General features: G+C 44.4%; 1 protein-coding gene across 1 annotated transcript; it reads right to left on the bottom strand.

Annotated features, from left to right (window-relative positions):
- Positions 1 to 47,881: 47,881 nt before the first annotated feature.
- Positions 47,882 to 59,519, bottom strand: CCNE1 (cyclin E1). Its single transcript, XM_058280081.2, has 12 exons — positions 59,404 to 59,519; positions 58,868 to 58,919; positions 58,672 to 58,759; positions 58,421 to 58,489; positions 54,209 to 54,357; positions 53,983 to 54,118; positions 50,677 to 50,823; positions 49,687 to 49,782; positions 49,322 to 49,456; positions 49,103 to 49,214; positions 48,853 to 49,010; positions 47,882 to 48,565 (listed from the first exon to the last, which is right to left on the bottom strand). Exons 2-12 carry the CDS (start codon positions 58,888 to 58,890, stop codon positions 48,443 to 48,445), a joined length of 1,236 nt encoding a protein of 411 aa, XP_058136064.1. The 5' UTR covers positions 58,891 to 58,919; positions 59,404 to 59,519; the 3' UTR covers positions 47,882 to 48,442.
- Between the last annotated feature and the right edge of the window lie 12,570 nt (positions 59,520 to 72,089).

The following is a 72,089-nucleotide window of genomic DNA, read 5'->3' as shown; positions in this document are numbered from 1 at the left end:
AATCAAACTCCTGGGGCTGAGGTGCTTCAGCATCCCTGGGCATTTCCAAACTCTCTGCATTGGCTTGTGCTGAACAGCTGGGATTGGGAGGAACCATGACCCAAAGGGTCATTTGTACCAGTCTGACCTAGCTCTTGAGGGTGGTGGGCCCATTCCCTCCTGTTATACTAATAGGTCATGGTTACCCATCTAGTTACAGGTCTGTGAAGTCACAATCCATGTCTTATTTTTTCTCTGTCCTTGCACCTTGCACCATTATGTGCCTGACACATAGTGCCAATACAGAAATACCCGAGTGAATAAGTGATCATAAAACCACAGTGCTGAAAGGCCCCTCAAGCCCGTTCAGTCAACAGTTCTCAAGGCACACCCTTTAAAGATGGAGAAACTAAGGTGCAGAGAGGACTGGGGACTCCCAAGGGTCCTGCTGTCTAGGATAGAAACTGAATACTGGCAAACTGACTTCAGTTCATTCCATAAATGTTTATTGAATGTCTACTGTGTGCCAGGAACTGTCCCAGGGCCCACTTTTGGGATACATCACTAACAACTGAGAAAAAATTCCTGCCCTCAGGGGGTGTGATGGACGGTCACCAATGATGGAAGCCAACAATTTCTATTGCTCCCACCCCAAGAGGGAGTCTTACCCACTTCCCTTGTATCTGGGCTGGTCTTGTGACTGCCTTGACTCATAGGATTCAGCAGAAGTGACACTGTACCAATTCTGGGCCTCACCTAAAATCAACCCTTGAAATGAACAGAGAGGGCACTGGGCTCAGACAGAACATTTGGAGAAATATTAGGAGAGCAGGGAGAGGTTTGAAGAGAAAGAGGCCTCCCTGCCCAGCCCTCCAGGAAAGCGTTCCCTGAGCTGGGTGCCAGATGGGTGACTGGCAGCTACAGATTTGGGTCTCTTGGGGCCCTAAGCCACCACATAAGAAGTCCAGCTGCCCTATCCAGTCCAGAAAGAGGCCATTCCAGGTGCCCAAGCTGAGGCACCAGACCCGTGAGCAACACCACACATCCTGGAGCCTCCAGCCTTGGCCAAGTTCCCAGGTGACAGGCGGCCACATGCATGGGCCCAGCCAACACCACCCAGGACAGATGAACTGCCCCACTGAGCCCAGCCACCCACAGAACCATGGAGTAAGAAATCACCATTAAAAATTCCCAGAAGATGGTGGGCATCTTCCCAGAAAAACAGCTAGAAGACAGGCAGAAACGGCCTAGAAAATTTTTTTCTAGGTTTTAGGACACCAAGGGAAGGCTGGACACCACCCAGAAGAGAGTAGGACTAAGGAAAAGAATCGCAATGGCAAAACTGTGGGTTAAAAGTGGCAGCTACTACTGCCAGTGTCCTCCTCCACAATTAAGACCCTTTTGAATTCTCAGGCCTCTGGGCTGAGGCTACAGACAAGGGGACCCCAGGGATCTACCTCCCCAGGAAAGAGGAGAGGGAGAGACATGGCCTAAGGTTGACTCTGGTTTTGACCCGCAGATTTGGTCTGCTGAGTCCCTTGAGCCCTTCCAGGCTGGATGGGGCTGCACCACTCTTTGCCTTGGGAGCCAGCTTGGGACTAAAGAGATCCAATCCTCTCACTCTCCCTCTCTGCTAACCAGGACTGATAGTTGAGCATGCAAAGGGGAGTGGAATTATTTCCTCTCAGGGTAAGAGGGGCGGCTGCCGGCCAAGCTTGAAGAACTGTCTCTGAGAAAGTTTGAAATACTAGGTTCTTAGCCTCCAGGCAGGATCCTCATCACACTAATCCAGTCCCTGCTGTAGCAAACATACTCCAGGCAGGCACTGAACTGAGAGGGCTGCCAAAGCACATCATCTGCTGGCAGATCAAGGAATTGCATGTGAGGAAATAAAAAGTAAATCAGTAAGACAGGCATTTTCTGACCTTTATAGCCTCCCTCCCAAAGGCCCTATGAAATGGATCTGTAAACCATTACTAGGTCCAGAGCCCAGAGCCCAGTTTTGCACAACTAACAGGGACAATCCTAAAGACCCAGGTTGAACCAAGAATCAAAGAAGAGCAGTAATACACAGCCTCCTGCCACTAAATCCCTATAGAGAAACTGAGCATAAGAGTAATTCACCATCCTAATTAGACACCTAGACACCAGCAGAAAATTACAAGCCATACTAAGAAAATGGAAGACATAGCCCAAGAAAAGGGATATATCAAAGCCCCAGAAAAGATGCAGGATTTCAGAAAATTAATTAATGAGATTCACATGAATTTCCAAAATCAAATTAATGAGTTGAAAGACCATAAGGCTAAAGGGCAAATGACATCAAGAAGACATTGAGTGAGCACAAAGAGAAATTTGAAAACCTGAATAGAAAAATAACAGACCTCATGAGAATGAAAGACATGATTGGTGAAATAAAAAACACATTAAAGGCATACAATAGCAGACTTGAAAGGATAGAAGAAAGAGTGATACTGAAGACAGAACAGCTAAAATTGAAAAAGGCTCAGGTATCTGAATGACAACATGAAATGCAACAACATACGTATCATGGGAGTTCCAGAAGGAGAAAAGAAGGGGAAAGGTGCTGGAAGAGTATTGGAGGAAATTACAGCTGAAAATGTCCCAACTCTTACGAAAAAGATGAACTTACATGTCCAAGAAGTGCAGTGTCCCCCAAAGAAAATAAATCTGAATAGACCTACTCCAAGACACATTCTACTCAGAACGTCAAATGTCAAAGATAGAGAAATTTCTAAGAGCAGCAAGGGAGAAGCAAACCACCCTTACAACAGACACCCAGTAAGACTTAGTGTAGATTTCTCATCAGAAACCATGGAGGCAAGAAGTCAGTGGCATGATTCAATGATGATACTGAAATAGAATAGAATCATCTGAGAATTCTTTATCCTACAAAATTGTCCCTCAAATATGAAGGTGAGTATAAAATATTCACAAAGAAACAGAAACTAAGAGAGTTGGTAAGGGAGTGGTCATGTGACTCAGGTAGTTGGGCACCTGCTTCTCACATGGGAAGTCCCAGGTTTGGTATCCGGTGCCTCCTAAAGAAGACAAACACACAATGAGCAGACAATGAGCAGACAACAAGCAGACAAAGAGCAAAAACAATGAGGAGCAAAGAGCAAAAACAACGAGCAGACAATGAGCAAAAGCAACAAACAAGACAACAAGCAAACAATGAGAAGACAGCAAGCAAAACCAAACAAGCAGGAGGCATTCCGGATTTGGTTCCCAGTGCCTCCTAAAGAAGAAACAAACAGACAACAAGCTGACAATGAGCAAAAACAACAAGAAAACACATGAAGGAGACATCTTGGGGGTGGAGGAGAGAGAAATTTGGGGAAAAAAAGAGTCCACCTTTGCAGGAAATATGAAAGGAAGCCTTAGAGCCTGAAAGAAAAAGACAGAGAAGAGGGTCTTGGAGGAGAGTATAGAAGAAAGAATAGCAGAAAGGATAAACAAAAGAGTGATGAAAATGTTATGATATATGAAAAACAAAGAAAAAAATGGTGGAAGTAAATAATGCATTTACATTAATATCATTGAATCTGAATGGATTAAACTCCCAAATAAAAAGATACAGTCTGACAGAATGGCTAAAAAAACATGAGCCACCCATATGCTGCTTACAAGAGACTCACCTTAGACCCAGGGATACAAACCAGCTGAAAATGAAAGGTTGGAAAAAGATACTCCATGCAAAGAGCAACCAAAAAAGAGCAGGGGTAGCTATACTAATATAAAACAGACTTTGAATGCAAAAAAATTGTAAGATATGCAAAAACCATTATATTTTAATAAAAGGGACAATTTACGAGGAATTTAACAGTCATAAATATCTGTGCACCTAACCAGGGTGTCCCAAAATACATGAGACAAACTCTGGCAAAACTGAAGGGAGAAATAGACATCTCTAAAATAATCCTTGGAGACTTCAACATACCACTAATATCATTAAGAGAAACTAGACAGAAGATCAACAAGGAAACAGAGAACTTGAACAATTATGATAAACAAGTTAGACATAACAGACATATGCAGAATATTGCACCCAGACTCCATGGGTTATATACATTCCTCTCAAGTGCTCATGGATCTTTTTCCAGGAATAGACCACATATTAGGGCACAATGCAGCTCTCAATAAATACGAAAAGACTGAATTTATACAAAGTACCTTCTTGGATCATAATGGAATGAAACTGGAAATAAATAATAGCCAGGAAAGAGGTAAATTTGCAAATATGTAGAGGTTAAACAACACACTCCTAAAAAACCAGTGGGTCAAAGAAGAAATTGCAAGTGAAATCAATAAATATATTGAGACAAAAGAAAATGGAAACACAGGAAGCCGACTTGGCCCAGTGGTTAGGGCATCTGTCTACCATATGGGAGGTCCAAGGGTCAAACCCTGGGCCTCCTTGATCCGTGTGGAGCTGGCCCTTGTGCAGTGCTGATGAGCACAAGGAGTGCTGTGCCATGCAGGGGTGTCCCCTGCATAGGGGAGCCCCACGCGCAAGGAGTGCGCCCCATAAGGAGAGCCACCCACCATGAAAGAAAGTGCAACCTGCCTAAGAATGGCACCGCCCACACGGAAAGCTGACACAAGATGATGCAACAAAAGAAACACAGATTCCCATGCCGCTGACAACAACAGAAGCGGACAAAGAAGAAGACACAGCAAATAGACACAGAGAACAGACAACCAGGGCAGGGGGGGAAAGGGGAGAGAAACAAATAAATAAATAAATCTTTAAAAGAAAAAAGAAAATGGGAACACAACTTATCCAAACTTACGGGATACAGCAAAGGCAGTCTTGAGAGGGAAATTTATAGCCCTAAATGCCTATATTAAAAAAGAAGAAAGAGCTAAAACCAAAGATCTAACAGAACAACTGGAGAAAATAGATAAAGAACAGCAAATCAATGCCAAAGCAAGCAGAAGGAAAGAAATAATAAAGATTAGAGCAGAAATAAATGAAATTGAGAACAAAAAAAAAAAAAAACAGACAAAATCAACAAAACCAAAAGCTGGTTATTGGAAAAGATCAATAAAATTGACAAACCCCTAGCTATACTAACAAAGAAAAAAAGAGAGAAGATGCAAATAAATACAATCAGAAATGAAAGAGACAAAGTTATGACCAACCACACAGAAATAAAAAGGATCATAAGGGGTTATTATGAGAAACTGTATGCCAACAAACTAGACAACCTAGATGAAAAGGAAAAATTCCTAGAAATGCACAAATAAACTATACTGATGCTACAAGAAATACAAGAACTTAACAAACCAATCACATTTAAAAAGATTGAATCTGTCGTCAAAAATCTCCCAATAGGAAAGTGGCTGTAGCTCAATCAGTTGGGCTCCCATCTACCATATGGGAGGCCCTTGGTTCATGACCTGAGGCCTCCTTGTGAAGGCAGGCTCACCCGCATGCTGCAGAGATCCGCCAGCCCAGGTGCCACAGAGTGCCAATGGCCCGCAAGCACTGTGGAGAGCCGACTCAGCAAGGTGACACAACAAAAAGGGAGACAAGCAAAAATGCAGAAGAGTGCACAGTGAATGGACACAGAGAGCAGCAGCAAACAACCCACAGGGGAGGGGCAGGAATAAAAAAAATCTCCCAACAAAGAAAAGTCTAGCACCAGGTGGTTTCACAGGTGAATTCCACCAAGCATTTTAAAATAAATTAACACCAATCCTGTTTAAAATTCCAAAATATTGAAAAAGAGGGAAAATTACCCAACACATTTTGTGAAGCCAACATCACCCTAATACCAAAGTCAGACAGAGACACTACAAGAAAAGAAAATTATAGACCCATCTCTCTAATGAAAATAGATGCAAAAATTTCTCAACAGAATATTTGCAAATCAAATCCAAGAGCATATCAAAAGACTTAGACATCATGACCAACTAGTATTTATTCCTGGTATGCAAGGCTGGCTCAACATAAGAAAATCAATCAACATATTACACCACATTAACAAAGTGAAACCACATGATCATCTCAATTTACACAGAAAAGGCATTCAACAAAATGCAGCATCTTTTCTTTATAAAAACACTGCAAAAGATAGGAATAGAAGGGAGATTCCTCAATATGATAAAGGCAAATATTAAAAACCCACACTTAATATCATACTCAATGGGGAAAGCTTGAGAGGTTTCCCTCTAAGATTAGGAACAAGACAAGGATGCCCACTATCACCACTGTTATTCAACATTGTATTAGAAGTTCTACTAGAGCAATTAGACAAGAAAAAAAGTTAAAGGCATCCAAATAGGAAAAAAGGAAACCAAAGTCTCATTATTTGCAGAGACATGATCTTATATTTAGAAATTTCTGAAACGGCTATGACAAAGCTACTTGAGCTAACAAATGTGTTCATTAAGGTGGGAGAATACAAGGTAAACATGCAAAAATCAGTAATATTTGTACACTAGTATTGAACAATCTGAGGAGGAAATTGGGGGAAATTCCATTTATTATAGCAACAAAAACACTCAAAAACCTAGGAATCTATTTACTCAAAGAAGTATAGGACTTCTATGCAGAAAACAACAAAAACAATATTAAAGAAATCCATGAAGATCTAAATAAATGGAAAGACATTCCATGTTCATAGTTAGGAAGACTAAATAAAATGAAGATGTCAATCCTACCCAAACTGATTTATAGATTCAATGCAATACCAATTAAAATTCCAACAGCCTACTTTACAAAAATAGAAAAGCCAATAACCAAACTCATTTGGAAGGGAAAGTGCACACAAATGGCCAAAAGCATTCTAAAAAAGAAGAGTAACATGGGAGGAATTTCACTGCCTGACCTTGAGACATATTACAAAGCTACAGTGTTCAAAACAGCATGGTATCAGCGTAAAGATTGATACATGGATCAGTGGAATAGAATTGAGAGTACAGGGAAGCGGACTTGGCCCAATGGATAGGGCATCCACCTACCACATGGGAGGCCTGAAGTTCAAACCCTGGGCCTCCTTGACCCGTGTGGAGCTGGCCCATGCGCAGTACTATGCACACAAGGAGTGCCATGCCATGCAGGGGTGTCCCCCATGTAGGGGAGCCCCACACGCAAGGAGTGTGCCCCGAAAGGAGAGCCGCCCAGCGTGAAAGAAAGTGCAGCCTGCCCAAGAATGGTGCTGCACACACAAGAGAGCTGTCACAACAAGATGACACAACAAGAAGAAACAGATTCCTGGTGCCGCTGATAAGTGTAGAAGTGATCACAGAAGAACACATAGCAAATGGACACAGAAAGCAGACAACTGGGGTGGGGGGAGAGAAATAAATAAATCTTTTAAAAAAAAAAGAATTTGGAGTACAGAAATAAACCCTCACCTCTATGGCCAAATGTTTTTTGATAAACCTACCAAGTCCATCTTTTCTTTCTTCCCCCTCCCCCATCCTACTGTTTTTTGCTGTCTGTGTCCATTTACTGTGAGATCTTCTATGTCTATTTCTCTTTTCTTCTCATTTTTCCTCTAAGGTTCACCGGGATTCAATCCTGGGGACCTCTGATGTGGAAAGAGGTTCCCTGTCACTTGCGCCACCTCATTTCCTGGTTTCTGTTGTGTCTTGCCTTGACTTTCCCCTTTGTCTCTTTTTTTTTTTGCATCATCATCTTACCGCATGCCTTGCCACATTGCACTGCACAGGTCGCTGTGTGGGCATGGCTCGCCATGTGGGCACACCCTTTACCAGGAGGCCCTGAGGATCAAACCCAGGTCCTCCCATATGGTAGATGGAAGCCCACTCACTTGAGTCACACCCATTTCCCCCAAATCCATCTTAATGGGACAAAACAGTCTCTTCAACAAATGATGCAAAAAAAATATAGAACTGGATTATCTATAACCAAAAGAATAAAAGAGGACCTCTATCTAATTCCCAATATAAGAATCAACTCAAAATGGATCAAAGACCAAACTTGTAGTAGGTGGTGGTTTCTTGAACCTTACACCTAAAGCACACGCAACAAAAGAAAAATAGATAAAGGGGACCTCCTCAAAATTAAACACTTTTGTACCTCACAGGACTTTATCAAAAGAGTGAAAAGGCAGTTGACTCGGTGGGAGAAAATATTTGGAAATCACATGTCTGATAAGGGTTTAATATCCAGGATATATAAAAAGATGTTACAACTCAACAATAAAAAGACAAACTACCCAATTAAAAATGGGCAAAACACTTGAATAGACATTTATCCAAAGAAATACAAATGGCAAAAAAAAAACATGAAGAAATGCTCAACATCACTAATGATTAGGGAAATGCAAATCAACACTACAATGAGATATCATTTCACAAACTGTTGTGTATTCACACAATGGAATATTATGCAGCTATAAGAAGAAATGAAGTTATAAAGCATGTGACAACATAGATGAATCTAGAGAACATTATGTTGAGTGAAGCAAGCCAGATACAAAAGGACAAATACTGTATGATGGTGCTACTGTGAACCAAATATATTGTGTAACATATTGTATGATTCTATAACATAAAATGTAAATATAAACCAATTTTTAAAGGTGAAATTAGATTAATGGTTATGTAGGGCTGGGGAAAGCATGCTAAGGCATGTGGAGTTTTTCTCTTTGTAATGTAATGTTTCTAAAATTTTTTGTGATGATAAATCCACAACATTGTGATTATATTAAACACCATTGATTATACACTTTAGATAGATCATTTGCTATGTGAATATATCTTAACAAAATTGCTTAAGAAATAAGTAATTATGCAATAGCCAGAAGTAGCAGCTATGTACAGCAGAGGAAATAGAGAGATTGAGGGGTGAAGAAGTTTCTTGTTTGTTTGTTTTTTGTTTATTATAGTAGTAGTAGTGAAATAATGAAAATCCACTACTAATGATTGAGTGATGAATGCACAACTATGTGATTATACCAAATACTACTGATTGTACACTTTGGATGAATTGTATGATTTATTAATGTGTATCAATAAAATCACTTTTAAAAAATCAATTTGGAAAAAGTTGATTTGTTGGCAAAAAAAAAAAAAGAAATCACCTTCACTTGAAGCTGCAAAGTTATGGAGCGGTTTGTGAGCACCAGTACACAATGAAACATGAGGGAGACCAACAACAAACAATAAGAATAACTAGTATTATTTATTTTGCCCAATTCTTTGGCTTTAGGTCCATGAACACTCATCTTCCTTGCCCAGGACTACTCTTCTGGGCATGGTGCCCCAGCAGTGCAGCCCCTAGACCTGCCCCCAGGAGGGGCTGGCTCTGTTGGGAACCCTTCATCATGTCCTTCAGTTCCCACTGTAACTGCATTTGGTAGTTTGAGACTGTACAGACTCCAGAAAAGAGCATGTCCTTGGATCTAATCCATTCCTATAGGCATGAACCTTCTGATTAAATTATTTCAGTCAAGGACCTTTTGATTAGATTACTTCAGTAAAGCATGACCCAGGATGGGTCTTAATCCTCTTACTAGAGTTCTTTAAAATGGGATAAAGACAGAGAAAAATCACTTGAACAGAGGAGACCCTGCAGAAGCTGAGAGAGAAAGTCACAGATGGAGCAACCAAAAGCTGAAAGCAACAGAGCCCAGAGGAGAAGGCAAAGACTGGCAGATGCTGCCACGTACAGGGATGTCAGGGATCACTGGCAGCCGATCTTCACGGAGAGAGCATTGCCTGATGCCTTGATTCAGATCCTTTTCTCAGCCTGTAAGCTGTAACTGTAAGCTTGCAAGCCAATAAGCCCTCATTGGAAAAGCCTATCCATTTCTGGTATATTGACTTGAAATCCTTTAGCAAACTGAAACACTGCCCTGCCTACCCACTCCTCTGCCACCCATGGAAGGAACATTGCTCCAGAACCCTGGCATGCATGATTTGCCGATGCTTCCTCCCTCCTCCAGCCTTGGCTCCACTCCTGCACTGCAAGAGTGTGGGGTGAGGACTGCAGGACAGGGGCAGTCCCAGGGCAGTGTGTGTGTCACCGCTATGGCCTCCTGCTCCCTGTTCTGCCCGTCTCCACTCATTCTTCTTGTGGTAACAGCACTGCGACTTTTCTTGGGGAGCCCCCCCTCTCTGGGTTTATCTGGGCCTTTTTCCCCTTGAGGGCTGGCACATTACTCAGCTGAGCTGATTTTATGTTCTAACTGTGGCCATGGTGATTGGTTCAGGAACACAGGCATAGCTAAAACCTGTCCAATCAGAGCTAGTTCCAGAACTCTTTTGTTTTCTTTCTCTTTTTTTTTTTCCAGGATTTTTTTTTATTAGAACATTTGTAGGTTTGCAGAGAAATCATGCAGAAAATACAGAGTTCCCATATACACCCCCTCTCACACACACAGCTTTCCCAATTTAGTGCCAGAAATTTTGTGCTTTTTTTGGAAAGAAAGATTCCCTCTCCCTCAGGGATATCTCTTCTTAAGTAAAATGTAAGCCTGGAATTGCTGGAGCTAAAACAGGAGGAAGATTTGACAGAGAATGAAACCAACACAGTAGAGAGCAGATTCAACAGTGAGAGAAAGATAGAGAGGGAGAGGGGGAGCACTGGTGACATCATATGTGCTCCTGGATCCAGCAGTTCTTGAAGCATACTGAGTTCACCAACTGGAGTGGCAGGCACCAGAGCTTTTCTCTGGTTTAGATGCCTGCCTTCATTCTGAAGAGCACAGGACACATTCGAGGAAACCCAAACATACTCTGCTGGCAGGTGTGAGCTACTGTGAAGTACTAACAATAATCCTTTACTCTTACGTAATTAAAAGTCATTTTTGTCTGCATACAAACTACATGATCACAGTGCGTGTGTGTATGGGGGGTGGATTGGTCAAATCTCTTTTGATTGCAGAGACAGGAAACTAATTTCAGTTGGCTTAAACAGTTGGAGCACTTATTGACTCAACTATCTAACCACAGAAAGAACAAGGTAGTTCTAGCTGCAGGAACAGCTGGATCCAGAGATTACTTCCTCAGGCTTCCTCTTTTCTCTTGGCATGTCAGATTCACTATGGATTGGCTTTCGCTGGGTGTCAGGGAACACACCTCAGAAAGTCCCAGCTCACTTCCTTAGAACCTCAGAGCCAGAGGTTCCAATTCCAGTTATAAAAATCCGGGGGAAGATTCTGGTTGGCCCAGCCTGGGTCACGTGGCAGTGCACGGGCAGATTTTGTTCTCACAGACTCTCAGGCAGGAGGGTGGTGCCAATATGGCCTCCAGGAGCCGAGCAGCCAGTCTTGATTTTGTCTACTTGGAGAAGAGGGGCAAGGAGGGGAGTGGGTGAGAGGGAAGCAAGTGGAGAGGAGGAGAGAGGAGGGGTGACAGGGAGGGCAGAGGAGAACACGGTAGAGGACTCTCCCTTGCTTTGTCTGCAGCCCAGCTGGCCTGATGTCTAATGGAACGACAGCACCCAGGGCAGGGGCTCAGACTTGGGGTCCAGAAAGCATATCTTTCCCACTAGTCAAAGGTGGGGAGCAGGGTCTGAGAGCATGGTGAGAAGGAGGCTGGGGAGAAAGGAGAGAAGGCTGGCTTGCCCTTGAATTATGCAGAGTGGAGTGGCATGGTGGCTTTGATGGCGTTTAATTAAATATTTGGCACATTTAATTAATTAAATATTTAAATGTTAAATACAGAATCAGATGCGACTTGGTGGGCATGATGTCTCAATAGTCATTAGCCATTCCACAGCCCTCAGAGCAGCCGTTGCCTCCCCTCCCCGCCCTGAAGGATGGCTCCAGCAGACACTTGGGGAGTGCCATTAATTAATCAGCGGTGGAGCTGCACCAGGCGCTACTGTGTCAGGAGGTCGGGTGTCACTTGGGCGGGGACCTCTCCTATGGGTTCTCAGGGCTGCCTCACCGATAGGAGCAGAATCCATCCCGACCTACACACACACACACGCACACGCACACGCACACACGCACAGCATCACCTCGAACAAAAACTGCCCTGATGCCCGCAAGTCCCTGCGTTTGAGACTGCCTGGAGCCACAGCAGACACGCAGGAGCCCAGGAGCCGGAAGCCCCTCTCCCACCCCTGCCTCAGGGGCCCTGAGGCCATGGCACAGGGCAGAGGCCAGACCACTGGCAGGCACCCGGCGCATTCTCCGAAGAGTCAGGAAGCAAGGCTGAAACAGGCTGACAAGTCTGGCCTATTTAAAACATTTACAATGAACAATGCAACGCTTTTAAGGCCAAAAAACACACAACACAATGCAACTGTGCTTTTCACCAGGTAATTGAAAGGTTTATCTCTAGAGGATACTTGTTTAGGGGACACTACAAGTGGCCTGGCCTGGGAAGGAGTCGCTCCAATGGCAGCATCTCTCTCCTTTCTATCCGGCTGCCTGTGAATTTCATCCAGAGAGGACAGAGAAACTAACAGGTGCCCTTCACAACCACACAGCTCCTTGCACAGATGGGGAAACTGAGGGCCGGAGCAGGGAAGGGGCCCCAGTCCAGCTGGGCAAACCGGGCTGCCTTCCCTGTAGCAGTTCCTTCCCCTCCCTGCTCCACAGAGCTCTCTGCACCCCCTCCAAGCCACCCAGCCCTGGCTGAGGCTAGACCTCCTGGGCTCGTGAGTCAGACCCCCTCAGCCCACCTCCGAGGGGCGCCCTCCCTCCAGCCTCCTCCACCTTATTTCCCTGCCCTTTATAAATATGCATTGGGCCCTAGAGATGGGGGGGCTCTTTCTGAGGGAAAATTAACCACAATGACAAACTTAGTTATTCATGCAAACCATCAGCCTGTTAGCCCTGATTATGCAGGAGGCAAACTGTGAGTATCTGAGTGACTGAGCGCGTTCATCAAAAGCGCCGTCAGGCAGCGGGCCTGTCCCTGGCCCTGCCCACCGCGCCGGCCGCCTTTGTACTGTCTGCTAAGCCCCCCGTGCAGGCCGATGGGCCGCCTCCCTCTGACAGTGCCTGTTCCTGACGCAGGGACCCCTCCCCGCTGTATTTTAAAGGATTAATTAACCTTGTGAGATTGGCGGGGAAAGCTCCACCTGGCCATCTACTGCATGAAAGCATCCACTCACCACAGTATTTTAAGCCCACAGTGCAGACCATATGGTATTTCAAAGAACAGAAGTTGAAAGTACAGTACATATTTATTCCTTCCACAGAGAGCATTAAAGGGGTTTAAGTATTTTATTAAAAGCCTATATGTGCGTGCATGTATGTGTGTGTCTGTGCATGTGCATCTGTGTGTGTGTTTGCGAAGCAAGTGGAAATATACTTCATGCATAGGAAATATAACTTACACAGATTTATTTTCATCTCTCTGCCAACCCACCCCATAGCAACAGTGAAAACTTGGTCTATGTAAACTCGAGAAAACAAGAAATATTTTATCAAGTCATCTCAATTTATGGCTATTGCCAGTTTTTACTCCCTTGTCTGAAGCAAGAGCAGCCTCCTTGGTGTCAGGAGCGTGGGCAGAGGGGAAGGAATGCGGACAGAGGCGCGAGGTGCTAAAGGAGACCTCCTCACCTGGCAGCCCCAGGGCCACCCCGCTAACAGCCAGGGATGTAAGCTCTCAGACCCCAGCTCCCTTATCTCTAGCAACACTGATCTCACGGGGCTGTGGTGAAGATGAAATGAGAAATATATATAATGTGCTGGAGGACACTACCTGACAGAGCTAGCAATGCTGGCCACCCAACCTGGAAGCCCCCGAGGTCTGGAATTTTGAGGAAAACTTATTGTCGCAGAAGTCTATTGACTGTATCCTACCCAGAGTCCCCTCTCCCTTCTTTTTGCAATGGCTCCACCTTTTTCCTCAACAACTCCCCCTTTTCTCTTAGTCCAGGTGCCATCTCTGAATTTAAGGGAGACCACATGATCACAGTTGACCAATCAGGGCCCTGCACCTTCCTGATTTCAGTGATTGGTTCAGGCATGGGCACATGACCCAGGACAGACCCATGAAGCTCTATCTTGAGACTTTTTGCTGGAATTACTGGGAAAGAGGTTCTTTTTTCCCAACAGACTCACTAAGCTTGAAGGATATGAGCTTGGCACTCTCTGTCAGCCTGGTCTTATACAAAAAAGGACAGTGCAGGGCATATGTGGATTCTGTCCAATGAACAGCTCACCTTTCCCAAGCAGGAACAGAAATTGAGATTCTACAAATAAATAAATAAAAATTTTAAAGGAAAAAATAAGGTAGAGAAGGTAAGCTGATCGGGTTCAGCCACCCAAGGACCTCACTGTCCTCTGGACAAAGCCACAGGACTGACCCAATCGAAAGAGTCCAGGCTCTCTCCTAGGAATGCCAGGCTGCCCCACCCTTCAGTGCCTTGGGTTCTGCCTACAGTCCCAGATCTCTCCTGATGGTGACAGCAGTGAGTCAACAGGGCCTGTGACCTGGGGGAGTTGGGGCCTGAAGCCCCGTGAGGACAAGCCTGCAGCTTGTGAAGTGGTCCCAGGGCCTCCACTCCCTGATGCACATCCTTTGTTTCACAGAAAAAGGTTGTCAAAGGCCAGAGTGTACAGCCCTGGAAGTTCACAAAAAGCACACAGAGAGTGGAGGCAGCCCAAGCCATTGGGTGCCTCTGTCCCACATGGGAAGTCTCGGGACCAGTTCCCCGTGCCACCTAAAAAAAGACAGAGAGCAGACAGCAAGTGCAAATAACAAAGGGGTGGGGAGAAATAAATAAATCTTAGGGGGAAAAAAGCACATAGAATATATATGTCAGAGCACAAACAGACTTTGAAATCTTCTACCCCTCCCTTTCCTCCACCATTTTCTTATGGCAAGATTGAGTACCAAGAAGATAATAACTGACAGTATTGGTGGTGGTGTGAGGTACTGGAGCCCTGTATGATGTTATGCATGTGTGTTTTGTAAGTTCACAACTTTTACTACATAGTGTAAAGTGTCTGGATTGCTTCACTCAAGGTTATGTCCTCCAGGTTCATCCATATTGTCATATGCTTTGTGACTTCATTTCTTCTTACAGCTGCATAATATTCTATCGTATGAGTACATCACAGTTTGTTTATCCATTCATTGATTGATGGACACCTGAATTGTTTCCAATTTCAGGCAATTGTGAATAATGCTGCTATGAACACCGGTGTGCAGATGTCTGTTTGTGTCACTGCTTTCAGTTCTTCTGGATATATATCCAGTAGTAGTATTGAGAGTCATGTGGCAAGTCTATATTCAACTTCTTTAAGAACTGCCAAACAGTCCTCCACAGTAACTGTACCATACTGCATTCCCACCAGCAATGAATAAGGGTTCCTACCTCTCCACATCCTCCCCAACACTTGTAGTTCTCTGTCTTTTTAATACTGGCCTTTATAATAGGTGTGTAGTTTTGATTGACATTTCCCTAATCAGTGATGATGAGCATTTTTTCTTTTTTTTCTTTTTTTGCCATTTGCATTTCTTCTTTGGACAAATGTCTATTCAAGTCTTTTGCACATTTTTTAATTGGGTAGTTTGTCTTTTTATTGTTGAGTTCTAACATCTCTTTATATAACCTGGATATCAAACTATTATTGGACGTGCAATTTCCAAATATTTTCTCCCATTGAGTCAGCTGCTTTTTACCCTTTTGACAAAGTCCTGTGAGGTACAAAAGTGTTTAATTGGGAAGTAGATGTGGCTCAAACAAGTGGGTTCCCGTCTACTGTATAGGAGGTCCAGGGTTCAATGTCCAGGACCTCCTGGTGAAGGTAAGCTGGCTCCACGTGGAGCACTGGCCTGCATGGAGTACTGCCCCACGCAGGAGTGCTGCCCTGTGCAGGAGTGCTGGCCCATGTGGAGTGCTGGCCTGTGAAGGAGTGCTGCCCTGCACAGGAGTGCTGGCCCACAGGGAGAGCTGACACAGCAAGATAAGGCCACAGAAAGAGACACACAGGGGAGACAATAAGAGATGCAGAAGATCAGGGAGCTGAGATAGCACAAGAGAATGATTGCCTATCTCCTACTCTGGAAGGTCCCAGGATCAGTTCCCAGAGCTGTCTAATGAGAACACAGGCAGACACAGAAGAAGACACACAATTGGACACAGCAGACAATGGGGGGGGGGGGGCGAGGGGCCGGGGAAGGGGGAAGAAGTAAATAAAATAAACAAATCTTTGTTTTTAAAAAGTGTTTAATTTTGAGGAGGTCCCATTTTTTTTGTATTTTTTCTTTAGTTTCGCGTGCTTTGGGTGTAAGGTCCAAGAAACCACCACCTACTACAAGGTCTTTAAAACGTTTCCCTACATTTTCTTTTAGTTGTTTTATAGCTTTTATATTTAGGTCTTTGATCCACTTTGAGTTGATTCTTGTATAGGAAGTGAGATAAGCTTCCTATCATTCTTTTGGTTATAAATAGCCAGTTCTCCCAGCATCATTACTTGAAGAGACTGGTTTGCTCTGTTAACATGGTCTTGGCAGGTTTATCAAAAACCAGTTGGCCATGTAGGTGAGAGTTTACTTCTGAACTTTCAAATCTATTCCACTGACTGATGTGTCTATCTTTATGCTAGTACCATGCTGTTTTCACCACTGTAGCTTTGTAATATGTCTTCAGGTCAGGTAGTGAAATTCCTCCCATGTTGCTCTTCTATTTTCAGAATGCTTTTGGCTATTGGGGTGCACTTTTTCTTCCAAATAAATTCAGTAATTGCTTTTTCCAATTCTGTAAAGTAGGCTGTTGGAATTTTAATTGGTAATGCATTGAATCTATAAATCAGTTTGGGTAGGATTGACATCTTCATGATATTTAGTCTTCCAATCCATGAACATGAAATGTCTTTCCATTTGTTTAGGTCTTTTTAAAATTTCTTGTAGCATTGATTTGTAGTTTTTTTGCATATAGGCACTGTACTTCTTTGGTTAAACTGATTCCTAGGTATTTGAGTCTTTTTGTTGCTATTGTAACTGGAATTTCCCCCCTGATTTCCTCTTCATATTGTTCAGTACTAGTGTGCAAAAATATTACTGAATTTTGCATGTTGATCTTGTATCCTACCATTTTGCTGAGCTCATTTATTAGCTTAAGTAGCTTTGTCATGGATACTTCAGAATTTTCTAAATACAGGATCATGTCATCTGCAAAGAGTGAGAGTTTTAATTCCTCTTTTCCCATTTGGATGCCTTTAATATTTTTTTTCATGTCTAATTACCCTATCTAGAACTTCTAGTACAAAATTAAATAACAATGGTGACAATGAGCATCCCCCTTGTCTTGTTCCAGATCTTAGAGGGAAAGCTTTCAATGTTTCCCCATTGAGTATGATATTGCCTGTGGGTTTTTTATACATGCCTTTTATCATATTGAGGAATTTTCCTTCAATTCCTGTATTTTGAAGTGTTTTTATCAAAGAAGGATGCTGGTTTTGTCAAATGCCTTTCCTGTGTCTATTGAGAGGATCAGGTGTTTTTTTCCTTCAATTTGTTAATGTGATGTATTATGTTGATTGATTTTCTTATGTTGAACCAGTCTTGTATCCCAGGAATAAATTCCATTTGGTTGTAATTCATAAGTCTTTTGATATGCTGTTGGATTCGATTTGCAAGTATTAATATTTTGTTGAGAATTTTTGCATCCATGTTCATTAGAGAGATTGGTCTGTAACTTTCTTTTCTTGTAGTATCTTAATCTGGCTCTGGTATTAGGGTAATGTTGGCTTCATAATGTGTTGGGTAATTTTTTCTCCTCTTCAATTTTTTGGAAGAGTTTAAACAGGATTAGTGTTAATTTGCTTTGAAATGCTTGGTGGAATTCACCTGTGAAGCCATCTGGTCCTGGATTTTCTTTGCTGGGAGGTTTTTGACGATGGATTCAATCTTTTTAAATGTGATTGCTTTGTTAAGTTCCTTATTTCTTGTAGCATGAGTGTAAGTTGTGCATTTCTAGGAATTTGTCCATTTCATCTAGGTTATCTAGTTTGTTGGCATACAGTTTCTCATAATATCCTCCTATGATTCCTTTTATTTCTGTGGGGTCTTTCATAACTTCCCCCCTTTCATTTCTGATTGTATTTATTTATCATCTCTCTTTTTTTCTTTGCTAGTCTAACTATGGGTTTGTCAATTTTATTGATCTCAAAAAACCAGCTTTTGGTTTTGTTGGTTTTCTCTATTATTTTTTGTTCTCAATTTCATTTATTTCTGCTCTAATCTTTATTATTTCTTTCCTTCTGTTTGCTTTGGGATTGGTTTGCTGTTCTTTCTCTAGTTTCTTTAGTTGTTCAGTTAAATCTTTAAGTTTAGCTATTTCTTCTTTTTTAATATGGGAGTTTGGGGCTATATATTTACTTCTCAAGACTGCCTTCACAGAATCCCTTAAGTTTTAATAAGTTGTGTTCTCATTTTTATTTGTTTCAATATATGTACTGATTTTAATTGCAATTTCTTATTTGACCCACTGATTATTTAGGAGTGTGTTGCTTAGCCTCAACACATTTGTGAATTTACCTCTTTCCTGTCTATTATTGATTTCCAGTTTCATTCCATTATGATCTGAGAAGGTACTCTGTATAATTTCAATCTTTTTTATATTTATTGAAAGCTGCATTGTGCCCTATCATGTGGTCTATCCTGGAGAAAGATTCATGGGTACTTGAGAAAAATGTATAACCTGCTGAATTTGAATTCAGTGTTCTATATTTGTCTGTTAGGTCTAAGTCATTTATCATATTGTTCATGTTCTCTGTTTCCTTCTTGATCTTCTGTCTAGTGTTCTATCTAATGATGTGAGTGGGGTGTTGGAAGTCTCCAACGACTATTGTAGAGATGTCTATTTTTCCTTTCAGTTTTGCCAGAGTTTGTCTCATGTATTTTGGGGCATCCTGGTTAGGTGCATAGATATTCATGACTGTTACATCTTTCTGGTGAATTGTCCCTTTTATTAATATATAATTCCCTTCTGTATCTCTTACAACTTTTTTGCCTGTAAAGTCTGTTTTATATATTAGTATAGCTGTACCTGCTCTTTTTTAGTTACTATGTGTGTGGAGTATCTTTTTCCAACTTTTCACTTTCATCTGGTTTGTATCCCTGCGTCTAAGGTGAGTTTCTTCTAAGCAGCATATGAATGGCTCATGTTTTTTAATCCATTCTGTCAGCCTGTATCTTTTGATTGGGAAGTTTAATCCATTCACATTCAATAATATTACTTTAAATGCATTATTTACTTCCACCATTTTGTTCTTTGGTTTTCATATGTCATATATTTTTGTCTGTCTTTTTACTCATTTGGTTATCCTTGCTCTAGTCTATCTTTTATATTCTCCTCCAGGCCTCATTCTCCCCTCTTTTTTTTTTTTTTTTTTAATTTCAAGGGAGAGCATGAACACAGTCCCCCACTACCACAAATTATGCAGTTGAGTTTCCCACATTTGGGGAAATCGCAGGGGTCAGCACATCCTAGCTATTTTTCTGGAGAAGACAGTCCTGTGTCTTTTTAGCCCACTATCTTCCCAGAAGTCCTCGTTTGGATTTAGACTGAGTTTATATTTTCCTCTCCACCCCTTCTCCTTCTAAGTTTCAGTTGCTAATAGAGTCAAGACATTGGTGACAATGGGAAGGGAAGAGACTTCAAATCCAGTGTCATTCTTAGGAGGTTATTCCAGGTAACTCTGATCTGACCAATCCTTCAGTAAATAAGGACCACAAATTCTAACACTGACTGAGGGCACTGGAGAGCAACTAAAAGGCAGATACTGGAGGGGAGTCAATATTTAGAGGACACAAAAAGCACTGGGACTGTTTCCCATTTTCATGGATTTTACCCTAAGGGCAGACCCCTGTCTGCCCCGCGAATGACAACTTGGGTAGAAAATCTTTTCTCTTAGTGGCTTGAAGAACCACAGCTTAGGACAATTACAGCAACTACAATGTGACTGGGGAAATTAAAAAAAAAAAAATTTTTTAAAGGGGGAGCTGATGTGGCTTAGAGGTTGAGCACTAGCTTCCCATATATGAGGTCCCAGGTTCAATACCCAGCTCCAGTACCTCAAAAAAATACAAAAAAAAAAAAAGAGAGAGAGAGAGAGAGAGAAAGAGAGAGCCATAGAAAGGGAGTCCCAAACTCTGTGTATAAAATACTCAAATCTCTTGGTGATCTCAGAACCACGTATGAGTGGGATCGAGCAACCCAGTGAAGGTTAAAAGAACTTAACTGTGATTTCAGAGACCATGCACTGCAGTGGAGAGAGTTCATAGTCTGGGTTCAGCCAAGTTAAATGCCTGCTTAAGTAAATTCAATATTCTTCAGAGGAATAAAAAGAATCCAGAGTCTCTACAACATATAAGCACAATTTTGAACAAATATCCAAAATCACCTGACATAAGAAGACACAGGAATATATGACCCAAACTCTGGAAACAAAAACAATCAATGGATACCAAACATAAGATGACCTTAGATGTTGGAATTAGCAGATAAGAATTTTAAGGCAGCTGTTATAAGTATATGTTTGAAGATATTTTAATTTCCTGGCTACTAAAACAAATACCATACAATGGGTTGGTTTAACAACAGGAATTTATTGGCTTATGGTTTCAGAGGCTAGAAAGCTTACTTCCTCCAGGGGTCAGTATTTCCTGCTGGCTGACAATCTTTGGGGTTCCTTGGTTTTTCTGTCACAGGGTAATGCACATGGCAGCATCTTCTCCTCTCCTTTCCATTGACTTCTTCTGGATGCTCCCCATGGCTTCCTTTCCTGTGTCCAATTTCCTTTGCTTATAAGGAAAATGATTTATTGGATTAAAGCACCCCCTCATTCAGTTTGGGCACACCTTAACTAATTACATCTTCAAAGGCCCTGTTTACAAGTGGGTTCACACTCACAGGACCAGGGCTCTAAACATGTCTTTTATGGGGGACATGATTCAATCCTCACCAGAAGGTAAAGGAAAACCTGATTGTAATAAGTAAAAAGATAGGTGTTCTCAGTAGAGAAATAGAAATGATAAGAAACAAAGAACTCAGGTCTCCCTGCTATGTGGAAACACACTGGTCATAGTTGTGACATCTACACACACTGGCACCAACTAAGGCCATTTATTCATCTGGCCCACAGTTATCAGACACACTGGCCTTTCTTCATCCTCCTTTTGCAGAATCACAGGCCCACCAAGTCCTTTTTTATGACGCATCTTCCCCATTCCTTGGGCACAGGAAAAGAGAGCTGATACCTACAAACTCTGTGGCCACTGGCACTCGCACAGTCCTTACTTCCCTCAGCACACCACAAAGCTATATCTATTCTACTGCACACATACCATTGTGACATGGGCAGCTTCTTCTAGACTGGACTGCCTCAAACAAGTATTTGAACTTCGTCCAGTACAAGATCCTGGGAGAATGTGGATCTTGTCCAAGGGCTTTGTTGGAATTCTGTTTGGCATAATCTCTGCCAAGTTTTACCTGAAAAGATCATGCAAGAGAAATTGCAAGAGAAATCAGTAAATACCTCGAGATGAATGAAGATAAGAACACAGCCTATCAAAACTTATGGGATATAGCAAAGGTGGTGCTCATAGGGAAATTTATAGCCCTCAAAGCTTATATTAAAACAAAGAAGGAGCTAAAATCAAAGACCTAACTGGAGGAACTAGAAAAAGAACAGCAAACCAATCCCAAAGCAAGCAGAAGGAAAGAAATAATAAAGATTAGAGCAGAAATATATGAAATGGAGAATAAAAAAACAATAGGGAGAACCAACAGAACTAAAAGTTGGTTCTTCGAGAATATTAGCAAAATAAAAAAACAAACAAGCCCTTAGCTATATTAACAAAGAAAAAAGAGAGAGAAGAATCAAACAAAATCATAAATGAGAAGGGGGACATTACCACTGACCCAGCAGAAATAAAAGAGATCCTAAGAGGATACCATGAAAAAAATTATTCTCTGGGGAGCGGATGTAGCTCAGTGGTTTCAGTGCATGCTTCCCATTTTCCTACGTATGAGGTCCTAGGTTCAATCCTTGGTATTTCCTGGGGTAAAAAAAAGGACACTATGAAAAACAGTATGACAACTATCTAAACAAACTAGACAATGCTGAATAAATGGACAAATTCCTAGAAACACAGAAACAACCCACACTGACCCTAGAAGAAATAGAAGACTTTAACAAACTAATCAAAAGCATAGAAGTTGAAACAGTCATCAAAAACCTCCCCAAAATGAAAAGTCCAAGACCAGATGGTTTCACAAGTGAAAATTTTATCAGTTGTTTAAAGAAGACTTAATACCAATCTTGCTCAAACTCTTCAAAAAAATTGAACAGGAAGGAATGCTACTGAACTCACTCTATGAAGCCTACATTACCCTAATACCAAAGTCAAATAAAGATATTATGAAAAAGAAAATTACAGACCAATTTCTCTAATGAATATAGATGTAAAAGTCCTCAACAAAATATTTGCTAACCAAATTAAAAAACACCTTAAAAAAGTATACATCATAGTCATGTGGGCTTTATGACAGGCATGCAAGGGTGGCTCAGCATAAGAAAATCAATCAATGTAATACACCACATTAATAAATCAAAGAAGAAAAATCACATGGTCATCTCAGTAGATGCAGAAAAGCATTTGACCAAATACAACATCCTTTCTTGATAAAAACATTCTGAAAAATAGGAATAGAAGGAAACTTTCTCAATATGATAAAGTGCATATATGAAAAATCCATAGCTAATATTGTACTCAATGGTGAAAGACTAAAAACTTTCCTACTGAGATCAGGAACAAGACAAGCATGCCCACTGTCTCCACTGTTATTCAATATTGTACTAGAAGATCTAGCTAAAGCAATTAAGCAAAAAAAAGAAATAAAAGGTACCCAAATAGGAAAGGAAGAAGTAAAAGGTCAGCAAAACTACTAGAACTAATTGATGTTTTTAGCAAAGTAGCCAGGATACAAGATTAATATGCAAAAATTATAGAATTTCTATACACTTCTATTGAGAAGTCTGAGGAGGAAGCCAGAAAAAAAATTCCATTTACAATAGCAAAAAAAAGAATCAGATATTTAGAAATAACCTTAACCAAGGACATAAAGGACCTGTATTCAAGAAACTATAAAACATTGCTAAAAGAAACCAAAAGTGATTTAAATAAATGGAAGGATATTCTGTGTTCATGAGTTGGAAGACTAAATATTAAGACATCAATTCTACCCAAACTGATTTACAAATTTAATGCAATCCTGGTGAAAATTCCAACAGCCTTCTTTGTAAAAGCCAATTATCAAATGTATCTGGGTGGGGTAAGGTTCCCTAAATAGCCAAAAATTTCTTAGAAAAGAAAAATTGGGGAGCAGGTGTAGCTCAGTGGTTGAGCACCTGCTTCCATGTGCAAGTCCTGGGTGCAATCCCTGCCTTCTTAAAAAAAAAAAAAGAGGTTGGAGGACTCTAGCTTTCAGACTTTAAAGCATATTATCTAGCTACCATGCTAAAAAAAACAGCATGGTACTGGCATAAAGATAGACAGACCAATGGAACTGAACTGAGAGTTCAGGGAGGTTAATATTAGTTGGAAGGCAGCTGGAGGCTAATATAACAGTGATTTTGATGGTTGATGAGGATTGCAGTTAATAATATAAACAGAGGAATGTTTCTCTGCTACGAGGTGTTAAGAATATTGTGATACATTAGAAAAATGTTTTTAAAATATAATGACAAAAGTGGGTGAAAGAGGGGAGTATGTTGGAACCATGTACTATTTGCATGTTTTTTTCTTGTAAACCCACAATAAAAATAATTAAAAAGATCATGTAAAGACTTCTATTTCCAGACATAATGGAGCCACTGAGATTGTCAGACTGGATGAAAAAGCAAAATCCAAATATGTCTTATCTAGAAAAAAAATACACTTTAAATATATATTTGTTCAAAATAAAGGCTAGAAAAATATATACCATAGACACACTCATCACAAGAAAGCTGGAGGGGCTATATTGTCATAAGACAAAGCAAATTTTAGGATAAAGAATATTTCCAGGGACTATAAAGGACCATTTTATCAAGAAGACAAAAACTCTAGATGTCTATGTATCTAATAAAATGTACAATGTACATGAAACAAAAACTGACAAACTGAAAGGAGAAATTTTTAAAATCCACTTTTATAATTGGAGACTTCCAACACTCCTCTCCCAGTAATTGATAAGAAAGTAAGGCTGTGGGAGACTTGAACAAAAGCATCAAACAATTTGATCTAATTGACATTTATAAAACACTGCACCCAACAGCAACAGGATACAGATTCAGAATACTCATGGAATGTTCAGTAAGCAAATTAAGTACTAGGCCATAAAACAAGTCACAGTGAAGGATTAAAATCATAGAGCATATATTCCCAGACCACAATAAAATTAAATAAGAACTCATAACAGAAACATATCTAGAAAAGCCCCAAATATTTGGAAATTAAAACTCACACTTGTAAATTACATATGAATAGATGGAAATCACAAGAAAACCTGAAAATATTTTGAAATGAATAAAAAGGAAAACAGATTATCATAATTTGTAGGAAGCAGAGAGAGCAGTATTTTGAGAGAAATTTATAGCTTTGCCTGATTATACTAGAAAAAGTGGTCTAAAATCAATGATAAAAGCTGCCATTTGAAGAAGGTAGACAAAGAAGAGAAATTTTAACCTAAAGTAAGTAGAAGGAAACAAATAATAAAAGAATAGATGTAAATGAAATAGAAAATAGAAAACAATAGATAAAATTAATGAAATCTAGCTTTTCTTTGAAGAGATAAAAATATCATCAATTGTTACCTAGAGTGAACAAGAAAAAAAGAAACAAATTATCAATATCAGGAATGAAACACAAGACAACTCCTACAGACCTTAAAATTATTTATATGGGATTATTTTTATCACATTTATCACAATATGTTTGGCAACTTAGATGAACTAGACAAATTCCTTGAAAGACATAAATGACCAAAACTGACAAGTAGGTGTAGAAAATCTGAATAGTACTATACCTATTTTATTTTACTGAATTTGAATTAAAATCCTTCCCACAAGGAAAACTCTAGGCCCAGATAGCTTTAATAGTGAATTTTATCAAATATTGAATAAGAAGTTATAACAATTTCTTACAGAAATTTCCTATTTCCAATTTCCTTCAGAAATTCTTTCTAAAAACAAAGGAGGAAGGAATACTTCCCAAGTCTTTTTTACAAGGCCAGCATTATAAGACAACATTACCAGCAAAGAAAAAATATAACACCACAGGGCAATAACCCTCATAAACAGATGGAAAGCCCATAACAATTTTAGCTATTGAAATCTAGGAAAAGGCCAGTGATCTGTATTCCAGGAGTTCTGGGGTTGTTTAACATTCCAAACCAATCAACCATTATAACCAAATCAAGGAGACACACCACATGATAATCTCAAAGGATGCAGGAGAAACATTTGAAAAATTCAATACCATTCATGAATTTTTAATAAAGATTCAGAAAACTAGGAATAGAGGGGAATGCCCTGAATGAGATACAGCACATCTTCCAAAAGCCTATGCCTGGGACGTGGATGTGGCTCAAGCAGCTGGGCTCCCGTCTACCATATAGGAGGTCCAGGGTTCAATGCCCAGGGCCTCCTGGTGAAGGCACGCTGGCCTGTGTGGGGAGCTGACCCATGCAGAGTGCTGGCCCGTGCTGAGTGATGCTCCACACGGAGAGCTGGCACAGCAAGATGACACAACAAAAAGAGACACACAGAAGAGAGAATAAGAGAAGCAGCAGATCAGGGAGCTGAGGTGGCACAAGAGAATAATTGCTTCTCTTCCACGCTGGAAGGTCCCAGGATCGGTTCCTGGAGCCACCTAATGAGAATACAACAGGAGTCATGGGGGGATAAATAAGTAAAAAAGCCTATGCCTAACATCATGCTTAATGGGAAAAGAATGAACACTTTTCTCCTACAATCGGGAAAACAGCCTAGATGTTCCCTCTCATATTCAACACTGTACTGGAAGTCCCCGCCAATTAACTAAGAAAAGGGAAGAAACAAAAGGCAGACATTTGGAGAGCAAGTCATAAAACTGACTTTAGTCAGTGTTGGATCATCAATGTAGAAAATCTCAAAAACTATGCCAAAAACAAACAAACAAACAAACAAATGAAAAACAAAGCCGTTAGAATAAGTGAGTTTACAAGGTCACAGGATACATAGTCAACATGTGAAAATCAATTGTATTTCTTTTTGAAAGTGTGATGTAGACATCAATACCACTTAAAATAGCAAAAATGAAATATTAAGAACTAAATCTAATGAAGATGTTTGTGATTTATAGACTAAAACATATAAAACATTGTTGAAAGAAATAAAAGAATCTTAAATAAGTGGATATACATCGCATGAATTCATATCAGAAGACTCAATAATGTCAAGATGTCGATTCTTCCCAAATTGGTCCATAGATTAAATGCAATACCAGTCTAAATTCCAGCAGATTTTTGTGTAAGGAAAAAAAAGGCTGATATATGGAAATGAAAAGACTTAAACAGTTGAAGCAATTTTTTAAAAAGATAAATTTGGAGGACTTTCACTATCTGATTTCAAGACATTGTAATAGTACAGTACTGAAGATAGTACAGTATTCCTGTATGAATAAACATATCAATTAACGGAACAGAATAGAGTCCAGAAATAAGCCTGCGCATAGATGATCAATTGGCTTTTGACAACTATGTCAAATACCTTGTTGGGGATTGACTCCTATCCCCTTAATGACAGGCTCAAGTCTAAATTCCTGTTCCTGTGGGTGTGAACGCATTTGTAAATAGGACCTTTGAGGATGCTATTATTAGGTGAGGTGCGGTCAAACTGAATCACGGTGGGCCTTAGTCAGTACTGCAGGAGGCCTTATAAAGAGAGGAAATTTGGACACAGTCAGTGAAAGCCACCAAAAGCAGCCAGAAGTCAGGAGAAACCAGTAGAGAAAGGTCACCATGTACCAGGGGGCACAGAATGAAGCTAAGGAACCCCAAGGAGGGCGGCAAGCCAGCACCAGACTTCAGGGAGAAAGCATGGCTTTGCCCAAGTCTTGATTGTGGATTTCTAGCGTCCGAAACTGTAAGCCAAGAAATTCCTGTTGTGGAGCCAGTCCAAGTGGTATTTGTTATAGAAGTTCTGGCAAACCAAGAAATCACCCAAAGGCAGAAAGGATAGTTTTTTCAACAAATGATGTTTGAACAACTGGAGCTCCATATAGAAAAAGCAAAACCTTACTTCACACACAGTGAAAACAATAAAATTCACTCGAAATATACCATAGACCTAAGCATAAAAACTAAAACTATAAAACTTCTAGTAGAAAATAGAGGAGAAAATATTTTGGCCTTGGGGTAGGCAAGGAGCGTTTACACAGGTCAGAAAAAGCATGAACCTTTTTATAAAAGAAAAAAACGATAATTTTGGACTGTCTCAAAATTAAAAACTGCTTTTCAGAAGTTATTAAGAAAGTGAAAAGACAAGCCACAAACTGAGAGGAAATATTGTCAACACATATATCTGAAAAAGGACTTTATCTTGAATAGAAAAATACTTTTACAACTCAAGAAGAGAACCCAATTTTAAAACAGAAAGATTTGAACAGCCAGTTCACACACACAAAAAAGATTTACAGATGACCATAAAGCATTTGAAAAGATGCTCTACTCATTAACCATCAAGGAAATGCAAATTAAATCCACAATGGGATATGATATTACTCCATGCCCACTAGAATGGCTAACATTGAAGACTGCCAATACCAAGTATTGACAGAGCTGTGAAACAGCTGGAATGCTCACACACTGCTGGGGCAGTGTAAAACAGTTCAACTACTTTGGAGAACAGGATGTCAGATAAACATGAATTTAAGCATACATTTGCCATACAACCCAACAAACCCATTCCAGAAATTTCCAAGAGAAAACACATGCTGATACAAAAGTTTCTACCTCAATATTCATAGTAGCTTTAGTCACAATAGTTCCAAGCTGGAAATAATGTAAATGTCCATCCACAGGTGAACAAATAAATTGTAATTTAACCAGGCAATAGAATGTAATCCAGCAAGAAAAGGGGAAGAACTACTGATACACACAAAAGCTGGATGAAGCTCCCAGACTCTACTGAGTGAAAGAAGCCAGATGCATAGTAGGTATAGTATGATCCCACTTACGTGAAACTAGAAAAGACAAAGTCAGGCCAAAGAGATCAGTGTGTGTCTGGATCTGAGGGTAGAGCGGGACGTCCTCAGTGTAAGGGAGCAGGAGGAAAATTTTTGTGGTGATGGAAATGTTCTGTATCTTGATTGTGGCAATCATTACATTGATGTATACCTGAAAAAAAAAAACCTAAAATGGGAGCATTTTATTGCACATAAATTAGGCCTGATCTGTGATTTTTAAAATGTATGTGTATTGCTTTAAATTTTAAATTAAATAACTTAGAAAATGAAGAGAAAAATATTAAATAGCCACAACAACCTACGGGCCTATTATTGGATAAAATTAAATAAAAACTTTTGGCACATAGATACCATGGAGCTTTATGCAGCAACTGAAAGCAAACTGAAAAGGTGACTGAGCAGAAACAAGGCCAATATCCCTGTGCTGAAGTTCTCCTGAGGGACCAGCCGTCAATGGGGCAGAAAGACGGGCTGAAACTCCAGGGGCATGTGGGTCATGGCAGGGGGCTCCCAGTAGAGCTCAGGGAGATTTGAAAGATACCCAACCTTGTAGGAACTGTGTATGGCCAGTGGGAGCTTGCAGTTCCACCAGGAAGCAGATTCGTAATTGCCTAGGTGCCACTCAGACTCAAGAGTGCTTGGGCAAAGCGGCCCTACCTGAGCATTCTACATGGGTTCCAGGCGCCCCTGGAGCAAGCGACTTCCCATCTCTGAGCTTCAGTTTCTCCATTTGTTTTTTTTTGTTTTGTTTTGGTTTTTTATTGGCTTTGTAATAATATTACATTAAAAATATATATGTGAGGTCCCATTCAACCCCATCCCCTCACCCCCCCTCTCCCCCCCCCAACAACACTCGTTCCCATCATCATGACACATCCATTGGATTTGGTAAGTACATCTTTGGGCACCTCTGCACCTCATATACATTGGTTCACATCATAGCCCATACTCTCCTCCATTCCATCCAGTGGGCCCTGTGAGGATTTACAATGTCCGGTGATTGCCTCTGAAGTACCATCCAGGGCAGCTCCATGTCCCAAAGACGCCTCCACCTCTCATCTCTTCCTGCCTTTCCCCATACCCTTCGTCCACTATGTCCACTTTTCCCATTCCAATGCCACCTCTTCTATGTGGACATTGGATTGGTTGTGTCCATTGCACCTCTATGTCAAGAGGAGGGTCAGATTCCACCTGGATGCTGGATGCAATCCTCCCATTTTCAGTTGTAATCACTCTAGGCTCCATGGTGTGGTGGTTGTCCTTCTTCAACTCCATCTTAGCTGAGTGTGGTAAGTCCAATAAATCAGATTGTAGGTGCTGGACTCTGTTGAGGCTCAGGATCTGGCTATCACATTATCAGTCCAGAGATTCAAATCCCCTAAATATATCTTAAACCCCAACATTAACTGCACCTCCAGCACATTGGCATGAAAGTCTTATGAAGGGAGATCCCATCTGAGTCCAGATTCATCCATTTGTGATCTGAGGACGTTGGACTAGATGGAAGTTCCCTTTCAGCTGTGACAATGACCACTTCCTTATTCAGTGCTCCAGGGCTGAAATTATCTCCCACCCTCCACCCCAGTCCTGGCCCCACCAGGTAAAGGCCAGGTCAGGTAAATGACCGGGTTTGTTCCTGCCTACATCACCTTTCCCACATGGATAGGTGCGGGATTTCCAAGTCCTGGGGAAGCTTCAGAATTAGGTAAGCTCTAAATGAAAGGGCACATCCCTTCACATCAAAAACTTTCTGCCCAAACTATATGTACCGAGATGTTTTATCACAGAAGTATTTTGTAAAGCACAAACCTGGAAACAATATAATGCCCATCAATTGAGGACAGAATAAACAGTTTCTAAATGAAGCAGGTTAGTATAGGAAACGAGGAGAGGCAGCTTGTCAGAACAAAGCCTTAACCATCGCAGCTGAGACCCAGTGGAGAATATGGCCAAGAGACCTCACCCGAAACCCCCTGAAGGAAAGCAGCTGTTCAAAAACAGCACAGTGGAAAAGCCCACCAAGAATCTGGTCACAAGGTCCCATTTGAAACTCCCGGGCTCAAAAGAGGCCCTGGATAGAAAGGGCTCTCCACTGGTTTCCTGAAAACTAACAGGTACAACCTGAATGGTTCCTAACATAAACCAACAGGAAGGCAGAAAGGTAACCAATAAGAAGAGCAAATAGCTGGGGTCCCCCAACATGGGGAAGTGGGTGGAGGAAAGAACGGCCTTAATAAGCCTACCAGGGGCCCCAGGTGTGTCTCACGCTGAAGCATGCCCACACTCAAATCTCGAGCTGTACTACCGCTTTTCTCATTTCTCAATAAACCCTTTTACTTGCCTAAGTAAATTTAAAAATCCCTTTATGCGATGTCGCCAAGATCCTAGAAACCCAGCTGCCAGCAACATAAAGACTATGTCATAACACCAGACATGCTCTCTGTATAATGCTACTTTAAAAAAGCAGGATGCAACATTCTATGTGCATTGGGATTACAACTTAGTGCAACAGAACAGAAAAAAAACCAGAATGAAATGCTCCAGGAATCTTGATTCTTGGCCATGCCTCAAACGGTTGAAGGCCAAGAGGGAATGAAAAGGCATGTGTTCTTCAGAACTGTATGGGTGAATACAGGAAGGATCTCAAATACTTTGTTACTAGAAGTGCTTTCCACTGAGGGCTCTCTACATGGGGAGCCAAAGATGGCAGCCAGCAGCTTCAGGTTTCTATTTCTACTGGTTTAGCAACCCCTGCAGAAAATAAGAGCCTCTTCCCAGTCCTGGGTTTGAGACTCACAGGTAAGGCTGCATTGCATAGCCACCCAGGACTAGTGTCACAGATTCACAACCCGTGCCTTGTCGTGGGGCCCTACTCTCCCTTTCTTTGATACTCTGCTGTGGTGGTCTTGAAATTCTAAGCCTTTTTTTTAACTTTGCATTGGGTCTCCAATCACATAGCTGGTATTGAGCGCAACCCAAGTCGAAGCCCACCATCTGAGAGCAGAGGGATTGGTTCCCCGATGGAAAATCGGAATTGTAGCCACGAGGAAGGGATGCTGAATGGAGTAACAGCAGACGTCCACCACAGATGCTGACGATGGTTGAGCTGGGGTGGTAGGACTGTGGTTATTATTATTCCTACTGCCGCTATTTTTTTCCTGCAACGTAGCTATGTTCTTTTAAATACGAAATAATTTAAATTAATATAATGCAGTTCTCTCTGTTTGAAGTGAACACTGTCAGAAGAGTGGTCTGGATAACAGGCTGCCATCTCTGTCCCACCTCCCACAAAGGGCTGCCCCAAGGCTCCAGAAATTGGGCAACATCCCAACATCAGAGGGCAGCTTCATCCCCGACGCCAGGCAGGGTTGGGACTTGGCCTGAACCTGATGATTTTACTTGCCTCGTGGACTGAGAGGCCACTGAGTTGTATTCTCAGTCCTCAGCTTCTCCTAAATGGTCTCTGGGCTGCTGTCTGGTGCTGAAAAATATGTCTAAGGATGCCTAGAGAAGTGGAGGAGGGGAGAAGAGGACTGCCTTCAGATCTCTTATCTCCCTTGACTTCTGACCCCAGCTCTCTGAGTTAAGTGTTATTTTTATTCCTATCTCACTGGGAAGAAAACCAAGTTTCACTGTGGCTCAGTTCCCTGTCCAAGTTCTCACCTCTAGAAAGGAGAAAGGGGATTGGAATCAATGGGTGCAAACTTCAAAGTCCAGACTCTGCCTCTAAATCCTTCCTGATTTGACAATGGAACAAAGTCTTGAACCCCTCTGGCCTTCAGCTTTCTTATTTGAAAGCGAAAATATACCAGTCCCTCCCAGATAACCTAGGAGTATCTTCCAACTTTCTCCTTCTAGGGCAGGTTCAGATTCACTTCCTGGGGGAAGGGAGCTATAAAGCCCTCACAGACAGAGGCCCAGGGAATGCCTGGTGTCTCCTCCCTTCTAGAAGGTGGGTCAAAATCTGTTCGTCTTTCTGCTTTTGGCTTTCATTCATCAAATTTCTCTCACACACACACACCCCAGAGGTCCAGTGCTGGGCAATCTCTGTCCTCCAGGAAAGCCCCGTCATCGTCTTCATTTACCAAATATTTCCGCTCCAGTTCTCTCGTGGGGCAGACCTCTACCTCTGCAGTCATAGCAGCACAGAATGAATTTCCTGTGGGCTTCCTAGTTTCTCTAGGGACATACCCAAGAGTGGACCTGCTGGCTCCAAAGGTACTGGGCCCGGATTAGGGTACGGCAAGGAGGAACTCACACGTGGGGTGTGCAAGCAAAGGGTGGACCTTCACATTTTGTGTCCTAGGAGCCTTGCTTGCCTCACCCTCATCCTAGCCCTGCAAAGGCATGTGCATTTTTTTAATGTCCCTGTACTGATCCCCCACCCACTGGCAGGGTCCGGGACCTACTCTCATCCACCCACACCAGCACTTAACTCATCCGACCGGCTGCCTGGTGTCAGCGTGGTCGGGGTCACTTAGCATCTCATATTCCTTTCCTTTGCCTTTTTCTGATCAGCAGTGAGGAGCACCTCCTGTTGCACCCTGTAGTCATTTTTTTCTCCTGTGATCGGCCTTTTCAGTTCCTTTGCCCATTATATTTTCTGTTAGGTTTCCTGTCTTCTCAGGACTGATTTGAGAAGTTCCTCGATTATCCTAGACATTAGCCCTTTGTTTGCTTAAGACAATGAGAATTTTCATCTCCCAGTGAACAACCCATGTGTTAATTTTGTCCATGATTAAGCAAAAATTTTCGTTTTGGTGCAATAAAAAAATTCATCCTCTTCCCTCTTGTGGATTATGCTTTGGAAATTGTGAGAAATCCTTTCCCTTTCACAGAGATATTTTCTTATAGGCTAATTGATAAGCTTTATATTTTTATCTTTAATAATTAGATGTTTAATCTATTTGGTGTTTAAGTATATGGGATAAAGTAGGGGATCTAATTTTATTTTTCCTCCATTACAGAAAGTCAATTTTTCCAATATCATTTACTAAATGACCTAGCCTTTTTGCTTCTACACAGGCTAAGTTACCATATATAAAATACTTTATTCTGGGTGTTTCAAGCTATTTCTTTTATCTGTTTGTTTCTGTAATAGTATCATGTTATTTTAATTTCCATGATTTTGTAATCCATTTAATGCCTGTAGTGCAAGACCTTCCCTTTGTTCTTTTTCAAAATTATCTTAGCAGATCATGGACCTTGATTCTCCTATAAGCATTGCAGAATTAATGTGCCAATTCCAACATAATCAGAATGGAATTTTAACAGGAATTACATTGAATATACAGATCACTTTGTGGAGAACTGATACTCTTGCAAACTGAAGATATTTTCCCACATATGCTTACATGTGTCCTTATATTTATAAACGCATCCACATATTTATCTATATATACCACTCTTTCAAAAAAAATCATGTTTTGGAGTTCTCCATTTTTCTCCTGAAAGTTCTGGTACATTCTTTGAATTTGAAGGTTAATTCATGAATACTTTGGTATTGTACAGGATATCTTATTTTTATTAATTTTTCATGACATGTACTGTTTTTGCAGGGGAACCCATTATTCTCTTTTCTTTTCTTTTTTTTAAAGATTTAGTTTATTTATTTCACTACCACCCCCCCATCCATTGTCTGTCTGTTCTCTGTGACCATTTGCTGCGTGTTCTTCTTTTTGTCCGTTTCTGCTGTTGTCAGCAGCATGGGAATCTGTTTTTTTTTGTTATTGTGTCATCTTGTTGTGTCAGCTCTCCGTGTGTGTGGCACCATTCCTGGGCAGGCTGCACTTTCTTTCGTGCTGGGCGGCTCTCCTTACAGGGCACACTCCTTGCACATGGGGCTTCCCTATGCGGGGGACACCCCTGCGTTGCACGGCACTCCTTGCACGCATCAGCACTGCGTACGGACCAGCTCCACACGGGTCAAGGAGGCCCAGGGTTTGACCCGCAGACCTCCCATGTGGTAGACGGATGCCTTAACCACTGGGCCAAGTCCACTTCCCTCTCTTTATTTTCTGATGTTATATAAGCTACCCTTGCTCAACTCTCTTATTAGGTTAATTAATTAATCTACTGATTCTCTTGATTTCTAGGTGAATGAACCATTGACAACAATAGCGATTATGCCTTTTTGCTTCCAAGCCTTATATCTCACTCACTTTTCTCATTTTATTGCATTGGCAGGACTTTCAAGAACCATGTTAAATTGTGGCCAGGCCAGCGGGCACCCTTGTCTTCTCATTGACCTTTAAAAGGATGAAGAGGTTGGGTTTAAGCTATCATTAGAAACTTGCTCGAGAAAGAGCCCTGCAATTGCTTTCTGAAGGCTGGACTTTAGGAGAAGAGGACAAGAGACAGAAAGACGGACTTCTAGGGAGCACTCCAGTCTTCCAGGAGAAACATGATGTGGTCCAAACTAGGTCAGGGGTGGCAGAGAGATTTGGGGGAACGGATGGGATTCTGTGACAGATTCGATTGGGGGAGGGAGGAAAGTGTGGGGTCAAGGAGGAAGCCTGTTTGGGACTTGGCTGCCTGGCCGAGTGGGCAGAGGGGCCATTCTCTGAGGGGAAGTTCAGGGGAAACTAGAGGGGAAGGGAGGGATTGGTGGACGATCCAACCAGGGGTCCAACGAGCTTCAGGATGGAAGGATACGAAGCTCAGGGCAGTGGTAGGTGTAATGAGCCCAAATGGCCTTAGTTAATGCTCGGAAAGCACTTAGAAAAGGGCCTGGCACACGGTAAGGACAGGAGATAGCCCCTGTTCCGACTATCGGGAAAACCCGCGTAGAGACGGGAAGAACCTGGGAGCGGATGAGACCTCCCAGAGCCGAAGGGGTCGAGGGCAGCGTGGGAGGGACAGGGGCGCCGAGGAGGTCAAGGTGAGTACCGAGGAGGACCGAGCGGCCCTGGAGGAGGGAGGAACGCTCCACCCGCGAGTTCTCCGGGGAGCAGGGGCGCCCGCCCAGCGCCCGCCCAGCGCCCGCCCAGCGCCCGCCCAGCGCCCGCCCAGCGCCCGCCCAGCGCCCGCCCAGCGCCCCGCACCCCCGCCCTCAGCCACGCGGGGACGCGCCGGTCCAGCCGGCACAGAGACGCGCCCCGCCCCCAGAGCGGCCCCGACCCGCGGAGCGCCTGCGCGCCCCGCCCCCGGCCCCGCCCCGCCCCGCCGCGGGGCATCCCGCGCAGTCCCGCACCCGGCCTCGCACCCTTTCCCGTTTTCCCGTTCCCTCCCGTCGCGGCCCAACGGAGCCCGCTCCGCCCCGCCCGGGGAACGCGCGGACCGCGCCTCGGCCTCCGCGGCGGGTGTCGGACGGCGCAAGGCCGCGCTCCGAGCGCTCAGCTGCGCGGCCGCGCGCTCCCGCCGGGCGCTCCCGCCGCCGGGTGGCGCGGGGCGGGGCGGGCGCCGGGGGCGGGCCCTGGTGGGCGGGGCCGCGTCACGTGGGTAAACACGACGCACGTGGAGCGGAGCCTGAGCGCGGGGGCGGCGCCGGCCGGGAGGGCAGAGCCGGGCAGCCGGGCGGCGGCCGCTGGGGCGCTGCGACTCGCGCCGCGGGGCCGCGTTTGCCCTCTGGGCCTCGGTGTCGTCCCGCCAGAATAAGCACGACAAACACAGGCGCCCAGGCTCTCCCGTGCCAGACCCTGCCCCGAGGTGATTCGGAGGGATGTGGTCGGCCCGTTTCAGCGATCCGGCAGGGGAGGCCGAGCGCTTGGAAAACTTACCCGAAGCCACGTGGCTGAAAGGTGGCGCCACCCAACCCCTGACTCGGGCGGCTGGGTTCCCGCGCGTGTAACCCGCGGCCTGTCTTACAGCGGCCGATGGCCATCAGTGTGCTCAGGGTCACTGCGCTGGCGTCCTGCCCCTGCCCCTTAGCCTGGCCTTGGTCGCTCCGTGCGGCCTCAGTTTCCTAGTCTGTACAGTGGGGGTTGCAGGGATGCCCGCCTCCAGGGAGCTCGCCCAATAGACGCGCTTGCTTCCCTGGGACTGGCGGGGATGAGGTTAGAGAGGACTTCCGGCTCCGGATCGCCCCTTACCGACGACCGCGCCTTTAGCCCCCTTCTGTCCCCACGCTGTCTACTCCCAGAGCGGGGGTCGTCAACGTCCCCTGGAGCTGGCTGCGCTGAGGGCCTTCGCGGGCTCCCGAGCCGACTTGTCCCCAGGCCACCCCACTCTCCGTCCCTTCTCCTCCCTCCCTTTCCTGCTCCTCTTCCTCCTCGGTCCTCGTCGCTTAATCAGGAGGCGCTGCACTGCGGGAGCCCGCAGCGGCCTGGGGCCATTCCGAGCAGTCCAGCAGTCCGCGTGCCTGAGATTCTTGGGAGGAGCACGCCTCGGGGCAGTGAAGCCAAGCTTCCGGGCTCCAGGGCCGGTGAGAGTCCCCAAAAGCCCACGCCCAGCCCTCGGTTGGGTTTTGGGGTTCATATATGCTGGTTAGTGGGACTCCATTTAGTAGCTCTGAAGGTAGCCCTTGGGACGACCTGGGACACATTGCTGAACCTCCCTGGTCTCAGGTTCCTCTTCTGTAAAATGGGGCCAGTGATAATAGACCACCGACGGCAGTGGGAAAGGGAAATACCTTCATCCCAGAAGCCTTGGACCGCAGTGCCCTGCACGTGGCTGCTAAATGCTGGCTGCCCTGGGCTAGCTTATTGTGCCTGTGAACGGGGCCCTTTCCTGCTCTCTGAACCCCAGGTGACCCCTGACCTCAGTTTCCCCTCCAGATTTGCTTTAGGGAAGTTCCTGTGCATCCTCCTTCAAACAGCATTGTCTTAATACATTCACGGTAGGATTTCTTTACCAAAAAGTGCTTTACTCCTATAATACCTGGAAAAGGTGCATCAGGACAGTGACACAGCCTGGTGGTGGTGGCTCCATAGCTTAACCCTCTGAGTGCTTGCCACCTCCCAGTTCACTGACCCACTAGCCTTCCTCCTCACACCCCCACCCCAGGACCAACAGCCACATGTGTTTGGCCTCCCTGAACTGTAATGTCATGGAGAAGGCAAGTCTATCCAGAGTGGTCTTGGTGGTGGCCAGAGGTGGGAGAAGCCCAGGCCTGGGGCTTTGGCTAGCTGGGGTGGGGGGGTGGTATTCTCCTGGTCTGTATTTCTTCTCCAGTCCAGATTGGGGTTCCCAGGTTCTGGCCTAAGGAAGAAGAAGATGGAAGCCCCAACATGAAGCTTGGGGTGAGGCAGAACTGAAGGGCAAGCAGTCTTCACTGGGCTGCTCCCACTTCCCCACCCCCAGCCCACCTGGGACCCACATGGTGGGGCATGCTTCCCCATAGGGGTTTCTGGAACCTTTCCTGTGTCCTTGATCTGGTTCAAAGACCAGATGGGCTGCCTAAGGGGGTGAATGGCAGTGGCCAGCAATGGGAGCAGAATTTTTGCACACCCACCTCTCTGCTGTCACCCATTTTCTGGGTGGGTTCTGTGAGTGGTGGCACTGTTTTCTTTTGTTTCTGTGACTGCTGCATTTGCCAGGCCAGCACCCCTTCCCCTCTGATATGGACAGCCAAGAGATTCAGATGGGGCTAACTGCCAGCCAATCCTGCCCCAAGCACTGCCTCCCTCTGGCCTTTGATTAGAGAAGAGCTGGGCATGGACTCAAGCTGGGCCAATCAGAATCATCCCCAGGACTTTGGTTTAGAGATTCGGGGAAGCCCCTCACTGGTAGAATTATCAGCCTGGAGACAATGGCAGATGTCACATGGAGAGCAAGGTCATAGCAGAGCAGAGCAGAGCTGAACAAGGGAAAGAAACAAATTCCTGAGGTCCACAAATAGACACCCAGATCTAGCCTTGCCTGGGGCTAGATGCACCCCTGGACTATCCAGGCATAAGAGCCCACTATGTTCCTTTTTCCCTTCTGGCAGTTTGAGTTGTGTTTCACTGACAACATGTTAAGTTCATCTGACTCTCTAGTGGGGCAAGGACTGTGGCCACCATTTCCAGAGAAGATTGAGACTTGGGGCTGCACGTCATGTGCTCATTAGTGTGGACTTGGCCTAAGAGTGGTTCCCACAGTGTCTCCAGCAGGGGGTCCTGCCTCTTCTGGCCTCACCTGGGCCTACTTAACTGTGTGTTTTCAGGGCCTCTGCTCTCTGGGAGGATGGAGGCAGGTCTGCATTGTCCACAGTTCTACATGGAGGCACTTAGTTTAATGAAAATAATTAATGGATCAAATAACAAAATTAATGACAACCAAAAACACAAGATAAAAGTAAGATTTAAAAAAAGAAAAAAGAAAAACACAACAAAACAAAAAACAGAATTAATGGGTCATTGAGGGGCCTGTGACCGATTCGGGTCTGGGGGATTAAAAAAATCAGCAGTCCCCAGAGTTTTCTCTCTCTCATCCTGCCTGGCCCTCAGCACAGCAATCCTTTGCCCCCCACTTCCTGCCAACCCCTTTACCTGAGGCCTTGCTCCAACCCCTCAAGTTCCTTTCCTTGGGTCATCTCCTGGGTGACAACGTGGCCCAGCCGGGGTGAGTGAGAGAGGAGTGAGTTTTCACTCTGGCCCACTGCTCTGTATCCCCCTGCCCCACTCCAAAGCCCAGGCAACATGGACACTTCCAGGAACACGTCCACTGGAATGCCAGAAGGAGTGAGTGTAAATGTGCAGTAGGAAAGGGTGACTACAAGGACACAGGCTGCACCTCCGGAAATGTGCAGCCTGCACATCTGCCCAAAGAAAAAGGAAGGCCTGGAATCTCAAGCTTTGTTATTTGTACTTTTTTGGTGTGAGGGGCCATCTGCAAGATTTGAACCTGGAGAAAACTGGGATTTGTAGATGAAATTCAAATGTAGGATTACTTTACAGGTTGTCACAGGGAGAATTTCTCCAGGATCTGGGGCAGCAGTGCTGATATTTTTATAGCAGCTGTGTGCCAGGGTCTGGCGGGGCCTCCCACAGAGCATTGTCAACCCCCTTAGCAATGGCTTTTTGCAGCACTGACTCCACTGAGGATTCCAGAAGAAACCTGGGCCACCCACTATGCAACTTGGCCCCCAGTGACTGGGAGGCAGAGGTCTGGAAGGTAGAAAGTTGGGGGGGAGGAGGGGATATGGCAGGGCCAGAGAGTGGAATGGTGGACGTTCTGCATCACAGCCATCAGTCCTGCCCAAACCTCCTTAGAGACTCAGTTAAGTAATACCTCAGCACACAGTTGCAGATCCATTCTCAGAATAGGCCCCTCGTCCCCACTCTTAACTGCAGGTCATCCTCAGACCCTCCTGCATGGAAATCCCAGAACTTTCCTGCGGGAGTGGCAGGTGGAGGTGGACAAATTGGCACTGCCTCTAGGATCTCCCTCAGGAACCAGAGTCATCTGGGAGAGTCAAGGTTATCACTGAGGTGATGGATGGGGAGGGGACACCCCAGCCCCAATCTGAAAACTCCTGGAGTGATGGATAACTTTGTATCGCTTGCAGATGAAGTTTGCTTTCAGCTCATCATCTAGGGTTTAGGAGGGCCCTCCTTCTGTCTCATGAAGGAACAGAAGACATTGTATTCCTGGACACTTTTCTCAGTGCCTCTCTCCCAGCAAAGTGCATGGCCACTCATTCCAGGGAGGCAAAGAAAAGACGACCTGAGGTTTAGCACATGTGACCTTGTGGAAACAATGCAGCTCAGTGGAAACTCTTCTCAGCCTTTCTTGACAACTTGGGTCCTGGACTGTGGGGGAGGGGGCAGTGACAGAGGTGGGCAAAGGATTTGTGACTCACTCTTCGCTGAGGTCCCCTGAAACATGTGACCTTTTCTAACTCATACCAGATAATTAAACCTAATAATCTTAGACAGGGATTGTAGGCAGAAAGCAACCTATTACCCGATCATTGTTTTTCCTTCAAAAACATTGCTGAGGTGAAGAATATGACTTGAAGTGCCTCAAGAGGGGTCCTTAACTTAGAAACACTGCCCAGACACACACACCCACACACTCCAACCTGCCTTTCATGCCATCATTGTAAGATGGAGTACTTCTTGTTCTAGAACTGAGGCCATAGCACATGTCAGAGTGCCTGTACCTGGGATTATGGGAGGAAAGGTGGGAACAGGACTGGGGACCCAGGGCAAGGCTACTGCCAGGCAGGTCTGCTACTGGCTTTGCCAAGGAGAGCCAGGTACACAAATGACAGGGAAGGGGCTTCCAGGTGCCAGGTGGACAGCTATTTGCTGGGCTCTGGGCTCACACTGGGACTGCCTAGCTCGGGCAGACACACTTTTTTTTTTTAAACAGAAACAAAAGGATGAAATCATTAGCATCAATTGGGCACATTCAGTGTCGATTACTGACGTGCCATTGTTAGGAGGATAAAAGAAATATAATTAATAAAACCCACCCTGCCTGCCTTTTGTGCTCACCATGAATTCCTTCTCGGTGCCTGCATCTATCTCCTCCTGCAGATGAACCATCCCTTTCAGCTGCCCTGGACATCACGAAAATGAACAGTGTGGAAAATCACTCCCGGGATCTGTAAACTCATCTTTTTTTTTTTTTTTCCAGCTGCAATTTGTCTTCGGATGCCTCCATTTTCTCATCAAAGGGGCAGAATTAGAGAGAGGTTTCTCGGCAGCTCAAGGCAGGATTTTGTTCAAGCAAGAACAAAGCCTGCCCAGGGCAGAGGCTTTGGGGAAGACCTCAGGTCCGTCCCCACTCAGGATCCATCTCCAGGTCCCAAACCTCTGGAGGAGACCAGTTCCTGGGCAGGAGCCTTCCCAGCAGTCCTGCAACATATCTTCCCCACCTCTGGCCTTGAAGGACCCTCTGTGGGCCAGGGTCCCAGGCCTTTGAGGCAGATGGAAGCCCAGTGCTGGTGGCTCAGTTGGAGACCTGGAGAACAGGGTGAGGTGAGGCTTCTCTCAGCTCCCCTCAGGCTTCCATTGCATCTGCTTGCCTGCCTGACTTCTGTCCTGACCCCTAATGAAATGAAACCTCCTTTGCATGAAAGGAAGTGGGGGAGTTCCCTAAAGAGTGATGGAAAGCCTGAACCTCTTCTCCCCCAAACAGTCTTTCATCACCACCTGGAAGACTAGAGTTTGAAGACAAACCGAAAGAGCTCTTACGCCCTGGGGCAGGCTGCTGAAAGAACAGGCAGGAAGAATTGCTTCACTTACCTTCAGCCTTGAGACTTGAGGCCCCCCTGGGCCAGAGTATGTACATGAAGAGTTTAAAGGTCTCAGATTTTGGGGTTTTAGTCAACACCCTCCTGTAAATCCCGGAATCTCCAACTCAAATGCCCGCAGGAGTCAGGCAGGTAAAAGCACATGGTCTCTGGAAACAGAGACACTTTGTAGTGAATATTGAATGGGCCCAAATATTCGGCACTTCCCAGGGAAAAATTTGCTTTCACTGCCATTTTCTTGAAATACTCCACCTGCTTGATCTTTACTGTTTTTCCACTTTTGATAGTCATGGGAACAAAAACTATTCATCTTCTCCAGATGATCAGCAGTGATTTGTGCAGATAGATAGCAATGGATGGAGACCTCAGAGCTGGGTCCAATAAGGAGAAGGGGAACTGGCTCCTTGAAGACCCTGTGCTCTCTGCCTATGGGGCTGTCCAAAGCTGGGAGCTGTAATTTCCATGTGAACTCTTCCGATTGGTAAATGATGACTCAGATGTTTTAAGACCGCTTTGCAGCCCAAACCCCTTGAATACCTCCACCTCCACCCCCAGAGGCATCTGACCCATATGTGCCCGGGGGTTAGCCTTGGCTTTAGCCCTGACTGCCTCTGTGAATCCCTCACAGCCTTGGGGATGGATGGAGGACACCAAACTGCAAGGTGAAGCACTTCAGACAATGTTATCTTCTTCCACAGATTGAATGTTCCTTACTTGTTGGTAAGAAGAGATAACTTGGTTAGGTGCTTTGCAAGAGGGACACAGAACTTTTTGGATGACTCAGGCTATGACTGCTGGAATTTATTAACTTTTTATTTTTTTCTTTTAAGAAAGAGATGGTACTATCAGAATAGTTCATCACTGCCTTGCCCCCAGGAGGGGGAATGGATTTGTCTGTCTGTCTGAGAATGCATTAGAGCCTGAGCTCTTGCATGACATCTCACTCTTGCAACCCTAGCAGGAATTGGAATGCAGTGGCACGTGGCTCCTGTTCTCAGAAGTGGACTAGAACAGGACAGGGCCTGGAGTCATTCCTGTTCTTGTCTTGCCTTCCAGTCTTAATTTTAGTATTTTGCAAGTCATAAGAAGGCCTAGATTTCTGGGCATGGAAAAGTCAGAGATTTAATGAGAGGGGCTATCTATGTTTGACTTCATCCATCCTTCCATCTAGCCAGCCATTCACTGGGCAAATATTTAATGAACTCCTCTTATGTGCAGACCCTACGCTAGGCAATGAAACCAATCAGCAGGCAGTCACTGAAAAGTGAAAACACAAAGGGCCTGAGTTTGTGTGTGCACATACATTTAAAACTCCTTAAAGATGATACAGTTAAGTGAGACAACGTTTGCCATAAAACAGCAAATGTATTCTTTTATTCATCTGTTGGCATTATGCATAAAAAAAAATTCTGGATCAATGTAAGTTATGTCAACACCCAAACTGCTAAGAGTGGCCATCTTTAAAGGATTTTCACTTTCTATGTTGTGCATTGTTTGCAATATTCTAATTTATTATAACAAGCTCTACGTTGATAACCAGGAAAAAAAAACAAACAGCATTTAATAAATAGCCATTTTAATGGGAAGAATATCTGTGGGGAGGCAAGAACTCTTACTTTCTGTCTGGGCATATAAAGTGGTATAATTTGAGGAAGTAGCAGATGACATCTAGCAAAGTTGCAAGGCACATGCCCTTTGACAGGGCAATTCCATATCTAGGAATGTGCCCTCAAGGAATTCACACATGTGGCACATGTGCACGTATCCATTGCACCAACATTTGTAATGGTGAAAAATTTGGAAGCTTACTTGTAGACCAGAAGGGGGGAGGGAAGAAATAAATGGTAGAACATTCACACAAAGAAAACCTTGAACACAATTAAAAATGAATGAACTCAATTTTACATGTAGTGACATAAATGAATATTGAAAATTATCATGAAACAAAATGGCAAGTGATATTATGATAGGTAAGTTCTGGTTCCATTGATGTGTATATTTTATACACCCAAAGGAACACTGTCTATTTATGGCAACACTCTATCTAAATGTAAGTGATGAAAGTTGAAAACTAGGTGTAGGGATCGTATACAGCAACCTCCAGGTGGTGGTTTCCAAGAAGGAGGAAAGAAGGACCATGGGCTTTGGGAGGGATGAAAGGGGCCCTCCAACTGTATCTGTCCTTTTTTTAAAATAAATGATGTGAAGCAAATCTGGCAAATCCAGGTAGGTGGTGGGTACACAGGTATTCATTGTATTCTTCTCTGCACTTGTAATTTTTGCCAGTCTGCTGGGTATGCAATTATCTCCTTTATTTTGCATGTCCCTGGTAACTTGCGAATGAGTAGGTTTCATCTGTTTGCTGGGTATTGCTAGTTCCCATCTTGGGTCCATTTTTCAGAGTAGTGTTAAGGATGGAAGGTGAAGGTGAAGTGAGGAGTTTCCCTGGAGGCTGGTGAACTGCAGGTCTTAGTGGAAGGAAGCCTGGATGGAAGCACCCTGCAGGAAGCAAGGATTCAGGCTGGAAGGCAGGGGAGCCTGGCTAGGCCAGAGGTGCAGCTTGGGTGGGAGCGAAGCTTGAAAGGCATGGAAGCCCTAGAAGTGGTGAGCTCACCCAGGGAGAGAATGTCCAAGGACAGTGGGGGCCTGGATAGATCTGTGACTCCTCCACATTACAGGGAGGAGCTGGAGCAGAAAAGAGGGGGCCTGAAAGGAACTGGAGCAGAAAAGAGGGGGCCTGGAAGGAGTGGGGACAGGGAAGGTGAAGAGTTTCTTGCAGGAAGAAGGGGTCAGCAGAGCTAAGTGTGGCAGAGACACCCTGTGAGATGAAGTCTCAAGAGTTCCATTAGATTTTTCACATGGAGCTCTTAGGTGACCGTAGCAAGGACCATGTGCTGTATGTGGGGACAGAAGCCCAACTAGAGAGTGGAAAGTGAATGTAGATGACCCTTCCAAGGAGGTGGCCTGGGAAGGGAGGAGAGAGAGGTTCCGAAGGCTGGGAGAGGATGGAGGGCAGGGCCCAGGGGAGGGGACTAAGGAGGCTAAGGCCATGGCAGAGGAAGCTGCCAAGTGCTCCTGGAGTCCACAGATGGGGACCTGCACAGAGGTGCAGAGGCAGAAACCCCATGGCTGAAGATGGCCATGGGGCTATCGCTCAAGCATGGCCATTTAGAGATGAAGCTTGATGTAGCTTGTTTTTACTGATGTCCCCATCACCTTCCCTCTTGTCCCCATGTACTGCAGCCATATTTTCTGTTGGCAGGAAAGGGCTGGACTCTGGGCTTGTCTCTTCCATCTCTGCCTCCAAACACAGCTCTGAGCACTCACTTTCCTCCTTGCAAACACCAGTTTCCTGCTGCCAGTGAGCTCAAGCCCCTCTTCAGCTTGAGGTGCCAAAGCCCCTGGTGATGTGGTCTGTGTCACCTCTGCTGCCTCACCTCCCTCCTCCTTTCACCCCACTTCTGAGCACTTTCCACTGACTGCTGGGGAGCACTCAAGCCAAAGTCCAGCTCCTGCTCTTTGCTCCCAGGGGCCACCTTTTCATAACAGCGACCTCACCGTGTTCCAGCTGTTTAACCCGTCTGCCAGGCAGACCCGAGCCCCTCAACCATGCCATTTTTCTCCTGGATCTGGAAGTGCCCAGCACACAGTACAGGGTAGTACAAGGGCAGCTCACTCCTCTTACTAGGAACCTCAGTGCACAGTCATGGGCTATACAATTTTTGAAGTTGGCTTTGATCAGGAAAAAGTGGGTGAGGGGGAGTGGGTGTAGCTCAGTGGTTTGAGCACTTCTTCCCCTGTACAAGGTCCTGGGTTCAATGCCTGGTACCCCCTAAACAACAACAGAACATGATCCTTGGGGAGCAGATGTAACTCAAGTTGAGCACTTGCCTCCTATGTGCAAAGTCCTGGGTTCAAAGTTCAAGTTCAATCCTTGGTTCAAAGTGGGTGGGAGTGTTTATTCAATATAGGACAGCATTGGCCTTCCGTCTGAGACTCCTGGGAAATAGCACCTGGCAAGCCTGTGAAACTGAGCACATTAGAGTCTTCTGGAGTTAAATTTGGAAATGGGATGAGGAAGGAAAAATCTATGCTCATTGAATACGAAATGCAATTGCCCGTCAGTGCAGGAACTGAAGTATCTGCAGCAAATTATATTTAAGACTCTATTGTCACAGGCAGATTAGCTAATGCTTGATTTTAAGTATAGGCTTCTAATGCTATTACTCCTGGTTAACTTTGCCTGGCAGGTAACCTTGTGGAACAAATGACTGCATTGCTTGAATAACATATTTGATCAAACAGGACAATTCTTTCAAAAATTGAGTTCTCTGTGGCAATTGGAGACCTGTAATCAGCAAATTAGATGATTACAGCAGGGATAAAAATAGTCTTCTAACAATGTCCAAGGTATAAATGTGATTTGAATTTCAAAATGTTGAATGTGTAGTAGGAATATGCACGGTTGGGTAAATATGACTAGACATTATCAGATTTGATTTCTCTCTCCATCCCTACTCTAAGCTAAAGCCTAATTTTGCCTGAATAAACTCCAATCTCGTTTGTGTCTGAGTTAGAGGATAGAAGTGCATCACACAAGAGGCCCCAATTTTAAAGGGCTCCACAGCCCTTTACTTGCCTGCCTCAGGAATTTCAAGTCAGTGTGACCCTCTCTCTCACTGGTTTATCTAATTGGTATATGATGACCTCCATGCCACAAGAAGCTGTCAGAGTCCCCCCCCGGGGAAGCTCTGTCACCTAAGGACCAGTGGTTCTGCTCTTTTTCTGTTACGCACAAGGTGCAGAACCTGAGCAACTCTGATGAGGTCTAAGGAGTGAATCCTGTGAGCTGGGTGGGGCATGGTAAGAGGATGTGGTACATTCTACCACAATCTGATCAGTCTTGATGCTTGGTCAATAGGTTACTCTGAGCTTCTCCATCGCTAAAATAAGGAAGTTAGACTAAGGGGCCCTCTACCACCTCCCTTCTCTGGTTCTTCCTGCTGATGCATCTGTCTTAGAGCCTCTGTTCACCCAATTTGACTCTGAGCTGCTATTTTTCACCCCTTGAAGTCTTTTATCACCAGGCCCCAGCTGGTTTTAGCTGAACGGCAAAACAATGAACTGGGGAGTGAGGAATAGAAAGCCAACCAGTGAGGGGCCAAAATTAGCTTTGCACTATTACTAGAGGAGAATCCCCCTCTAAAAAGTGAAACCTTAATTTCATTTATTAGCAGCTCTTAGGGCTTTTGGCAGAGTGGTAGAAGATATTACCATGGATTTCATTTATCCATCCTAGCCCTATCTTTTATTAGCATGGATGCTTAAGAGCTGCCTGGGGAAACGCCACCATTGGAAAAACCCTGCTTTCCAGCACTCCAGCGATTAAAACTTAAGACACTCTCATTTCAGCACATCCAGTAACATTCTCTGGAATATGACAGCTTGCCAAATGAAGTATATGAGTATTTGCCTTAAACATGCTTTCACACAGGTGCTACCTAACATTTATCAAGCTTCCAAACTTATAAAACAGAAATGGTTTGGGTACTGTATTTTTCCCTTAAAATGTCAAATGTAAATTAACCATCCTTAGGGATTTTCACCAAATCACTTAAAAATGATTGTCATAAAAATCCACTGCTTTTAAAAGCATTGCCTGAGATGAGAATAAATAGCAAGTTGTATAATTTAATATCATTACATTGATTACAGTGTATTAATTATGAAAACTGTATTGAAACCTGCCAGAACGCTAACATTCAAAATACCAAAAAATAGGGTCTCTAACTTCATATAAAATGATAAAAGAATTAAAATGCTGTTCTTCTTCCTACTGAAGATAGACTTTTGCAAAAGGAAATGAAAGGCAAAGTTGCAAATAAGCATTTATATGCTTGTTTGCCTTCCTTTGTGTACACCACAAATGCCAAAGCACAGAGAAAGTGAAACACAAGGATCTGACAAAACCACCACTCTGAGGATGTTCAACAAAATGAGATTTGGACTGCACCTATTAGGACTTAGGATGGAGACTTCTCACATTATCAAGGCACTTGGTGACTCCATCAATGATTTAAGAAACAAACTGTATACTGCTATCATGGCCTTGTGCTATAAATACTTTTACTTTGCACTTTCTTAAGAGTATCATTTTGGGGAACAAGTTTTCCAAACATTTATTCTTGAGGTTAAGATTTGGATAAGGGCAAAAAAGATATTAAATACACAAGTTAGATTCATTACGACCTTTAACCAGTCCTAGGAAAGAAATGATACCTAAGAATTCTCTTAGATGTAGAAGAACTTCACCTCTACTACCTCAGCCAGTCAATGAACCCAGCTTAGGCAGCAATTTGTACAGGGTCTTGTGGGAGGAATGCTACAATGAAGATTTATTCCTCACTTGGGGAAATGGGGGGGCCCTTGGGAGACAGACAAGACTGCACCTGAAGTTCATTTCTAAGGATTTCTTTTTAACATACTTGCTTGAAGACTTGAGCTTTAGGAAGCATGATGTCAAAAAGGAGAATTTGCTAGAGACACACTGAAAGGTGATTTCCAACTTAAATTACCAGACATCGCTCATAAAACCAGCTGTCTCAAAGACAGTATTCTTTATTTAAAAAAAAGGATAGACATAGCAGCACTTACACAACAACAGTTCATAAAAGGCATTGTACGTTGTCAACTGAGAGTGTGGAAAGGGCAGGCCCCCAGCGCAGCTGGATGTGGACTCTGCTCCACAACGCTCACAACCACCTGTTCCGTTTAATATACCGCAGCCCAGAACACCCAGGGGGAGACCAACAGCAATGGTGGCCCTCCTCAACTTCAAGCCTTTGTTATTTGTGTGAATAGTCAATCAAGTCAAGTATCACCCTCCTTAGCAGCATCTGGAGCACTCATTGGTGTTCTGGAGGTGGCTGGTGTACTTGACCCATTTATTTAAAAAAAAAAATCTAAGCATTCAATAAAAAACACTTCTCCCTGTCCAATGCCATCCATGGAAACACTTCTGTTGTGGAAGAGATGCACTCTTCCACTTAAATATCTGTAAAAGCTAATGCACGCCTCTGCTGCAGCAGACAGAAGAGGACTGGAGCAGGCCTTCCTTCCGCTTTTCTTTGGTGGAGAATGCCGGTGCCATCACACTGTCCCCTGCTCGCTGCTCTGCTTTTTACTGCTCTGAGGGGGAGTGAGGACCCCACTGGGCAGAGGAGAAACCCGATTTTGTTCAGACAATATGGCTTTCTTTGCTTGGGCTTTGTCCTGTTGATATGAATAAAAGGAAGAAATGTTTGAATGAGAAGATGGTATTCTTTGGGCTTTACTTACTATGAACTTTCACTGGAGACAAAGCAGGGAAAAAACAGCAAAGATCAATCTAAACTTTGCTGATCTACATGATACTTAGACAACATATAACTATTGGCCAGATATTTCTTTCTCAAGGCATTAAAAGAATTGGAGTCTTTCAAGGATATATGAAAGCTTTTAGGTGGTTTTATGAATTTGGGTTTGAAGAAATAAGGATGCAAACAAGAAGCAGTACTGACCAGCAAATCCAAGCTGTTTATATGGGTCTGTATGTTGTGTGTATCTTCAGTAGGAACTCCCCTGAAATGCTTAAGTTTTGAACTCCCTATCTCTCTGATAGCCATGGCAAATGGAACCATCCACTTGACACACTTCTCTATATCACACCACTGATATCCTGAAAAGAGAATATGTTTTAGGCTCGATCTGGAGTTGACAATTGGCTGTTAGTTTAATACACCTTGTGAACTCATTGGAGAGCTGACATACCTGAAACCTTTTGCATCAGTTCAGATGATGAGAAATGATACAAGGCAGAAGCAGCAAGGACACCGTAAGAAAATTCTAAGCAGTCAACATCCAGTACACAGAGATCTAAAAGCTGTGGAGAAGAAAAGAACAATGAAACAGACAAACACACATCCCTTCTAGAATTACTCCATCTAGCTGTGGGAGAGGTCACCCTGCAGAGGTTGTGGAGTTACTTACCTCTGCAATCTGTATGAAGATTTGCTGGGGATACTGTGGCAGTAGCACTTCATATAAGTCATTTAGGTATGCAACTTGCATGTATACATTCAGCCAGGACACAATTGTCAGGGGACTTAAATGCCACTTAAGAGCCTAAAGGAGAACAGAGAGAAAGGTGATCGATGGTTGAACAAAGAAAAGAGACATTTCCACTTCCCTTGGGAGACAGCACTCCCTCAGTCTTCTAGAGGAGTTCAGAGAGCAGCCAGGTCTGTGCCACAATGTGTCCAGCGGAAGAACACCTCTCAGAGGCACTCCCAGTTCATGAGAAAAGATATTATGTATGTATTTAAAGATGACTGAAAAATTAACTTGTAACCTACCTTCATAATGACCAGTTCCATGTTAAGAATATCATCTCCTGTACAAGCCCCATCGGTAACATAAGCAAACTGGTGCAATTTGGGAGGATAGATTTCCTAAAAGGAGATTAAAAGAAAAAAGAAGATAATGCTAGCCAAAAGTCAGTCCCTGATAGTTTTTATTTTATTTAATTTTTTTGAGGTACTGGGTCCAGGGATTGAACCTGGAACCACATATGTGAGAAGCCAGCATTCAACCACTGAGCCACACTGGCTTCCCTGAGTTAGTTTTATCATCGTTTGTTTGCTTGTTGTTTTTGTTTTTTCAGGAGGCACTGGGAACTGAACCTGGACCTCTGATGTGGGAGATGGGCACTCAACTGCTTGAGCCACATACGCTCCCTAATAGTTTTTTAATATATAATATTCATCCAAAATTATTTTAGGACCTTGGCCCAGGAAAGGGAGTAGGTACATTGATGGGTTATAGAAACCACTCCAGTGGTTTAAAATAGGTTAAAATTGTGAAAGAAACGAACTCCGACCCCCACCTAAAAACACAAACAAAAACTGTGTTTCATTTACTCATTGGGGATACTGTTGAAGTTTTCACGTTTTTGAAATTTTACCTTTACAAAAGGCTATAGGGTGACAGTTGGGCCCATCACCTTTATATAATCACATCTAAATTTTAATCTTCTTAAATCAACTGACATCCAAACCACATCTATAATCCAAATCCAAGTTTCAACAGCGTGGAGTCATATTCTAAATAATAACCCTATGAGTTCAAAGTTCAATTTTTGCTTCAAGAAACTACATTAACCTAAGTGTCCTATATACTCACCCCTCCTTTCTTCTTGATTAGTTTCTAGCCTTTTTGGCATGTGTTTTACCTTTAAAAGGCCTTGAACTCAAAAACTTTAGATGTTTAGTGCACCTCTTCCCGTAATCTCAGAGGAGCTCAAGAAACAGCCTGTGGCATATAACAAATATTTGAAAATTATTTACCTCAAGTTTGGCAGCAATAAATAAGGATGAAATCCCAATAAGCTGTAAAAGTGTTTTTACAACATTTTGTTGTGTTGCCATATAACGATCAAAGAAATCTTGTGCCAAGTAAAATGTCTCCCTGTGAAGTTTATAGACTTCACACACCTGAAAAAAATATTTAGCACATTTTAGAATAGTTACTTGAGGGAAAAAAAAACAAGACATGAGTTTTGGTGAAGGGCAATAAGGTCAAATCTAGAGAGACAACTTTGCTTTCCTTAAGGACGGTTACTGTGTTTGTCCTGAAGAACGTGCACACTGAAACACTGAAACCCAAATGAGGATTAAATGTTCTGTGGTCTACATAATAGTAAGAGCAAATACTCATAGGGTTGGGGAAGGAAGATACTTCACAGGCTGGTGAAAGCAGTATTCATGGATCAATAAACTGAATTCTCTCAAAGAATGCTCTCCTCTCTTTCAGTTTCATTATGACTTGAGGAAAGAACTAGTGTATATCTTCACAACTTGGCAATATTCATAAGAAAGTCTCAAAGCAGCTGGAACACATGAAAGACTACAGCATGCCCAGAACACTGTAAATCCCAAGCTTTTTTTTTTTTTATTTTTATAAAAGCATTAAACTCGAAGAAAATGTGGCATTGGTGTGGAGAAAGTGGCCATGGTGGCTGCTGGGGGTAGGGAGTGGGAGAAAGAGATGTGATGTGGGGGCATTTTCGGGACTTGGAGTTGTCCTGGGTGGTGCTACAGGGACAGTTACCGGACATTGTATGTCCTCCCATGGCCCACTGGGTGGACTGTGGGAGAGTGTGGGCTATGGTGTGGACCACTGACCATGAGGTGCAGCAGTGCTCAGAGATGTATTCACCAAATGCAATGTCTCATGATGATGGAGGAGGTTGTTATGGTAGGAGGAGTGGGGTGAGAGGGGTGGGGGATATATAGGGCCCTCATATTTTTTTAATGTAACATTGAAAAATCAAATAAAGACAAAAAAAAGTAAAAAAAAAAAAGCATTAAACTGTGGTATATCCATACAACGGAATATTATTTAGAGATGAAAAGAAATGAGCATCGAGCACCAAGAAGACATAGGGGAACTTTAATTCTTACTATATGACATTCTGGAGTAATCAAAACTACAGTGACGGTTAAAAGATCAGCGGTTTTAGAAGGTTCAGGAGGGGGATGAATAGGTGGAGCATATGGCATTTTTAGAGCAGTTTAACTTCTGTATGATACTGTCGTGATAGATATATGACCCCATTATTTGTCAAAACCCACAGACCCATACCAACCAAAGAGTGAACCCTAATGTAAATGAAGGACTGTATCAAAATTGACTCATCAATTGTAACAAATGTACCACAGTGAAGCAAGATACTAATTAAAGGAGAAACTGTGTGTGTGTGGTAGCGGGGTATATGGGAATACACTGCCCTTTCTAATTTGGGCTCTAGTCTTGGATAAACCCATTGACCTCAGATATCTCAAACTATAAGATTAGGACAATACCTGCCTCACCAATCTCACAGGATTTCTGTGAGTATCTGGTGAAATACTGTACATGATGAGGTTGAAAAGGACCAAGAAAATATTAGGCCTCATCAGACGTCTAATTATGCATATGAATTTATAACAGGCACTGTCACTCTGTCACTGCCATTACTAAAGAGATCTTATATAAGAACAATTCATGGGGATATCAAGTAGAAAAGAAGCAAGAGAAACAATACATAGAACATGCACAGAAAATTCCATAAAATGCCAAAGAATATCTCTAAAGTTCAGGTTAAGCCATATTTAGCTTCAGTTTTTATAAAGTGACTCAATTACAATTTTATTAGAAGTAAAACTAACATATCTGTTCTGCAAGGAATAAACTCCCAGACCTATTTCACCTAGTCCACAATTTGGCACCAGGCATGAACACCTTTATCACACACAGACCTCTGTGGGCTAGGTGCTGAAAAACTTAATATCACGCTGACAAGCATGCTTGTGAATTGTAGATTCCACTAAAGACATAGAGGTTACCAATCTTTTATATCCTCTCAATGACATTACATGACTTTTTTTATTGCCTTTAAGACAAAAAAAATTCATTCAATGCCTAATTGTATTACATAAAATAGAACCTGTCAGTCACAACATTTTTATAAGGATGTGCTGAAGCCTGTGAGATTAAAACATATTACACCTAATGCTTCAAGAAGCTGAAGTCTTCTGCAGAGTTTGGAAGAACCCCACACAGGGTGTGGTGGTGATGGTTGGCAACTGCAAGGCTACAGTTTTAAAGCAGGCCTGCCAGAAAATTCAAAACAGAAACTGCTGGCATCTTCAGGGACCAATGAAATACAGCAAATTAAGAATGTTAAAAATAGCTATCTTTTCCTACCTTTATATATACTCTTTCCGATCTTTATATATTCTGCAAGGAAAATATTGCTAAGAAGTGTTAGAAATAAGAAAACTGGACTCAGTGAAATGATTTACCTGACTAGGGGCACAGAGATGTTAAGTGGCAGCAGGTGGAATTTGATTCTAGGACTAGAGTAACTGTGGTACACACACCACTAGGAATATAAACTTCTCAAAGAATACATAGCATGGTTTTTAGGAAACATTTAGATACTCAAATTCCACAGATACTGTTTCATAAGACACATATGCCTGTGATGCCCTCCATCCACTTCTTTATGCCCATCCCCCGAGTCTTACAGTGGCATCCAGGTAGCCGCCCTTAAACAAGACACCCTAAGCCACCCATAGTTCACCCCAGAAAGGGTACACTGCCAAAATCATTTTATTTTCTATATTTAACAATTATCAAAATGTGTAATATTTATTTTGATCAATTGTTGCAGAGAAGTATGATATGGTCATCAGTGAAAGATTTGAAAAATAATTTTGTTAGGAAATTTGAAAAATTTTGTGGGGGGAAAGAAGAATGGAGTTCAAAGAATAAAAAGGAACAATGTAAGATTTCTGACTGTTAAAGATAAGTTTGTCATATTCTTTTAAATTATGATAGTGGCTATCAGCTGATATTTGCATTCCTTTAGACACATTTAAAAGTAACAATTTACAAAGATGAAATATCATTTATAATACACTAGAAATGACAATCTTACCAACTATTTAAACTGTGAGAAAAATACTAGACGTTAACTTAAAAATATCTAAGGGATGAAAAGATTTTAAATTTATATGTTAAGTTTTGAAATCAAACACACAAATTAGATCATAAAAACGCAGAAGATTCTACAAATGCTTCCAGTTAATGGGAAGATTCAAGCTCACCTCCATTAACCAATCCAGAAGAATTGCTCGCATTTTAGGCTGCAGAAGAGGGTGCCGCTGCATAAAGTGCTTATCTCTCAAGTATGTCTTTTCCTTGTTCAACATGATTTTCCAAACCTCCTCTCTATTTGCCCAGCTACAAAAAGTAAACAGTTGTCAGAATGCATCCATGCTAACCAGAAGTGAGGAGTAAATGGGGAAGCCCTGTGGCAGAGAAAACACTTACTTCAGTACTGGCAGTGGTGAGGCTCTAGATGGTGCAAAATTCTGAGGTACATACACAGAATTTGGGTATACCAGCTCATCCTCTTCTTTGTCAGGTGTGGGAATCAAGGAGCAGGGGTTTTCACAGACTGTATTTTTATTGTCCCATGGCTATAAAAGGAAAACATGTTTTAAATGTTCACTGTAAACCAGCTATTTTTTAACATCCACTAATTTATAGATGAGCCAGCATTTCAAAAAATACCTTTACAGTGGAGAGTAATCTCCAGGTCTAAATTAAGATGGATTTGGCATGGAAAAGCAAAAGCCATGGGAAGGATTCAAAGCTTCCATTTCACTTGTTATTAGCTTAGAATCTATACAGTAAATGGTAAAGAACTACAAAGTCAGCAACCTCTTATCTCCTTATGATCACCCTGACATGAAGTGCTTGAGCAGCAAAATGAACAGGAGGGGTATGATAAAATGCAAACAACCTTTACATTTTTAAGTATATATATTCACTTGGAGCTCAGTAAGATATTGGGTGTGACTCCTGAAATGTTTACAAAAAAGACAGATTGATGAATTATTTGGTCACAATTCAAAGAAATCCTGCCAAGAGCCTTGCCCAGAGTAAGACTCAAATATCTGATAAATGAATGAACCATCATTAAAAACCAAACCAATGTGCTTTTATTTTAAAGTTCCCAGATACTTAACTTAAAATTTTTATTCAAGTTTGGGAAAGACAAAGGTCATCTCACCACTGAGAAATTTTCTTTTTAAAGCTACTTAAATCTTCCACTTGAAACAGAAGCCTATGTTTGATATTTTTTAATTAAAGAAAAAAAAAAAAGAATATGCTGAAGACATGGCAGGCAACAATCCTGCTGACACGGAAGCCCCATGAGGTCTGAGACTCTTGGCATTTCTTAGCAACAAGCCCATTACTGCTGACTAGAGAACAAAATGGACCACCAAGGTGAACATGGAACATAAATGAACTTGGAAAGTTGTGCTCTAGGGGCAAGCTGGATGATAAGGTAAAAGTGGCTATGGCACACCCACCACCTTCAGAGGAAACTGGAGTACTTTCAGGCTACAGAGAAGAGCAAAGCAGGATAAAGTTCTTTTTCATCCAATGAGTAAAGAATTGGGCATGCAAATCATCCATCAAAGCTCTTGCCAAGAGCTGTGTGAGAAAAGCAACATCTTCTTCCAGTTCCAGTATCATGTGCTGGTTGCATTTCTCTGACTCAACTAATGTCACATTATGACTGCTCCAGGTTAATTCTGCTCTGCATTCAAGAATGGATTCTAGACTCGAAGGCACAGCTGGGAGTAAGGTTTTGGAGATAAACTGGTAGCAGTTCCCAATCTGCAGTTCATAGACAAATAAGATGACCCACAGACAGACAGATGGTACCTAAAGTTGGTCTTTTTAGGAACCAATGGATGAAACAATGATAACGTCTAAGTTCTTTAACTTGAATATATATCAACTTTCAAAGGAAGGAATGGCAGCCTTTCTCTAGGAAGCAATGGAATAAACAGCAAGAGACTAATTTAACTATTCTTAACCACCCCTGACTCCTTATGCCACTTTTAATTAGGGACAGAACTACCATATGCAAACTTACTTCGTGAAAAGTAACAGAAAGGCTAGGATTCTGCTCCAATAATAAAGTTGAGTCTCATGTAAAAAATTAAACAAAATGGGTTTGTCAAAAGCAGCTATACTGAGCATGATGGCTCCTAATAACTCAATGTTGTCCTACAGGGCTGACCTACACTTGTGATGGGCCTGCTGAAATAACTCTTGAGAAAAATTCTTTGTGATTAGTAGACAGAAAAGTTCTATTATACCCCTAAATTCTAGCTTCAAAAACCTATGTAGTGTGTCTCACTCTGCAGCACACACATGGTCCGTGCTTAGGACCATGTACTTTTCTTGTTTCTTAATAAACTCTTTACAGCCTTGATAAACACAAAACAAAACAAAACACCTATGTACAGTGGGGGCAACATAGATTGAGAGGTGAAGAAGTTTCTTGTTTTTTTTTTTTTGTTTATTATTGAAGTAATGAAAATGCTCTAATGATTGAAGTGATGAATGTACAACTATGTGATTATATCAGATACTACTGATTGTACACTTTGGATAATTGTATGCTTGATTAATATGTATCAATAAAATTGATTGGTTTAAAAAAATCTATACAGAGAAACAAAGACATTGTTGCATAAACAGATGGCTAATTTTTCAAGCTATCTATTCTACAAATGCACAGAAACCGGTTTTCTTTAGTCTTTTTAGAACAAAAACGGCCTTCTAGTGGGAAATGACATGGCTATTCATGTATCCCAGCTATCAACTCTCTGCAGTTGAGGGAAAGAGCTATAGCTCCAACTTAGGCACCTTAGGAACTGCTCAGGTTATCCTTGGAAACAGAAATGACTCCAAGAAGATAATATGGCTAGCTTTGCTTTCTCCTCAGGTAGAAACTGCTGAGGAAAATAAACCATCTTGAATTTCACAAAGTAGGAATTCATTTTAAAAGGCCCACAAAATCAACTTGCCTGATTAGAAGTGTTTTTTTAGGAGGAAAAGAAGGGAAAGACAATTTGGGGTAGAGTGTCCATTCCCTTTTCCTAAAGTGAAGTGTTTCTCCTCCCAGAGAAAGAAATAAACCCTCTGTTCAATATTCAGTGGATCCTTCCCCAAAAGCCTTAACACTTATGTGTGGTGGCAACTACAACAGTAAACAATGTGGTGCACAGGCTTTGAAGCCCCCATCCCACCTCCACCCCCATCTGTACCCCTACCCCACCAGGTTGTTAGGGTTGCACACCACCTCAATAAGCAATGTGCTGCCCATTCCTAGCCTAGTTGGACCACTGGCCTTGGTTTGGAGACTATTTCTGCACAGCTTTTATCTTTGATGGGCTCAGAAGGCCTAAATAGCTAGTTTGAAGATAGGTTGCTTGCCCTACTTGAGCCATGACTACAGCCCCCACCCATTTCTGGAGGTAGAGAGATAATACCAGCTCTTTCTGCAAAGAACTTATAATAACATAATGATAGAACACTCCATGCAGTAATTTTAGTAGCACTCTTTAAAAGAGGGGCAAGAAAAATGAACTAATCAATGAAAGATGAATTGAGAAAGACACTGTTCCACTAATACTCTCACTAAGGCCAGGTTGAGCCCAGACAGCAATGATCACTGTAGGTAATTGCTGGGTAGGCTAGAACTTCCAGGACCCAGTAGGGGGACAGATTAGATACCAGACCTAAGGGGATAGGGGGCAGCAAAAAAAGGTCCTTAAGCACTGTTATGGATTGAATCATTTTCCCCCTCCACCACAAAGACATATTCAAGTCTCAATTGCTGGTCCTGTGGATGAAGTGAACTACTTTGTAAATAGGATCTTTGAAGATTTTATCAGTTAAGAGAGGCCAAACTGACTCAGGATGGGCCTTAATCCAATATGACTGAAGCATTTATAAGCAGAGGAAATTTTCAGACCAGAGGAGACAGAAAGAGACAGATGGGCATATGGGAAAGGCAGAGATTGAGTTATGGATTGCTGGCAAGCCACCACCAGAACACTACAGACTTCAGAAAAAACCACGGTCCTGCCGACAACTGGATTTTGGACTTTTAACTTCCCAAACTGTGAGACAATAAATTGCTGTTATTAAGGCCAACTAGTCTGTGCTATTTTGCTACACAGTCCTGGGAAACTAAGGCAAGCATACCATGACAAAAAAGTAAGTGTAGGAGGAGAAGAGGTCATTGCTTCTCACACACAAGCCCCCATCATCATAGTTATATCTGAAGAGCTAAGTCCAGAACTCTCTCCCAAATTCATGGGTCTTTAGAGACAAGTCTGTCAGCCCAACACTGCCTGTGGTTTCCTTCCTCTGACTGGGCCTCAGTTTCCTCATAGGTAAATGTAGAGAATTATTTGATATTCATTCTGGTTCTTCCAGATATCTGTGCATATCTGTAAGCTCAGAGGGTGCCAATCCGGAGCACAAGACTTTCCTGGAATCCTAAGGCTGGCAGAGGTCAGTGGCCACTGACAGGCCCAGGGTTCAGCCATATGGACTGTGACTGTAGCTAAAGGAAAGGCCTTCACTAGGTAGCAAGCAAGTGTAGACCCCAATTTGACCCCCAAAAGAGCAGGAAGTCCTCCATGAGGTCCCATCAGCAAGCATACATACCTGACTGCCACACTGGCTTCTCACAGTCCTGCCAATTTTGGCAATTTCTTCATCTGGATCCTGTAAAAACTAACATAAAAACAAGCCCAAATCAGAGAGAAAAGAAAAAGAAAGTTGGTAAGGTTATGAGCACCATTTCTGCCAAAGGCACCCCCCAACTCACCCCTTACTATACCTATTAGGCAGAGCCAAGTTTGGTACCCAGGTAAGATGGGGGGGAATCCTCCCCCACTAGCCTCCTTTGTACTCACAACGGCCACATTTGCCTTCCTTTTCCTGGAGCGAACGGAGAATTCGGTGCCGCCTTCCTCTGCCATAGTGCTCTGATCCTTCGCATCACTGCCAAGCCGGGTGGCACGGAGGAAGGAGTGAGCTCTCCCCAAATCTCGCCTACCCCTCCCCCACTGCGGCACCCCTCCCCTCCCCCGCATCGGCCAGACCACTCACCTCTCCTTTCTCTCCCTCGGCATGGCGCAGGGCGCGGGCTCCGACCTCAGACCTGGGGGGCACCAATCGGGCAGACCGGGTGAGGGCGGGTGGCAGGGGGGGAGGGGCAGGACCCGCCCGCCCGCCCAAGGCACCCCTCCCCCTCCCGCGCCGGCGGCGGGAGCCTCCCGGGCCGGTCGGGAAAATGGCCGAAGGGCCCGGGTGGCCTGTCACCCGCGGCGCCGCCAGCGGCTGGCGATCCCGGGTCCGAATCCCCGGGTGGGGGGCCCTGACGCCTCCAAAAACTCCCGCCGACCCATCGCCTCCCTCGGGGCCCGGGCTGCCTCAGTCTCCCCTCAACACCTACCCCCCCCACACACCCTGTCTCCGAGCCCCCCTAGCGGGGGACCCCGCGCTGACGCCTTCTGGGACCCGGAGAGCCGGCTCCGACCTCACCCCTCACCCCCACCCCCGGCTCGACCCGACCCGACCCGGCCGGGCGTTCCAGGAGTCCTCTCCCGCCGCTCCGCTCCCGGCAGCCGCGCCGAGGCCCTTACCCGAAGCCGTCTCCTCGGCGGGCAGGCGGGCACGAGCCGAGGCAGGGGGCGGGCGGTGAGCGGGAAGCCGACGGCGGGCCGAGCGCGCGGCACTGGCGAGATCCGCGCCTCCCCCTACTCCGCGCTGGCGGCCGAGGCGGCTGCTCCTGCGCCCGGCTTCGAGCGGGACATTTAAAAAACCCAGCGCGCGGCACCGGCCCCGGCCCGCCCTCGCGCCCTCCCGCCACCTCCGCCCCGCCCCGGCCCGGCCCGGCCCCGCGCCCCTCAGCAGCCGCCCGACGGGACGGGCCCGCCCAGCCACCGCCCTCAGGACCGCCCCCGCCGCGGCGCAGGCCCGCTAAGGCTTTCGGGGGCCGCGGGGGTGGGGCCGGGGCCTTGAGGGGGCGGGGCCAAGTGACAGGACCTGCGTGCAGGAGGGCCGGGACGCGGACGTATGGGGCGGGGCCACGATCCGGGGGCGGGGCCAGGCTCTGGATGCAGAGCCCGCGCGGGGCGGGACGCGGGAGAGGCGGCCGGCGCGGGCGGGGTCGGGTGGGGCGGAGCGCGGGACGCTGCTGGCGGGATCTCGGCCGTGGAGCTGGCCGCGGGACGGTAGGGGCGGGGCCGCGCGGCGCTTCTGCGGCAAAAAGCCGCGTGGCCCGCGCCTAGGGGATGTACACAGTGCGGGAGGCAAGGGTTCGGGTTCCGGCTGGGCCACGCGGGGGTTCTGGGCGAACGATTGCCTGTGAGGGCCGGACCCGGGGGCCGTCGGCCCCCGTAGCGCGCGCGCATGGTCCCTCTTGGCACGTCCTCCCTGCCCCCGAGACGCAGGGTTCCGGGCCCTGGGTCCGGGGCGGGACGGGCCCAAGGTCACAGTGCCTGGTCGCTGGGCCTGGAACTGGGGCTTCCGGGTGCCGAGCCTGCGAGCCTTCTGCGCACCAACTGTTGGTTCTGGCCGTAGGTGGCGCGCTCATCCATCCATCTATGGTGCGTTCATTCAAATAATTTTCAAACGTCTTCCACGTGTCCTTTGCATGTGTACCCCTCCCCCACAAACTTGCAGGGGGCCTCAGAAGGCCTTTCCGACGCTGGGATTCCCATGCTGCCCTCTCTTGTTTAAAACCTTACAGTTGTCTCCTATCAACCTTACGACCAGCTCCACACCCTCTTCCTTAGCCTACTTGAGCTGGCCCTTCCCACCCACCCAGACCTCATCAGCCCTCTTTCCCTCAGAGCGCCCTCAGTTTTCTCTCACCTCAGGGCCTTGGAGCTTGTTGTCCCCTAATCCTTCCTTGGAGGCCTTTCAGGTGTCACTGACAGCTTAGTCCCTCTCCCCAGGAATTCCTCTTATTGCCATGCTCTGGTCCCTTCTCAGCACTTGCTGCAATATGTCTCTTGCTCCTTTGTTTCCTTGTTTAGTGTCACTCTCCCTACCTTGTCTGTCTTGTTCACTGCTTTATCTCCTGCCTCTTGGAATAGTGCCTGGAGGAAGGGGGATACTTAATTGTATTTATGAAGGAATGAATGAATGATTGAAAAACATCCATTGGCTAAGCCCTAGTGGAGCTTACAGCCTAGTGGTAGAGGCAGATACTGAACAGTTGTCACTTGAAAGTGTCTTCTGTACTAAACTTCTAGAAGAAGCATGTAACCAAGGGCTCCTGAACACTCCCAAGGCCTTTTGTGACACAGCTTTAGTCTTTTTCTCCTCCCTTCCCCAAGGACTGCCTTCCTGAAGTTGGAGTCGGGCTATTGTCGAAGACTATTGCTCGGATCCTCCCCAGAAGTCCTGGCCAGTGAATTCCTTACCTCCTTAGGGGGCTCTGAGGCTCAGGCTGCTGAGATAACTTGCTAGGGTGGCATAGGGAGGCTGGGAGTCTAGACCTGAACTCCCAACTCTGTGCCCGCTTAATAATAATAGTGACACTTAGCATAAACAGCACTTCCATGGTGGCTTTGAGCTAAATCCTTCAAAGTATCATTTCAATTATACACTTCACAATAATCTTATGATGCTGGTACCAGGCTTGTCCTATTTCACAGAGGGTAACTCTATTACTTAGGGTCATTGTGAGGATTAAGTGAGAAATGCAGATGAATCACTTAGTAGAGTGTCTGGCAGATAGTATGTGCTTAATGATTTAGAGTTTTCATAACAATGACAGACAAGACAAGAATTGTCTTTAGTGACTATGGCAGTTTACACTCCAACCAGCAAAGAATAAGAACACAGATGCACTATATCCTAGTGGAAATATTCATCAACGGTAGAGGGGCTAAATACATTTTGGTATATTCAATCAATAGAATACTAGACAGCAATTAAAAAAACAAACCACTGGGACATGCAATAATAAATATCACAGACAAAATACTGAGTGCAAGAAAGGGACATAAAAGAGCACTACTGTTTTTGTTTCCATTTATTTGTAATTTAAGAAATGGCAAAATTAATCTACGATGACAGTAGTCAGGACCTCTGGGGATGTAGAGTGGGGGTAATAACTGGCAGGGGGTCAGGAGAGCCTTCTGAGTATAGACTTGTCGTTGTTGTTACTAGGTACTGGGACTGGGATTGAACCCTGGTCCTTGTATGTAGGAAGTTGGCATTCAACCACAGAGCTAGATTGGCTGCCTAGATGTGTTTTGCATCTTTATCTGTGTGGTGGTTACTGGACATGTACCTATATAACAATTTGTTCAACTATATACTTTATCGAATGTATGTTATAATTTCAATAAAGAGGAAACAATTATATTTTAAAGGAGTAATTCAAAGCAAAGTAAGACAAGACACTTTCTGGCCACTTGGAACTTCCAGTCTGGGAGTTGCAGTTCAGTGATAAGGGCTGGAATAGGAATATCATGTAGGCGATGACCTCACATGGAGTGGGTCTTCCGATGCCAAGAAGGCTGCATGGAGGAAGCAGCAACTGAGCCATTAGGATGAATGAGTATAGTAGCAGGAGGAAAGACAAGCGTCCAAGATGGTGGAAATAGCCTGCATTGTGCTTGGAATCTTCAGAGCTTACTGAGGGCCTCTTGTCGGAGGCAGCTTCACCTTTGGCTGCTAGGGTTCATTTAAATCTGTGCATGCCTCAGGTCCTGAGTGTCTGAGCACTGGCTCCGCCTTGCAGGTGACTGGATTGTGTCAGAGGTGGTAAGCAACTGTTGTGTAGAGGGGGCAGCAACTGCCCTCCTCCATGAGACCTTGAGAAAGTAATCTCTCTGTGCCTCAGTTTCCTCAACTCTAAAATGATCCCAATAATTAGGAGTAAATGTATTAAGACCCATAATGCACTTGGAGTGCTCTCTGACATGAAGTAAGTGCTTAATATGTGTTCATTATTATTCACAAGAGAAATGTGAGGACATTGCTGAGCTTCATAAGTGGTCCAAGCCCTGATGACGGTGGAGGGGTACGGACAGGAGCCACAATGCAAGGGTTAAGGAGAAGTCAGCCCATGGGGGCTACAAGGAGGAAGTCCTTCCCAGATAGGACTGCTTAACCTGGGCCCCCGACCTTCAGGGTGCTGGCCCATTGATGGGCCTGTGTACATTTTGTAGGGTGCCTGCCGTGTAGCTTTTACCAGCTCCTCGAAGGCATCCTAACAGAACAGTCAGGAGTGCTGCTTCTAAAAGGGTTCATCAGGGGAGGGGTGGGCTGCTGCTGGGAGTGGAGCTGGCTGAAGCTTTGCTCTCGAGCAGGGCTGAATGACTGTGACTGCCAGGGTGAGCCAAAGGAGGAGAGTCTGGTGAGGCTCCCCTCGAGAACACTAGAAGAAGCAGGGCCAAACTGACTACACAGTGGGAGCTGTGGGGTGGGGACTGGGCGGGATGGGCAGGACGGGGCTGTAAACCAGAGAGGCGGCTGGAGCGGCCGCAGCCCATTGCCAGGGAACCGAAGTGTGGGAAAGCCCGGGAGGCTTGGCTCCTGTCCTCCCTCGGAGCAGGAAATCTGTCTGCACAGGCCTGGCAGGCCAACAGGAGTCAAGGGCCCAAATCCCTGCTTCCCGAGGCTTTGTTCCTGCTGGGATAGAGTTCACTCTGCTGTGTGTGGACCCCGAGGCAGGGGTTTACCAACCATTGGCAGACCAGTTGGTGGTCCCAGCCCTGGCTGAACCACAGCTTACACTGCGGAGCAAGTCCAGGAAATGCTTTTTTAGACAGAAGGCTGTGATCAGTTAACAATCCCCAGTGAAAATTAAAATGGGCCTTTACTTCAACTTAGTTTATGATAAAACGATGGCGGTTGGCATTGATGGATTCTGTGCTAAGCTCAGGATTGTAGGGACAGAGACTAATTTGAAGACACCTCAAAGAGTGGGGGATGTGACAAGGTGGGGGTGGGCATGCAGGGCTGAGGCAGGAAGTGCTTTGTTCTGTGTCTGCCCACCATATCCCCTGCTCGAATTTAAATCTCTTCACTTTGGGTTCCCTGAGGACAGGCACAGCTGCAAGTCAGTGGAGGGGATTGGAGAGTGAAGGCCCTGGCATCTCCCTTCCATCAGTGACCCACCTTTTCTTTGAAGCACCACCCTGTGCCCTGTGATTCATGGGAGGAGCGGAAGGACTGGCCAACTGGAACACCACACTCCTGGCCAGGTGATTGGTTATGGGTTAAGCACATGACCCAAGCAGGGTCAGTGAAAATACTCTGTGGTTGCTAAACTGATAGGTGGGACTGGAGCTCTGAAACCTTCTTGCCTCCAGGCATGAGCCCCCTTCCAGGGAAGCCCTGTGGGGGCGGGGAAGGACAGAGCCAGAGGTTGCAGGGAGGCAGGCTTTTCATCTCTTCAGTGCCGGGATCCAATCATGCCAGAGGCCAGATTACTAGGGGCTTTCTGGATACTGGAGACACTGAGTTACTTTTGTGTATATATTTAGCCAGTGGGGGCTGGGTTTCTCTTAACTTGCAACCAACAAGAATTATGCTAAATCAAAGGGGTGATGAACTGCCAGACTTTGTCTAGCTGGGTCAGGCGTGTCTGTGCCTACTGGTGAGCCTCCCAATGGTCCCTAGACCCACATAGCCCTTCTGTATACAGGCATGGCTGCAGGCACACGGTTCTTGGGGTGCCAGCTTGCCTGGGAAGTGGGCATCAGGTAATTGTTGCAATTCCCAGGCATCTCAATTTCCTTGGCAGTACCCATCCGTCGCTTCCTTACATCATTCATGGGGCAACCCACTTATTAATCAGCCTGGGAGCCCCAGAAGCTCCTGTGCTTGGCCCTGCCCAATGGGCACTCCCAGGAATACCTCACCTGCCTTGGGGGCAAGTTGGACATGAAGGAGCAGGACTCACCTCAACGGACAGATGTTGCAAATTGACTCTGGTGGCCCAGTATTAGCAAAAATTTGACTTCCTCTACACATGAGAGTTTCTGACTCCTTGAGCAATGGGATGATTTGGCAAAGTTGGGCTCACATATGTGCAGAGCCACAGCAGGCAGCTACCTTCTTTGTGTGGGACAGCTTCACCCATGACTTGACTCTGCTGGGCATCAGCCTGGTCATTGCTGTTGTCTGACCTTGCGACCCTACCTGGGATTCAGAGCTCACTCAGAACCTACGTGGTGGGGTGTCGAATGAGGGAGGGTCAGGAGTAAAGCAAACAAGAAGGAAGGAAAGAGGAAGGTGTCAAGTAGGGGGCACATTAGGGGCATCCAAGGCCTAAAGCCCTCAGCGTTCCCCCTGCACCCAGTGTAGTTGTGCTAAGTAAGTAAATCAAGGGATGGATGGACAGAAGAGCAAATGTGAGAGGTACAGAAAGCCTTCTCTGGACAGTGACAGGAAGCTGGGGTGGAACTGCAGCCCACTGGTACTGGGGGCTCAGAATGCTAGGAGACTCCACACTCAAGGCCAGCTGTCCCCAGCTTACACCTCACACTTCCTCTTCTTAAAAATTTCCCACTTAAATTCATTTGTTTGAATAGGAAGACCTTCTTTCTTTACCCTACATGGAAAACCAGCATCACCAGCCACAGAGAAGAGAAACATAAAACTGTTTATAACTCAGACATAATAATGTGAGGTAGAGACTGCTGACTGCCTAAGGCTATGAGCCTGAGAGTTGATCTCTTTCTGTTTAAAAAAAGGGAGATAAGCAAATGTTAGCGTTTTTAAAGACATCTCACCTTCAAACTGAGGCTCTCTCCTTGATTACGAACATTGGAAAGAGAATCAAAAAGGGAATGACTCTCTCACTGTGTGGTGTGATATTATTAAAAATTAATATATACAATTGCATTCAGTGTCAGGTAAGAGACAAATAATAGGGGTGATGTAGGAGAATCAGAAAAGGGACAGCACCCTCTGAAATGAGGGCATTCCAGAAAGCTTCCTGCAGGAGGAGACCCTGGAGCTGACTTGCCGGCTAGTGGTTACTCATGGTTCTTTGTCCAGATTGGGCAGCAGGAGCTGGGGGATATGGGTCCTAGCTCCAGTTGTTGCTCTCTCAAACTGTGACCTTGGAGCAGTTACTTAACATCCTGGAGCTGGGGCCAAGAGGATGAGATGATAAAGGGGACAGTCCTGAAGTTGAGGTGGGGTGTGGGGAGGGAGGGCATATGGTAGGCTTAGGGCACATTGTCTAGGGGTGGAGGATGGCTGTTTTTTCAGGGTCTGGTCCCTGGCCCCACCAAGGACCCCCCTAGCTTCACTCTCATCAATTCTTGGTGGGGGATTCAGTTCTAGTATTTGGAGATGGTTGAACAAGTTCCCTGCTTTCACATTTTTTCATAATGCTGGATAATAGGAATTAGGTATTGTGCCATTTTCCCGGTTTCATGCAGTGCCCCGCATGCATTGATGCATTAAATGTCCACTGAATGAATACAGGGATGAATTCTGTTCAAGCGGTATAAAGACTGAACTAGACATTGTCCTGCCCCCAAAATGCTCACTCCCAATTGAGGAGAAAATTGTCCATGCGCCATCACAAGAAAGCAAGAGAAAAGCTGAGACAGGAAGTCCAGGCTGGCTAGTTCCTGATTCAGCTCAGCAAGAGAAGGGCAGGAAGTGGAGTTGCTGAAACTGTCCTCATGAAGGATACCAACACCCTCCATCTTGCCAAAGCCAAAGGGCGCTTTCCAGGCTTTATTGCACTGTCCTTTCTGGAGCGTTGGACATGGCAGCCCACTTCCCTCTCCTTGGGAACACCTTTCCTCTTGGCTTTGGTGACACTACCTTCTCCTGGTTTTCTTCCCCCGGCCTGCTTCCCCCTTCTTACTTCCTTTGCTTCTCCTCCTCCAATGAAATGATGGAGTTTTCCGGAACTCCTCGAGGCCTTGTTTTCCATGCCCTCCCTTCCCACATGGTCGTACTGTCTCCAGCCCACCCTTCTGCTCTGCCCTCTTGACATTTCTACTTGGCTGTCTCTCAGGCAGCACACAGAATATGTCAGGTGAACTCTTGATTTCCCCACCTGTCCCCACCTGCTTCTCCCCACCTGCCTCTGAGTAAATGACACCGTCATTCACTCAGTAACTCAAGCCCCAACGTGTAGTAAGCCTTGACTGCTCTCCTAACCAGTGCCCCACCTTCCAGGCATCCTCACCACTAAAATGCGTTTGTCACTGAACAGCTAGAGCCATCTCTTTCAAAGGAAAATCCCATCAGATTGGTCCCTTCTTAAAACCATTTGCCTGCTCCCTGCTGCTTGCAGAATGACATCAACATGCTTACCATGGAAGGCAAGGATCTACAGGAGAGGGCTTCTGCTGCTGCCAGCCTCCTCTCTGCCTGTCCCCAGCACTTCCACTGCTTCATCCTCACTTCCCCTGTCTCTAACATGCCTAGCGTTTGACTTCTCTAGTGGGTTTGTGCCTGTTCTCCTATTGCTCCCTCTTCCTGCAGCTTTTTCAGGGTCTAGCTCTCAGCTTCAATGTGGCCTCCTCAACAAGACCTTGCCTGGCTTCCTTTGGAATGAGGCTGTCTCCATTTTAGACCTGATATTTTCTTTCTCAGTTCTCATCAATTTTCTCTAAGCAAACTTTTTTATTTTTGAAATTCAATTATACAAATTTTCAAACATACATCAAAAGTGGGATTATAGTTTGGTGAGCCCACATATACTTATCACACAGATTTAATAATTAAGAGAGTTGGTCATATTTGCTTCAAGTCCATGGCATTTTTGTTGCTCTTCTTTGCTGAAGTAATTGAAAACAAATTAAGGGAAGCAGCTGTGGCTCAATCAGTTGGGCTCCCGTCTACCATATGGGATGCTCTGGGTTCACATCCCAGGGCCTCCTTGTAAAGGCAAAGCTGGCCCGCGCACCGTGGAGAGCTGACGGCCCATGCGCCATGGAGAGTGGGTACAGAGTAATGATACAAAAAAGGGAGACAAGCAGATACAGAAAAAATGCGCAGTGAATGAACACAGAGAAGAGTCAGCAAAAGAAAAGGAATAAGCCATAAGGGGGGGGAATAAATTAAAAAAAATAAAACAAATTCCTCCATTGTGTCATTTCATTTTTATGTGTTTGAGTATTTATTTCTAAAAAGCATGGATAGGGAGGTGTACATGGCTCAACTGATAGTTCATCTACCATATGGAGGGTCCAGGGTTCGATCCCCAGGGCCCCCTGACTCATGTGGTGAGCTGGCCCATGCGTAGTGCTGCAGTGCGCAAGAAGTGCTTTGCCACACAGGGGCGTCCCCGCGTAGGGGAGTCCCATGTGCAAGGAGCGCCCCCCACAAGGAGAGCCGCCCCACGTGAAAAAAGCACAGCCCGCCCAGGAGTGACACCACGCACATGGAAAGCTGATGCAGCAAGATGGTGCAACAAAAAAGAGACGTAGTTGCCCAGTGCCACTGGATAATGCAAGTGGGCACAGAAGAACACACAGCAAAATGGACACAGAGAGCAGAAATGGGCGGGGCGGGGGGGGGGAGAGAAATAAATAAACAAAGAAATAAATGGCATTGTACTTTGAAAAAAAAAGGCATGGAAATTTTCTTACATAAACACAGTGCCAGTAACACACCTAGCAAAATAAATAATAATTCTTGGTATTAATATCATTTAATTCCCATGTAAAATCAAATTTTCCAGTTGTCTCAAATGTCTTTAAAAAATTAGTATTTGTTTTTGTTGTGGTAGCATATATAACATCAAACTTGCCATTTTAACCACTTTTAATTGTACAATTCAGTGTCACTGATTACATTTACAACATTCAGCTATCATCACCACCATCCATTACCAAAACTTTTTTTAACATTCAAAAGAGAAACTATGCACCTACAAGCACTAACTCCCTATTCTCTCTTCCCCCCAGTTCCTGGTAACCTCTATTCTACTTTCTGTTTCTATGAATTTGCATATTCAGGTTATTTCATAGACGCGCGATTTTATACAGTACGTGTCCTTTTTTGTCTTCTACTTAGCATGATGTTTTTAAGGCTCATGCCTGTTGTAGCATCAATGAGAATTTCATTCCTTTTTCTGAGCAGCTCCTACTTTTCCATACCTTTTATTAGTCTCCGGTGGAATCATCCCACATTCTGGATTTGCTTGTTTGCTTTTTCATGGAGTCATTTAAATTGTTCCACTGCCCTCTGTATTACTGTAAATGGAATCCAGCTCTAGAAGCTTGATTTGATCTGTGTCTGCAGGTGATCCCGTAGGTGTGGTTCATCGGAGGCCCTTGCTGCCTCTCGTCCCACTCTCATGGAGCTGAGAGTCATTAGTGGGGTCTGGTGGAGATCACCTCATCCTTCCATTGTCCAGTTTTCCATCAACCTCTCACCTAATGGTTTCATCCATTTATAATTGTTTCCTGAAATAGTTATTTGATTAGAATATTGCAAAATGGTGATTTTCTATTTCCTTCATTTCATCCGAAGTAGAGGCAATGTGTGGGGGAGCAGTCCACCCCAATGCAGGCTGTAGAGGGTGTGTTGTCTGTAGAGAATTTTTTTTTTAAGATTTATTATTTATTTCCTCTTCCTCCCCCCCCCCCCGGTTGTCTGTTCTCTGTGTCTATTTGCTGCATGTTCTTCTTTGTCTGCTTCTGTTGTCAGCGGCATGGGAATCTGTGTTTCTTTTTGTTGCGTCATCTTGTTGTGTCAGCTCTCTGTGTGTGCAGCACCATTCCTGGGCAGGCTGCACTTTCTTTCGTGCTGGGCAGCTTTCCTTATGGGGCTCACTCCTTGCGCGTGGGGCTCCCCTACACTGGGGACACCCCTGCGTGGCACGGCACTCCTTGCGTGCATCAGCACTGCTCATGGGCCAGCTCCACATGGGTCAAGGAGGCCTGGGGTTTGAACCGCAGCCCTCCCATGTGGTAGACGGACGCCCTAACCACTGGGCCAAAGTCCGTTTCCCAGAATTTTTAAAACAATCATAAAGCAGACTAAAAGTCCTCTGCTCTTGAATATCTCAGCCTACATCTTGGATCAAGTATTAAAAACTGCTTTTTGACCTTGAATAAAAGGAGGAAATGGTAAAGATAAATGAGTTTATATGGCTAAGAGTCTTCCAGATAGAGTCGGGAGATCATTAGAGGGGTCATGCTTACACACACCTCAGCACGACCCCAGAGAGAGCCAAAGTAAATACAACCCTAGTGTTGGTTCTCCTGAAGGCTACAGAGACCCACAGGGTATATGGTCATGGCAGATGGATTTGGAGTTCTGTGCCATGTCAGAGGGCCCTACTTTGGAATTTGTTCTCCTGAGTGTGATGGAGCTGGACCCGGATGTGACCTTCTTACACATGCCTCTTGTCACTTTTACTGAACCTGTGGTTGGTACTAGGGATGGTGCATACTCAGGGGACTTGAATCTCTGGACTGCCCATGAGCCAGCTGGGCCCTGAGCCTCAGCAGAGTGGCGACTCCTACTCTCTGGTTCATTGGATTTACCCAAGTCAGCTAACAAGGAGGTGAAAATGGTCAAACACCACACCAGGGAATCAAGAGTGCCAACAACTGCAAGCAAAGTAATTGCATCCATCATCCATGTGTAATCTAAGCCCCCTCTTGATCTAGACCATCCCAGGGTCCACAGAATGGAGGAATAAAATATGGATTAGAGTGGACTTACTGATATTCTACTATAAAACTATTGTGACTAGTAATAGAAGAAATTGTAGCATTGAGGAGGAGAAAGTGACCATAGTAGTTGCTGAGGGCAGGTAGAGGGAAGAGGAGATGTGATGTGGGGGCATTTTTGGGACTTTGAGTTTTCCTAAATGATATTGCAGGGTCAGATTATGAACTTTATATATCCTGCCTTAACCTACTGAATGTACTGGGGGAGAGTGTGAACTACAGGGTAAACTATTATCTATGTAAACTGTTATCTATGTGGTGCAGCAGTGCTCCAGAATGTGTTCACCTAGTGCGATGAGTGTTCCACAATGATGGAGGAGTTTGTTGGTGTGGGAGGAGTGGGGTGGGGGGTTGGGGGGTATACAGGTACCTCTTATATTTTTTAATGTAACATTTTTTTGTGTGATGTATATATCTTCAAAAAAATACCATTTACAAAAATGGTGGGGTGAGGAGCAGGGAGCGGGGTGTATGGGAAACTCTTACGTTTTTTGTTTTTTAAAAATGTTTTTTAATGTAATGTTCTTTGTGATCTATTAACTTTAATTTTAAAAAGTGTTAAAAAATATCCATGTAGCAATGAAAAAATAAAGTGAATGTTTTAGCCAAAAAACTAAAATAAAATAAAAATAAAAGCTCTCTGCTTTTGGTCATGACCATACCCTCACAATTGTTTAGAATTGATTAAATATTCCTCCCTGCTGGGGCAGAGGCTCCATTCCCTCCCCACCTTGTTATACCACTACTCCAGATGTACTCACTGGAATCTTCTAGAAAGAAGAAAATTTCTATGCCAACCAGGACTATGAGGTTGCCCTGAAATACAGCTCTCCTGGTGGAATAAATGCTTCATTCTTTCCTCTTCTTTAAGCCCCATATTTTTCTTCCTTGCAGTCTTGAGATATTTTGTAATGGTGTGTTTACTTGTTTGGGGTCCTTCTCCCATCAGAAGGAAGCTGCCCAAGGCATAGTAGAGGTGCTCAGTATTCAAACATCTTAGTGAAAGTGCCATGAAAGAAGGAGAGAGGGATTGGTAGGTAGTGTCAGAACTGGGATGGGCAGAGGAGCGTGTTTCATGAAAATGGTGGCACATCCTGGAGACCCCAGATGCCTGGTGCAAAAACTCAGCCTGGAGGCAGCAGAAGGCAGCAGGGGCAGGAGCCCCAGGAGTCACCCCTATGCCATGTTCCGGGAGGAGTTGGACTCTTACCTGGGGCCCTGGATTCCTAGCAGCTTCGTCCTGCTCCCTTCGCATGACTCTGGATGAAACCTGCTTTCTGGAAGCCTGCACAGTCCCAGGGACTTAGCTACTGCTGCTCACGTTCCAAGCTAGCACTCACGCTCTCTCTAATTGCTCTGTTTTTCCTTCCACTTCCCAAGTGGGTTGGCTGGTAACTCTGAAGTCTGTTTTATATACATACAGAGAGTTAGCAAACAGAAAATGTGTGGTGAGCTATGTTACATCTTTATGTTATTAACACACAAAAGCAAGAAAGCTCCAAGTTAGAGCATCTACAATGCAGCCCAGTGTGCACGAGCCATATGGTGCAAACATTAGCGAAACACAACAGCAGTGTGCTATCAGCCTTCATCCAGGGGCTCCACAGCGGGGGCCACAGGCACGTCCTGCCTGCCTGTCCTGTCCA

This window comes from Dasypus novemcinctus, chromosome 18, assembly GCF_030445035.2.
Source record: "Dasypus novemcinctus isolate mDasNov1 chromosome 18, mDasNov1.1.hap2, whole genome shotgun sequence".
NCBI classification, from domain to species: Eukaryota; Metazoa; Chordata; class Mammalia; order Cingulata; family Dasypodidae; genus Dasypus; species Dasypus novemcinctus.
This window is presented reverse-complemented; position numbering and strand designations above follow the sequence as displayed.

Excerpts from the sequence above, each read along its gene's own strand:
- CCNE1 (XM_058280081.2), bottom strand. The coding sequence starts at position 58,890 with ATGCCGAGGGAGAGAAAGGAGAG. Across the intron at positions 58,490-58,671 it reads GGAAGGCAAATGTGGCCGTT|TTTTTACAGGATCCAGATGA; the intron begins GTGAGTACAAAG and ends TTTTTATGTTAG. Across the intron at positions 49,215-49,321 it reads TCTTCATACAGATTGCAGAG|CTTTTAGATCTCTGTGTACT; the intron begins GTAAGTAACTCC and ends TCTTCTCCACAG.